Raw genomic sequence first — 72,089 nt, 5'->3', positions numbered from 1 at the left:
TAATTCACGGCCGTACAAAAGGAAAACAGCAAACATTCCTTCATACAGAGTAATACGGCTATCACACCAGAGATGGTGTGCTTACAATTGCCATAGCATTCATATTTATATCCATGGCGATATGTATCCAGTGTAGATATGTCTACGCACTTTGTCACCACAACAGCAGTGACAGCTAGTAACACAAATAGAATGTACATAAAATGATATTCTCCAAATCTGAAAAACGACATCATGATATTTACACAGGAAATAGTAGAATATGTTTGTAATATCAACTTTTGTTTACATAATTAAACTATTGGTCAAATTCCACCATTAAACATGTTGGTCCATTGTCGGTAGTGTTACAGAACAAGATATTAGAACAACCTGATAGCATTACTCGGTCTGCAATTCTGTACTCTGTAAAACATTCTGTACTTTGTAAAACAACTCTGAACTGTGCAAAACAATATACATTTGTCACAGGACTCGCTCAATTGTGCGGTATTGTATAGTTGATGATGCGAGATATTGTATATTTGATGATGCGAGATCAATTAATAAAAAATGACGGGTATATTCCAACAATGTCAGCTAAATCACAATTGTAACACTTTTTTATGTTGCCGGTCGTGGCTCACAGGTTCTTGTCTAATAATGATCAACATCTTCTTTCTTTACGATATTGTTTATTCCCCGGTCATAAGACCATAAAACAGCAATTAATAATAATAACAACTATTAACCTTTCCTACCCTTGACGTTTACATAATAGAACAGGCTAACTTGCGCTAACGTAACAGAATAACGCACTTGATAAATTTACGCTTCGCTATATAATTATTACTAAATCAAAATACTGAACAACACAGTCGTAATCATCTGAGATACAATACACATGTGCGTAACACTTGCTGTATGGCTGATGGGGCATCGATGAAAGCTAGTTCAAGCTTGTGGTGATACATCATTGTTATTTGATTCACTCGCGACTTACTTTTCGATTGCGCACTTATTATGTCATCAATCATATCAGTACTAGGCCTATTGTAGCAATGTCTTTAGTAACAAAATGATTTAATTTTTTAAAAACAAAAAAGTTTACAACTCCGTTGTAAAGTTTGCATAAAAACTCAATCCACATCTGTTTTTAGTTGAGTCACTTGATGTTAAGTATGGTATTTGGATGGTAGATCCAGTCTTAATACCAAAATGAAGGGTTACATTTCCTCGGGTGATTTCTCCAGCACTTGTTTAGTCTTTCCGTGAAGCAGTTTAGGCTCGGTGCTGAGACCACTTCCTCAGACAACGAGTTCCATGGTTTAATAGTGCGATTACTGAAGAAGTTTCCTGTGATCTACTTTTTGTAAGGCCTTTTAAACAGCTTCTAGGAGTGCCCCCTTAAGCTTGTAGATCTGTAGTCGCAGTGTTGGAATAGTTTATCCTTATCAAGTTTGTCGATGTTATTAAGGATTCTGTACACTTTGACCATGTCTGCTCTCTCCCTCCTGTATTCCAGGGTTGGTAGATTCTTAAACGTTCAGCGTATGATTTGTCAGTTAATGTTGGTACTCTTTTCGTTGCTCTTCGCTGGACCTTTTCGATTGTAATTTTGTCCTTGGTATACAGGGGTGACCACATCGTTGAGGCGTATCCGAGGTGGGTCGTATAAGAGCTTTGTAGAGTGTTACAAATATGGTTGGGCTCATATATATAAAACTTCTAAATACTATTCCTGCAATTTGGTTTGCTTTACTGGTTGCTTTTTGGACATGTATGGAAAAATTTAGTTTTTCGTCGATGTGAACTCCCAGATCTTTTTCACTATTTACCTTAGTGATTTCGATGGTGTCTCCATATTGCGTCAGCGTGTAGTTGGACGACTTGGTTTTTTGTCCAATTTCTATATGCTTGCATTTTTCACATTCAGCTTCATCATCCAATTTTCTGTCCATTGGCACATTCTGTCGATACACTGTTGCAGTCTAGCTCGATTTTCAGGGGTTGAATTGTTGGCTGATATTTTTGCGTCATCTGCGAATAGTTTTGTAGTACACTTTAATACATCTGGCATATCATTATGAAGAACAAAACTGGCCGAGTACACTCCCTTGTGGGACACCGCTTAGTACTGGCAGACTCTCTGAGGAAGTTCCATTAATTATGACTTGTTGGGATAGTCCTGTCAGGAATGCTCTAATCCAGTTTAAGATTTGATCTTTGATCCCACATTTTTCCAGTTTGTAGATAAGGAGCCTATGGCACACTTTGTCAAAGGCTTTGCTAAAATCCAGGTAAATTACGTCAACGTTTTTCCCCTCGTCAAGTGTCTCGTTCCATTCTTCCAGGATTTCTAATAGTTGGGTGGTGCATGATTTTCCTAGACGGAAGCCATGTTGGTGTTTGGTAAATATTTCGTTTCCTTCCAGGTAAGCCATTAATTCGTTTCGGATTACTTTTTGTAGAATTTTGCATGGAACCGAGGTAATACCAATTTTTGTGGCTGTGGCAAAAACTGAAATTAAAAAGTCATGAAGCACCGACAAAGAGATAAATGCAACGGCTATCAGTTCCAAGATTTTTCGGATATTTTTTATCCTTCCGGAAAAAACCGATGAAGGCCGATGGAGGGTGACGTGCTTGTGACGTCATAGTATGATAATCTCTGAACGACGTTTTATGCCTGCTAGTATCAAAATGTATGTGATTGATTTTTTTCACTCAAAAGGTCTATTTGTTTTTACCTAAATAAATACGTATTAAAACATGGGTATTGTTTTCGGTATATGAAGATGTTCATGTATGGGTTGAAACACAATTGTCTTTGCTTCAAGGATACACTTCCTGTTTCCCCACTGGAAGTCTACTTCCGGACGAAAAAAACTAAAGGCAAGGTGTAGAAAGGGGAAGCAACTCTGTTTACGCACGCATGTGTTGCCAATGAATCTCACTGTATGTATTACACGTTTGTACGCTGTATCTATTACACGCGTGTACACTGTATCTATTACACGTTTTCTCACTGTATGTATTACACGTTTGTACGCTGTGTCTATTACACGTTTGTACACTGTATCTATTACTCGTTTTCTCACTGTATGTATTACACGTTTGTACGCTGTATCTATTACACGTTTTCTCACTGTATGTATTACACGTTTGTACGCTGTATCAATTACACGTTTGTACACTGTATCTATTACTCGTTTGTCCACTGTATCTATTACACGTTTTTTCACTGTATGTATTACACGTTTGTACGCTGTATCTATTACACGTTTTCTCACTGTATGTATTACACGTTTGTACACTGTATCTTTTAAACGTTTGTACACTTTATATCTATTACAAGTTTGTACACTTTATCTATTACACGTTTGTTCATTGTATCTATTACACGTTTTCTCACTGTAACTTAAACACGTTTGTACACTGTATCGTTTATACGTTTGTTCACTGTGTATATTACTCGTTTGTACAATGTGTATATTACTCGTTTGTACAATGTGTATATTACACGTTTGTACGCTGTATCTATTACACGTTTTCTCACTGCATGTATTACACGTTTGTACGCTGGATCTATTACACGTTTGTACACTGTATCTATTACACGTTTGTACACTGTATCTATTACTCGTTTGTACACTGTATCTATTACACGTTTTCCCACTGTATGTATTACACGTTTGTACACTGTATCTATTACACGTTTGTACGCTGTATCTATTACACGTTTTCTCACTGTATGTATTACACGTTTGTACACTGTATCTTTTAAACGTTCGTACACTTTATATCTATTACACGTTTGTTCATTGTATCTATTACACGTTTTCTCACTGTAACTTAAACACGTTTGTACACTGTATCGTTTATACGTTTGTTCACTGTGTATATTACTCGTTTGTACAATGTGTATATTACTCGTTTGTACCCTGTTTTTTTAAACGTTTGTACTACAAGTTACTTCAATGTAAATCTAGTGTACGGAACCAGAAAAAGACTACTAGTAATCAAATCTAATGACTTGAACCATATATTGACTATTGTAACCAAATATATAGAGGTTACACAACTAGTGGTTGTTGAATGTGGTATTTATTTCACTCGAGTTAGTTATTTTCAAAAGTTACTTTTAAAAATTAACTTACGAGAGTGAAATAAATACCATACTCAACAACCACAAGTCGTGTGATCTGTTTGTACCACAATCTCAGTCGGAAACAGCTGGAGTATTTCCTGATTTGAATAGCATACACACTTTTTGTTGACAATGCTGGGGTAGTGATATGACCCATATGTAAAAAGTCACTCAATATTTTTTTAAATTAATGTTTCGGCAACAACTTAGTGAAAAAGTTAAATAGATGAACAATTTTAAATATTGAGAGTATCCAATAATGCATTAATTAATTTAAATTAACCACGGACTATATGCGCGTAAGCATATCGTACGAAGTTTGCCTCCCGCCAAGTGATGAAGACGAACTAATCGCTGTCAATGTCCAACACCATAGGCCTTGGACGTTTCTTCGTGAGGTTCTATGGTTGACGTTTATAGTGAGAGTTCCGCCATAGACAGGCCCTCCAAATATTGATAACGGGACATGGGGAGAACGAAATATTTTACGACACTGTTACAGAACTTGATTGGGTTTCACCTCGACACGCAACGGCATGGCGTCGAAACGATATCGAGCGTCTGTAGCAATTTTGCCTGAAACTAGCGATCAATTTTAAGCATCATCTTCTTTTGGTATTGCTTTAATAACCCCCTTTTCCCATCACAAAACCTCACAGAAGTCGCCAACATTTGCAGACGACGTAAACAAAACAGCACGCGGCAAAAAGCGCATGAAAAAAATCGTCCGGTCAAGGTTCATCTTCTCGACCAATCAAAACTACGGAAGGTCATATACCATGTGTGTTGTATAACTCATATTTATTCAACAGTCTGCATGTTTATACAATGCTTGAGAGTGGAATAACACAGCGTATTGTGGTAGAAAGTGTCTTAAACCATAAAATTACTACTAGTAACCCATTCTAGTGTATATGACTATAATGGTGTAGGAGGGAGCGATAGGGACCAAAATTGGCCCAGAAAATATAGAATTTTGAAGTATCATATTTTATTTAAAATTTTATTTTATAAACTTCAATAGGAAATGAAGTTTACAAAATCGATATTTCCCCCAAAAATTTCGTGCGTGATGACGTCATAAATGTGTACAGCTCTGTTGCTAGGTAACGACTGTTCTAATTTTGAAGGAAAGAACATTTTTATGAATGTCATATATTCATGATGATATGGTTTGGGCCAATTTTGGTCCTAATCGCCCCTACTCCTTTACTACAAGTAACCAAATTTAGTGTCTGGAACAATACAATTATTACCAGTAACCAAATTTAGTGTCTTGAACCATAAATTAACTGTTAGTGACGTTTAATTACTGATGATATGTAATGCATGTTGCATACAAATACAGGTCCTTATACAATGCACATCCTTAAATTGCCTTTGTTATTTATTGTACGCTAAACCAAATAAGACCAAACCAACCTAATGCAATGTCTGTTTCGTTTGTTTTGATATGCAATGTTGACAACGGATACCTCATCAATCATCATCTCATGATTCTGTCGCACAGAAGTTAATCGATAAAAAACTGAATCAATCCATTTCAAATGTAAAACAACATTTCATTTAAGCGTTTGCTTATCCAAAAGGATAGCAGACAAAGAGCAACATATTTAGATATCTCCTTCAAAATGACATAGTTTCAGTTATCGTTGAACGTATACAAGACATCCATTTAGGTAGCCATGAATGTCAATTAGTACTTAATCGAATTTAAATAATTAGTATTGCCTGAAACGTTTCAACAAAGAGATTGGACACAAGTTATAAAGTAAGTAAAAGACAGTGTGTTATGTGGATATTTTAGGACGACCTGAGACAAAATAGGGAAATTGTAGAGATTTATATTATGGTACAAATGGAGTGGATTGAAAGAGAAAGGGAAAGAAAGACGACGGAATGGGTATGGCTTGAAAGACACTGAAAGCAGAAAAATACAGATAACATTTATTGCTGGGTTTTTTTCTACAGACAAAGCGATGCTCCATTGCAGTAGTAAGTAGACAATTTAATTGCAATAACAAATCGATACTCGTTTCGTTCGTTGTGCCGCTATATGCGTTGGTGTAGGGATTATACTCTTAATTCTATCGTTTCCATGCCGGTGTTATGGAATCAAAATCTGAAAAAGAATGAAAACCGTTATTAATGACACATATCATTTGTTATAAAGTTCAAAACGTTAGTTTGTCGAATGTATAGAAATATTGCAAATACCTTTTTATCTTAAATGATATCAATAAAAATGTTTTGTAGGTATAATTTTTCTGAACGTACAACAACATATATAACCAAAAATTGGTGTGGATATACGCGATTTTTGTTTATCTAGCCGTGATACAGTAATGTTCGGCAGAATCTGCGGAACTTGCAGACTTCGGGAACAAACGTCTTTTAAAATCTGTAACAATAGCATACAACAATCTAGGTTTCATAAAAAAGAATATTTATTATAAATGTATTTACATTGGTGCTATATAACTATTCCGACGACATTCATATTAGCTATAAATTCCATGGCCCGATGGTTGATGCTATCTTTACGTCAACATTTTAACGTTTGATACCGCTTTTCCATGAAAGATAGCTGTTCTATTTATTGAACTGACATACAATTATTTGAAATAAATGCTGAATTTGATATTTTTTCAAAAGATGAACATCTTTTTCATGAATTTCGCCTTTGTCCAGTTGGCATTCATATTGCTTATGAATGCAAACCAAAAGAAGTTCAGTGTGTATCTGTTCGATATAATACATACCTTAGCGTACAGCAATTCAAATCCTTTCAGCTCAGTTTCGTCATTTGAGACGAATCTGACTTTGGTAACCTTTGACCTTGACACGAGGGGACCGTTGTAAAGACCAGACATGGTACAATATCTTCCGATATCCGTAAATTCAACATAGTCAAAGAGGCAGTCGGGTGTCGACTGAAGGTCAAGGTCATTGAAGGTCAAGGACAGTTCGTATCCATCTTCAATGATGAGGTTCCACTCACAAATCGTGTCCGGTTCATACGGATTCGGGAAATGAGGACTTCTCAGGACCCCTGGTCTGTCTACAGTGATGTTTCTTCCACAGGCTGCAACACAGATTATCGATGTCCTAAACTAATGATATTTTAGGAAATCATACAGGTACTTTTCTATATCTTGTCATAAATGTTTGGGTTGAAGAAAAACATAATGGAATACAAACTATTTCACATCACCTACAATTTACATGATACTATAAATCGAGTCGATTTACGCGGTTAAAACGTGCTTTTTGTTCCCTGATAAAAACAAAATCAGAATAAGTTTCTCGCACTGTAAACAGTCATCGTTGTTGTTAAGCAGACATTATTACAATTACAATGAAGAAATAAAAGCTTTAAGTATGGTTAACTTTCCCTCTTTGTGTTATATGGATTCCCTACATCCATGTATTGTTTAACCGTTTGACCCTAATCACAAGGGAAAGGAACTTAATACATGTGCACTATCGCATAAGACATGGACAATTCCATATTGATTTATTAACTTACACAAACATGACGTAAAATTGAAAACCGTTACTATTTCGTTACGCAAAGCAAGTTGATTACGAAACTCGCAAAAATGGAGCAATTATCACTGCAAATTTAAGGTTTCGCGAAGAAAGGTTATTTTGCGTGCTGCCACTGCAGGATTAAGCATCCAAAAATGAAGTATTTATCCTTTTTTTACCACTGCGAAATTAAGCATTCACAAAAATTAGGCATAGCGTGTTGTCAAATCCTTTTGATTTTTCAATAAAATTTACTGAAATAAAACAAAGCAGTTCTCAGTATTACCACAACAAAATTAAGCATTTACAATAATAAGAACTTTTCAATATCAGCAAAGCAGTTTTAAGCATTCACTCAAAAGGCAATTCTTGAAATAACATAGGCATATAGGCACTCTTGCCTAACATAGGCATAGCGTGTTATAAAATCCTTTTGATTTTTCAATAAAATTTACTGAAATAAAACAAAGCAGTTCTCAGTATTACCACAACAAAATTAAGCATTCACAATAGTTCAGTATTTTTCAGTATTACAACTGCGAATTTGAGTAGTCGCAAAAAGCTATTTAAAAAATAACACTGTTTGAAAATTTTATTTCCTAATGTTTAATTTATCACCACATTTTATTACCTGCTCGAATGTTCGTCTTGTAATCTGCACCTTTCGCGTCGACGCCATTTATAACATCGACAGCAGCTACATTAATTTCAAACAGTCGCCCATAATGTGTTCCAGTTGTAATCGGGAAGTGGTTTCTATGGGAATCCAGTCGGATTTCAGACACGTGACGGTCCGGAAGCAGCCGATACTTTAGATCGTAGTGATACGAGGCTCCCTGTTTCCCCTCAGGAGCCTCCCAGAACAGCTGTATTAGCCCAGGTATGGACACAGCCGTGACATTCTTGGGCTTTTTGCCTGAAATTGGTAAATAATCTGAATGCAGTGTTTTAATTTGTGATAAGTTGCTTTGCTGTCAGGAAGTCACCATTTTATGTGTTTCCCAAGTGAGATGAATGTTAAGTTGTGCTGAAATATGCCAATGTTACAGTGTGTATTTAAGCATTAAACTGGCTAACGCGCGTTTTTCAATTTATCTGCAATCTTGTGAAAATTATAGGACAATCACTTTCCAAAGAAGGCATTAAAATACTCTATTTCCGTTTTTAATTTAAGTTTTTCTTATATTTCCAATCTGTTATCGCATTTCAAAGTCAAATTGTGCGCTGTCTGTCAATGGGACCTGTTTTTGTAACGTCACGAGTACACGCGACTGTTCCCGGCCAAAACGTATAGTTTGTGGAAATAAACATAAAATCATCAATTGAATTTCAACTATTTAATCATGATATTCCCGTTTTATATAACATAACTACATAAATTGTTGCGAGTTACATTGATCAATTAGGTTTTTAATCCGATAGCACGGATGGGTTACCACGAGGAATGCGTATGGTTTGAATTTTTTCGTGACTTCAATAATGCACTTAATATAGTGACGTCGGTCAAAACGACGTGATTTAGTCAAGATGTCACGAACATGTACTTCATACAACTACACCAATGGGAATTGTGTGAGAATTATGGTATGAAATCTTTCTATTTTGTTTTGTAAGTTTATATGGAGGAAATGCAGAGCAAATTTAGTTTAAGAAGTGATCGATTGTTTTGTCTTCTCGTGTTAGCTGTATAATGATGCATGCATTTTACGTATTTGGCGAAATGCATTATGGGAGAAAAATAACAGTAAACCTCAATCAAGACCACCTTTTCTATTTTCCTTTAGATTCCACAAAAAGTTTTCCCACAATTAATCGTCAAATACCAAAATGTCCAAGTTGCAAAAGTAGCATTATAACAAGGTATTACTGTATTATCATGATTAAGATAACTCACCGTCAACGCTGACAAATACTTTAAACCCGCCCTGTTTCTTAGCCTGCCCAGCCTTCGAGTAAAACGTAATTTTATTGGTCGCATTATCGCTCAGAATGTAACCGTTCTGGGGGAGACGGTTACAGAATATGACGTCATTGACAGTCACGAAGTCACCGTCACATCTATCACTGGTAACGAGGTCAAGGGCAGCAAATTTGACCTTTAACCTTTGTCCCAGAGGAACATTGACAGTCCATTGGCATGCAACATCCGGCTCGTAGTAACCCTGACTGAAGTAAGGAGAATGGATCTTGTCGAAGGTCCCATTGTCTTTAAGGCTGATCTCATATCCACAAGCTGAAACACATTTGCACAAGCATATACACATCCAGCGTCCTGCTATAATTCTTAAGTCAGTATAACCGCTGATGTTCACGTACATCTGGATTGCTATTACATATATCTTATATCAATATGAACCCCCGTGTCAGTAACGTAACAATTGTCAAAGTAGACACCCAGTATCAATTGACAAAATAAACCATTTTCTGTGCTTGCCTCAAATTAATATCTGACCGGCGGACTACTATGATTGGCAGTCCTAGTTCTGTATTACAATTATTACAATTGGTGATTCAATAATAACAAATAAAATATTAATTTTTAAATATTTCTATATAATATTGTACAGTAAAACCTATAATTGCTGGCGTTATAAAGGGGTTTGGCAATAAGTTGAAGGAATTCTTAGTACATATCCTATTGTTTATACTCAATCATTTCATCTATTAACATAGATCCTAATTTTCATTATGCAACACTGTCGAAAACCCTTTATAATGCCAAAACGCACTCTATATTTTAAATTTCACTTCCACTTTTCAATCGTTTCTCCAATGTTCATATACATGGACATCCTCAAATTCCATGTACATTCTCAGTGTCAATACATATATGTTGGTACATACAGGTTGTAAGTGTATACCTATATGAACTCAAGGGGCCATAGGTTCTGGGTTCGAACCCAAACGGAGGCAATGACAATAAATAAAGTATTTTATGGACAAAATTTCTGCAAATTAATGAAATAATACATCTTTATCACGACCTACCTGAATAGGTGCTAATGACGTCAGAGGTCGGACCTTCCCCTGCTGCTGTAAGTGTTGCTATGGTGATATGGAACTTCCGTCCGGGGTGATATAGGGTTGAGATGTAATAGGTCAGTTTTGTAGGGTCGATCATAAGTTTTATCCTCCGTCCACCTGCCTGCCAGTACGTGAGTACGAAAGCCTACAGACAAAAAAACCGATGGACAATTAAATACCAAAGACCCAATGGACAATTATATACCCAAGACCCAATTGAAAATTATTTACCAAAGACACAATGGACAATTATATACCAAAGACACAATGGACAATAACATACCAAAGACACAATGGACAATTATATACCAAAGACACAATCGACAATTATATACCAAAGACACAATGGACAATAACATACCAAAGACACAATGGACAATTATATACCAAAGACACAATGGACAATTATATACCAAATACCCAATTGACAATTATATACCAAAGACCCAATGGACAATTATATACCAAAGACCAAATGGACAATTATATACCTATGACCCAATAGACAATTATATACCAGATACCCAATGGACAATTATATACCAAAGACACAATGGACAATTATATACCAAAGACCCAATGGACAATTATATACCAAAGACCCAATGGACAATTATATACCTAAGACCCAATAGACAATTATATACCAGATACCCAATGGACAATTATATACCAAAGACACAATGGACAATTATATACCAAAGACCCAATGGACAATTATATACCAAATACCTAATGGACAATTATGTACCAAAGACCCAATTGACAATTATATACCAAAGACCCAATGGACAATTATATACCAGATACCCAATGGACAATTATATACCTAAGACCCAATAGACAATTATAAACCAGATACCAAATGGACAATTATATACCAAAGACACAATGGACAATTATATACCAAAGACACAATGGACAATGATGTAACAAACTAACGTGTTACAGCCATGCATTTTCAAATCAATATGACTACAGGAAAATAGTAATAGAGACGGTGAAAACTTTATGATAGGTGAAACCCATCTACTGAAATCACACAAACTGTGTAAATTCAATTTACTCCCAGGAAAGACTATAAAACATCATTTCTACCATGAACCATTTAACCACTGTACAATGCATGGTAGAGTCTATTTAAGTTATATAGGGGTGAAAGGGTTAAGCATTACTCCTGTTCTCAGTATTATATATTATTTTTATTCTTTTATCTATTTCATTTCATTGTTTCTCGCTTTCATATCTTTAAAAATGTTTTAAGTTTTACAAGCGGTTGTACTGGCTCGCATCATCTTCGAAAACCAAGCGTTCCACTTTAAAACCATGTCTTCTCTTCCCCCTTTGAATATGCTATGACAATGCCAAAGGCTTAATTAGCCATTTGAGTGGAAGCAGATATGATAAAAAAAAACCGAGCCATCGTAAAACTGATACTTGTCCTTTGAATATTGCGGGAGAAAGTACATCAAAATCAAAGGCATACAATTTTTACGTTATACTTCCTGTCATTTTGTTTCAAAGAGAATAATGCAAGCTACCGCAATAGCAATACTCGTCAACTTGAATCATCCGCATAGTTGCGCGTACAGTGTCGTCGATGATTCTGGCATGACATGTTCCAAGGGTGCTGAGAGGATAGGTACATCGAGATCAGAACCTTTGGATTTTAAAGGTCGTTCTTGGTATTATGACAAGATTATAAACCATAACATAACGTATCACGTTATCAAAATCTACAGAGTGAATCTCAAGGAGATTTCCAACTTTTACGTTTTCTGGTATATATATAAACAACTCTACCGGAGTAATCATATATTTCATACGATAAATGCTTCGTTTGAAAGTTACCGATACAGACTGGTCCGTGCAAGGGTTGGTCCAGAAGACACGCAGGGAGTTTTGAAACACAACGGCGTCAAACGTGACTGGTGGACCACTGATTCCCGCAGGTACTGTAAAATTAAAAGAGCAAAACGTTTAGTTTAAGTTGTGTACACCGAACAGTCACTTTTCATTGTTATATGAAACATTAGGGATACGTATAGAGGTAAGACTTAGGTATCGATGGACAACCTTTTAATAAAAACAAATATGGAGTTAAATATTGCAAAGGGAATCCTAAAACTGCTGTATATATGATAACAAGTGGGGTAAGCAATGGGTTCTGTCCCAAGGTTGGGACATACCAAAGTAGTTTAAATTTACTGCTCAACCACAGTATGCAAGGTTTTCGCAACAGCTGATTTACCCGTTGTCATCATAATGTGACTGAATGGAATACTGTGCTGGGTGATTTCGTGATGGTTTTTCATTGAGGTAACACTCTTAGGTCGGCATCAGACCCGCGATATCGCAATGAGACAGAGACATCGACACATTCTGCCCCCAGCACACATATACGCAAGCATGCATACATTACACACGTGGAGGCACGTCCTGAAAAACATCAGCTGTTAATAGGACGTTCAAAATATTAACCACAAACGAAAACCCAAACACGGTGATAAGCGAAAATTGATTAGTTGATAGTGCTATGATCTTTTACTTGTACAATATGTAATACAATATTTCATCTTACATGACGGATCAGATTGGCATGGCTTTATTGGAGTGTTGGTGGGCGTGGCTCTTGAGGAGATGGGCGTGGCAGATGATGTCGTAGGCATGGTAACTGACGACGAAGCAGTTGGGGATGTTTTCGGAGTTGCTGCGGACGTGGTCTTTGTAGTCGTGGTGGTGGTGGCTGTTAGTTTGGCTGTTGAAGGTCTAACAGTTGAAGTTGTGTCTTCAATCATCCATTTTGGTTTAGGGGCATCGCCTGCAAAAGAATAATACTGATATAAATAACCGTTTTTCTTTATTATCACTTCAATGACATCCTGTTTTGTGTGTGTAAATCATACTGTATTTTATGGAGAAAGGGCTGGAATATATAACCTATTTTTAGCAACCGATTGTCATTTCATTCAGAAGCACACATACCTTATCAAATTTACGTTTAAAGTATGTTTGAGTATTTTATTAAAGCTAGATCGTAAGTGTAACAGATAAAAAGGAACAAATACTTATCCAATAATATTAATATGCTGGCATATGGCTTGAGCACAGTTACATTTTGTATGCTGATAACTCATTTATATTTTACATTATTAAGGATTTTAATTCGGCTTTTCCTCCGTATGAACTGTCCTCGTCAAATTATCAGTAAGCTTTGGACAAAGAAGACAAACCTTACAAAAGAATTGCTATACATATACATTTAGTACATCACATGATAATTACTAGGATAGCTATTGGATAACTACCCTTGTTCTATTTGGTATAGTTAGCATCCACCCTTGACAACAGGAACTATACCTGGAGACGGGCACTATACCTTTTTTTTGGACCGCTGAGACTGCGCGAAAAGTAGCGTAACGCTAAGAGTTGTGCCCCTTCTCCTAGGGGGCGCTGTACATATTCTACTTTCACTTCCTTGTTGTCGTCTGCCAAAATGGCTTCACGATTCGGGACTGGGAATTCTGATTGCTTCGCAGAGGCTCAGCAATGCATACAGACGAAGCAGGCGACACAGCTAGACAGGGATCTGTATGTGATCTAGCGGTGATTCAATCGTGGGAATTGAACGGAGTTTTGGTGGATGCCAATATACGCAATAAAAAAAGAAGATCTACTCAAAAAGATCTCTTATTGCCATTAGGCAAGATTTTCGGCAGTATTTCCAAGGACCATCATGTGGCAGAGAATGACAGTCATGGGATGTACTAAATCTATTATGACCCTTTCCCTCGGGAACAGTTCTCTTATAGTGTCGTCTGGGTAGGTATAGTGCCCTCGCCTAACGGCTCGGGCACTATACCTCCCCAGACGACACTATAAGAGAACAGTTCCCTCGGGAAAGGGCCATAATAGAATAATAATGTATTTGTATTTACCTCCAGTACACGAATAAAGTTTATTAATTTTCCATATGTCAACGGCACTGAATCCATCTCGCTGGCCCATTGTTCCTTTGTCATCAAAGAGAGCTTTTAAGGCAGGGTTACCGTTCTTGGAAAAGGTGTAGGCGCCATAGTGCATAATACTTCCATAGTCATACGGAGCATTCAAAGTGTTCAGGATGTTTCGGGACTCGGCCACAAAATCACGGTCTTTCCCTAAACAAGAAATTTAGTCATAATGTTATCCAACACATTGCAACTAAGGTTTGTTTGCTATATTTCATACTAAGTTTATGCTTATAAACAACTCAAAAGTCGGACGAGTTATTATGCTGTGAATAGTTAAGTTATTTTGAACTATACCGGGCAAAAGGGGCGACGAATATGATTTTATACGATTATTGACATTTTCTGTGAAGACACGTACCGTCCATAATGTTTTCCCAACGCACCTCGACGTACTTGTCTCGGTCGTATCGACTCTGCTCGTGGAAGAATCCGACCGCGTGTGTTAGCTCGTGCATGACGACCCCCTTATAGTAACAGTTGTCACCCAACGTCACATCCTGTCTTCCTCCGTCCCGGCCTATTGAAGAATGACAACTGAAAACCGAAGCATTAAAACTTTCTAAAGATGACGTATCATAACTCAGCAGGAACGCTAAGCATTGTTTTGTATAAAAACAATATTTGATGGTATTTGAACTAGCTGCAAATTGGCAAAACCAAGCTGATGTCTCTCTTTAACATTCATATATGCCGATTTATTCGATAGTTGTTCGAATGGCTGAAAAATGAAAACAATGCCGTTTTGTGAAAGCAAAACTACGAGAAAAGTTAGGGTTTAAAAAAAATAAAAATCAATAAACAAAAAATAAACATGTTTTGAAATATTTAAAAATAGATAAATACAAGTGCTTTTCTAGTGTAGTCAATCTAATGTTTTTCAGTTAAATTGAGATGAATTGATTTTTTATAATAATGTATTCATTAAAATATCAAGGTATCAATTTTTATAAGATCAAACATGAAGGTTACAGGAAGGTAAAATAAAATAAAATCAAACCCTGTCAATTATAGAAGGTGAAATGACCATACCCGTAACCATGGACAATCCTGACGTAGTCTTGCTCCTTGTCACGTGGTACATATTTAATACAGGAAACGTCTGTATTAAACTGTGCAATAGCCTCGTCAATCACTTTCAGTCCATCGGCACCTAACATTAAAATGAAATCTATAATATGCACACGGGAGCAGTAATATAATGAAGAAAATGAGCGCTATTAATATTCTTTGGAATATTTTCCATTTTTTTCCTTAAATATTTTGACTCAAACTGATATGGTATATTCAATATTTTCATTTTTTATGAATGAAAATTGCATGTTGTATTTCTTTATTAATGGATGAAGAAAACTATTTTTGTTTTGTTTTCAGTGAAATATCTGTAGCTATTAATTGTTTCATAATTATTTTCGATCACAGCATTTTTGGAATGATAATGTTTCAACTGTTTTAGCAAATAAATCTTAATTTTATTACGGATATTTTGTCCACTTAACTGAAACCGTTGACGTCGATAGTATACGGAATTTTGTGTTCTCGCCATTTCCAAGCATCTATTCCAACAGCGTTCCTTTTCTGAAATTATATCAAATTGATGCACTTTGGTTTCTCAGATATACTATAATTAATTCAATTTTTACCAGTAACAGTACGCCAGAGAATCAAATTAGTCGAGTTTACTGTATCATCCACAAGATGGCGCCAACAAATTTAAAGCATTCAAGTTGTCATGAATATGCCAGAGGTACAAGGAACGGAAGTCAATGTTAACCTAGATTTTAAAGGATGGTCTAGGGGCTTCTTCGTGTTCATATTTCGAATGTGATATTAAAGGAAACAGTTAAATACTTGATATATTGTGTGAGTTGGAAATTATATAACCATTACTAAGTCCTAATATAATATATCGTTGCATATAGGTTTCGTACAATATTTCTTGTTCCCAATTTACTTTCTGTACATGTACTTTTTGACCACGAAAAAATGCAAGTTATTGCCAAAAAAGGATATTCGAAACAACTATAACTGCTTACTCTACTTGGAACAATGTCTCCCTCGATCAGATGGTGAATTTCTTGTTCTGGAAAACAAACATAAACAACTATAATGACTCGACCCGGGACGTTTCACCTATCGATAGGGACCAATCGGTCTTTGAAACGTTGCGGCACGTGTAATACGTACATTGTTTGTGTTGAAAGTAAAACGTTGATATCATAATCACTATAGTTTTAGGAATACATGAATTTGAACTTACGTTTCGTTTTTTGTTTATTATAATGATATAATTTAGAATATAACTACCGTTTTACTTTTACTGTAATTAATGATAATGGAAATATGTTTTTTTTCACCTTTAACGTTCCATTCATTTCAATTTGGTTTGTCTGTGTGTCTTTACGTCCTATAAACATCTATGATCATTTAAGAAGTGCAAGGTACAAGGACGTGGGGGAAAATCGGAGTGCCCGGAGAAAAACCACTGATATGAGGCCAGTACCTGCCGACTACCCCATATAGGCTTCAAACTGCGACCCATTAGTGGAGGAATAGTGATCACATTACCTCCCGGCCACCGTTTCGTGATGAAGAATTTAACATTTAATAAAGAATGTTGTCTATAAGACGTGGTCTACAGTGAAATTTGTCTAGAACTAATTTTGTCAATAGCAAATTTAATATTGTTAGTTTGGAGGAAACGTATTTTACTGTATAATTTTAAATATTTAATGTTATTTACTCATAACTTACCCATGTTTGCCATAACAATAAGATCCATCGCTGACATCTTGCTTGGGTCGATTGAAAGGTCACGGCCATTTTCTAGAAAAACAATAGATGACAAAATTAACAGAAAAAAATGCAAAAGATATATAGATGTTTCATATCAGTTTTGTATATCAACACATGTCTTATGGTTGTAAATGTATATGTTCTTCCCTATGATACACTATTGCAAATCAGATTTTGCTTGAATTTATTTGTGTTCATGTTATTATAAGTAATATTTTAATGTCCGATCATCAAAACAGAAATTAGATGAAAGAACTTAAGATACATTATTTTTAGAAGAAAATTACTTTGAAGTGATCCCCGTACAACTTCAAGAAACTGTAACTCCAAACTGGAAACTTCTACAGGCATACATTGCGGACCTTTTATAAAATCAATAAAGACGAAAAACAACGTATGGTTGCTGAGAGTACAAATACATCGGGTCAAACTGGGATTTGATCACTGAACCTGCAATCACAATACCTTTGCTCTAACCATCTGAGCTGTCTGGTCGTCGATTGTTTCATGGCTCAGGCCCAATACAGTTATATCTAGAGCAAAGTTTAGGGGATGTTAATTCCTGTATGTTTGGTTTGTCTGTGTTTTGCATCCTACTAACAGCTATGGTCATTTAAGGACGTGCCAGGTTTTGGTGGTGGAAGAAAGCCGGAGTTGCCGGAGAAAAAACATTGGCCTATGGCCAGTACCTGGCGACTGCCCCGACGTAGTTCTCGAACCCGCGACCCAGTGCTATGGTGGAGGGCTAGTAGAAGCAGATTGTCAGACGCCTTAACCACGTGACTACTGCGGCCCACTTCATGTACGAAAAACCACACTGGAATCATCTAGTATTTTGCCTGCAGTGTGACAGGTGCCCTTAATTTGAATAGCATATTTCAATCATTAACAGTACTGCAATGCACATTGAAGAGCACCTACCTTTCAGTATCGTAAAAGCGTGCTGTACCTGAAAAAGAAAATGTATTACTTAGTTAACTCACAACTTTTGAAGATTTCATCACTTGTAGCTAAGAGTTTATTGTGAGGAAACATTTCAGTTCAAAGGTCCCGTCGACGTCACACTCGCATTACGTTTAATGAGGTCAAATGTATAATTTATCCTGATTGCATAGTCCGTTTAATTGTTTACAACAAAAAAAGGGTGATTTTCTTTTAATATCTGTAAGTACGTTATCCTACTGATTTTTTCCCTGTGAGCGTTGAATACGACTTATATCCATTTTATCTTCAAAGTTTCTAAAATGCAACCTACTTCAAATTCATCTGCGCATTTTTTTTTTATTTAAAAGAATAAAAGTATAATAGGAGAGCATTGCAAAGCTACAAGAAGATTGCGACCCAGTGTTCTGGTCGAGTAAGTGTCTTCTACGACTTTCAACACGATAATTATTCTTTTTAGTCTTGATATTTTGATTACTTATTTCCTTACAGATCAAGTAGGCTCCGCCAAAACTGTGACAAAATGTGATGGAATTAGGATTGTCGCTATTTCAACTAAATACTCGTTGATTAAGCATCAAGATCAAATACTAATAGTGATATATCTTAAATGATTCCAAAATGATGATCATGGACTAATATTTAAAACTATTGTCGAAAAAATCAAACTGAAAAAGAGATATTTTATAGAAATCTATAATTTATTTTTACTTACCTGAAAAAGTCCAGTGAAAACAAGAGTGAAAAATGTTCTGGTCATGAAGTTTCGAGAGGTACAAGACGCCATACTCTACGATGCTTCCTTCAGAGAAACCCCATAACCAGACGCTTGCTTTGGTTTGCATCAAGGTTTTCCATGTCACATTAGATACCTGTAATCTATTATAACATTCCAAACCAGCTAATATAGAGAAAGCTAAGGTCAACAAAAGGTCATGAAAATGTATTCACAGCAGTCAACTTGATTCCTATCAGATAAAACAATCATATGGATGCTGATGTTGAATGTATTTAAAAAAAATAATTAATGGAATATTACTCAAGATCACTAGTTATGGAACTCAGGTAAGTAAATATATTAATTGACCCGTAAATATGTACGTGGCGACACTTGAGATAAATTTGTGTAAGATGACAATACTTTAAATAGTGCCTCCAGATAACGCCAAATTTCATAAAGGTGGGGCATTTGTTGTTAACATGAAGTTACTCGTCCTTTATTGGCCTAAATCAATATCACCTTGATACAATATTCAGTCGCGACAGGTAATGTCATCATTTATCATCGCAGTGACACAAAACAGGTAAGACCTTAACTCATTCACCCCTAAAGACATATTTGAACTCTTCCAATACAAAGGTTTGAATAGTTCATTAGGAAAGTTCAGGGGTGAATGGGTTAAGTAAGTAAACAATTAACTTTCGTTTATTTGATTTAAATATATATTGCAGATTTCATTGAATTTTACAGAAAAGAAGACATGAATTGATAATCTCATGTCATATTTTGTAAGTTCCTGTATAACATAAACTGATGATTAATATATAGAATCTTTTCCTACTAATAAAATAAGTATGACGAGGAAATCTCATCCGAAGGGGTGATATTACAAATTGTCTTACACAGAGCTTGCTTCAAGTCCAGAATTTGACACTCAAGAATCTCACTTCGAGGGTTGATATTTCCTTTGTATGGATACACACTCCCTCCCCCTCTCCCGTCGTTTTTAAACTGAACTGTGTTATGAAAAGAACGGTTTGCAGCATATGAAAGGTTTCTTATCATTATTTGCGTATGGCCTGTTTCGTGGAAAAACAGGTTGTGGCGTCATATTTCATTGTTCCCGTGACTTCGTAGCATTCTCTTCCACGCAGTATCTGTCATAACCTAGCATAACATGAATCATGTTATTATATGAACAGTTTTTATTAATTTACTTTGTACAGCCCATTGTCACCTGTTGTTCTTGGTGCGCAATGATACCGAAATAGAGTGTTTACCGTAATCCTTCCGCGGAATAAAGACCGTTCGACGTTTAATCCTTAACTTACAAGAATACTCACATTCCCCAACCTCCCGACATTGAAGGTGTTAATGTTAATATTATGAAAATGCATGTAAGATTAAAAGTTATAGTTTTTTGCAAAGTATTTGGAATTATAAAATCTGGAGCAGTATCGTTTCAATTCTACATTTGCATTGCGTGCAAGTTAAGTGATAGACAAAAAATAGAGTACACCCAATCCTTAATGATGACCGTATGTCTTTAAACAGCAATTTACCGAAATTTTATCTTTTAAAAATCATAGTTGTGGCCGTGCTTATCTTATGCTGCTTAACAGTTGAATAATGCATGGAATAAAATTAAAATATTTTAATAATTTAAAAAACCCAAAAACATTATGAAACTGTCTGTTATACTGTGGATATAGATATAGATCTTATGCTATAGCATTGTCGATTTTATTTACTGTATCCGTATGTCTGATTGAATCGTAAAAATAACTATTGATCTTTTTTCATGATTTCATGTATCTTTAGCGAAACGTTATTCTTACGGATATCCAATATAAATTTTGTTTAAAAAAATATGAAAGAAAACAAAATCGCCCCGCTTTGCTCGACAGTGGTTTTTTTTTTAAATCAGCATATGTTTGTAGTTGTTTCCATTTGGAACAAATGCCATAACAGAAAAACTAACAAAAATGAAAATAAAAATAATTCAATCATCAGGCTAAATTGTGCCCCAGAACGCACAAGAGCGATTTTTATATAAAGTTTGATATTTCCCCGGGGGTAGGGGGAGGGGAAGTTGGAAGGGGGCGAGCAGTGCACAGACCTTATTTATATTTTTTTTCTTCATTTTTTTATCCGCACCTGTTGACTTGTTGATTTGTCATTTTATCCTTACATCATTTTTCAATCTTTTATTTTTTTAGATTAGAAAAGGTGCGTGACGAAAGATAATAACTCGTTTGATGATATAACATAGAAGGATAAAATATTATAACAGAAATCACACTTGATATCAACGATGTGTTAGTAATATTATATTTCATAACTATCTAGATTAAAAATTACAGCTTCCTCTTAACACTTCATCCTATTCAACATGGAACATATCACGCCGTACTTGTAATGCTATATCATTATCAGTAATTGCAGAATAAGGATAGCCAACTAATGCCGAGGTATACGTAAAGGTTTATTTTGTTCAAAGAGCTTAGCACCCTTTCACAATGTAACAGAATGGCCATAAAGAAGGGTGTATGTATTGTATGTATAATCAGGTTCATGCATCAAACGTCTGCACACTGTAAATACTGATTGATACCAAGCTACATGTATTATTCCTACCCCAGGACATCCCATGTTAAGCAAGATTTTGAAAAACTCTCTCTCCAAATTATACGTGTTAAGAGTAAGAAATATCATTGATAACAGCGTGGACCTTCTATTGGCTAGAATCGGCTTTTGAACGTCATTAGTAGGCAGTGAGTATGTGATACATATGGACTGTGTATGTTTCTGAGAAAATAAAGTCAATTCTATCAAATATAAACAATTTTACCGCAATTATTATCTTTTAAAAATCCTATTTTTCGGCCATGCTTATCGTATGCTGATTTAAAAGATGAACAATGTACTGAATAAAATGAAAATAATTTAAATAATTAAAAAAAAATCATTATGAAACTATCTGATATAGTGTGGATATAGATATAGATCTTATGCAATAGCATTGTCGGTTTTATTTACTGTATCCGTATATCTGATTAAATCGTAAAAATAACTAGTGATCTATTTTCGTATATTTATGTATTTTCAGTGAAACGTTATTCTTACGGATGGGATGGGCATATACATTTTGTTGAAAAAGAAAAAAAATGAACGAAAAGAAAAGAAAATCGCCTCGTTTTGCTCGACAGTGTTTTCTAAAATAAGCATTTTTTTTAGATGTTTCCATTTGGAAAAAAAATGACATAAAAGAAAAACGAACAAAACTGAAAATTAAAAAATCAATCATCAGGCTAAATAACACTCTAATAGTGCCCCAGAACGCACAAGAGCGATTCTTTTATATCTTTTGATATTTTCCCGGGGCGAGTTGAAAGGGGGCGAGCAATGCACGGACTTTGCTTCATTTTTTATATAATTTCTTGATCCGCACCTGTTGACTCATTTCATTTTTCAATCATTTATTTGTTTAAATTAGGAAAGATGCGTGACGAAAGATAATAACTCGCTTAATGATATAACATATAAGGATAAAATATTATAACAGAAATCACACTTCATATCAACGAGGTGTTCGTAATATTATATTTCATAATTATCTAGACTAGAAATTACAACTGTCGCCTAACGTTTCTTCGTGTCATTTAATATGGAAACGATAATTTCAGGATTGTAATGATATATCAATGTGTAAAAATAACTTTAGCCTACGAATGCCGAGGTATACGTAAAGGTTAAATTTGTTCAAAGAGATCAACACCCTTTTACAATGTAACAGAATGGCCACTGTGGTTGAATGGTTATGGCTATTGACCGTCTATGATCACTAGCCCTCCAAAACTACTAAAGCGTCTGACCGTGTACGATCACTCGCCCTCCACCACTGGCTCGCGGTGGCCGAGTGGTTAAGGCGTGTGACCGTCTACGATCACTCGCCCTCCACCACTGGCTCGCGGTGGCCGAGTGATCAAGGGGTGTGACCGTGTACGATCAATAGTTGTCCACATCTGGTAACTGTGTCCGCGTGGTAAAGGTGTCTGACCGTCTACGATCACTACATGTAGCAGCCCATCATCGTTTCACTGTGGCCGAGTGGTTAAGGCATCTGACCGTGTACAATCACTACATGTAGCAGCCCATCACCGTTTCATTGTGGCCGAGTAACTATGGTGTCTCACCGTGTACGATCACTAGCTCTCCATAACTGGTTTACTGTGGCCGAGTGATTATGGTGTCTGACCGTGTACGATCACTAGCTCTCCACCACTGGTTCATTGTGACCGAGTGATTATGGTGTCTGACCGTGTACGACCACTAGCTCTCCACAACTGGTTCGCTGTGACCGAGTGATTATGGTGTCTGACCGTGTACGATCACTAGCGCTCCATCACTGCTTCATTGTGACCGAGTGATTATGGAGTCTGACCGTGTACGATCACTAGCTCTCCCCCACTGGTTCATTGTGACCGAGTGATTATGGTGTCTGACCGTGTACGATCACTAGCTCTCCACAACTGGTTCGCTGTGACCGAGTGATTATGGTGTCTGACCGTGTATGATCACTAGCTCTCCACAACTGGTTCATTGTGACCGAGTGATTATGGTGTCTGACCGTGTACGATCACTAGCGCTCCATCACCGTTTCATTGTGACCGAGTGATTATGGTGTCTGACCGTGTACGGTCACAAGCTCTCCACCACTGGTTCGCTGTGGCCGAGTGATTATGGTGTCTGACCGTGTACGATCGCTAGCTGTCCACCACTGGTTCGCTGTGACCGAGTGATTATGGTGTCTGACCGTGTACGATCACTAGCTGACCACCACTAGTGTCGCTGTGGCCGAGTAATTATGGTGTCTGACCGTGTACGGTCACTAGCTCTCCACCACTGGTTCCCTGTGACCAAGTGATTATGGTGTCTGACCGTGTACGATCACTAGCTGTCCACCACTAGTTCGCTGTGGCCGAGTGATTATGGTGTCTGACCGTGTACGGTCACTAGCTCTCCACCACTGGTTCCCTGTGACCAAGTGATTATGGTGTCTGACCGTGTACGATCACTAGCTCTCCACAACTGGTTCACTGTGACCGAGTGATTATGGCGTCTTACCGTGTTCGATTGCTAGCCCCCATCACTGGTTCACTGTGGCCGAGTGGTTAAGGAGTCTGACCGTGTACGATCACTAGCCCTCTACCACTGGCTTACAGTGGCCGAGTATTTAAGGCGTCTGACCGTGTTCAATCACTAGCCCTTCACTCTGGCTTGCTTTGGCCGTGTAGTTAGGGCGTCTGACCGTGTACGATACCACTGGGTCGCGTTTTTGAGGCCTTCGTGAGGCAGTTACAAGGTAATGGCACTAGGTCGGCGGTTTTATTCCGTTTTAGTTACAGCCATTAACTCCTTGGTTAGATATCATTACCTAACCTACCTACACATTTTCACGAATGTTGATTATCTCAGATGCCAATAAAAGTCTTTTAAAGGAAATTAAAGAATAGCGGTTCTCACTAAAACAAAAAATCCGTTAACATAAACCACCCGTTTATCAGTACCTACTGGTAGATAAAAAAACATGATAGTAATGAATGTTTTTGTTCACCTTTTTTTAGATTACATTTTACGAAGTGCTATAAAGAAGGGTGTATGTATTGTATGTATAATCAGGTTCATGCATCAAACGTCTGCACTATAAATACTGATTAATACCAAGCTACATGTATTATTCCTTCCCCAGGACATCCCCTGTCAAACAAGATTTGGAAAAATGTCTCTCCAAAATATACGTGTTAAGAGTAAGAAATAATGTTGATAACAGCGTGGACCTTCTATTGGCTAGAATCGGCTTTTGAACTTCATTAGTGGACGGTGATTGTGTGATACATATGGACTGTGTATGTTTCTGAGGAAATAAAGCCAATTCTTACAAATATTAACAATTTTACCGCAATTATTATCTTTTTTTTTAAATCCTACTTTTCGGCCGTGCTTATCGCATGCTGATTTAAAAGATGAACAATGTACTGAATAAAATAAAAATAATTTAAATTATTAAAAAAAAGCATTATGAAACTATCTGTTATAGTGTGGATATAGATATAGATCTTATGCAATAGCATTGTCGGTTTTATTTACTGTATCCGTATGTCTGATTATATCGTAAAAATAACGAGTGATCTATTTTCGTGTTTTTATGTATTTTCAGTGAAACGTTATTCTTACGGATTGGATGGGCATATACATTTTGTTGAGAAAAAAAAGATGAAGGAAAAGAAAAGAAAATAGCCTCGCTTTGCTCGACAATGTTTTCAAAAATTAGCAATTTTTTTTAGATGTTTCCATTTGGAAAAAAAATGACATAAAAGAAAAACGAACAAAACTGAAAATTAAAAATTCAATCATCAGGCTAATTTACACTCTAATAGTGCCCCAGAACGCACAAGCGCGATTCTGTTATAACTTTTGATATTTTCCTGGGGCGAGTTGAAAGAGGGCGAGCAATTCACGGACTTTACTTCATTTTTTATATAATTTCTTGATCCGCACCTGTTGACTCATTTCATTTTTCAATCAATTATTTGTTTAAATTAGGAAAGGTGCGTGACGAAAGATTATAACTCGATCAATGATATAACATATAAGGATGAAATATTATATTAGAAATCACACTTGATATCAACGAAGTGTTCGTAATGTTATATTTCATAATTATCTAGACTAGAAATTACAACTGTCGCCTAACGTTTCTTCGTGTCATTTAATATGAAAACCATAATTTCGGGATTGCAATGATATATCAATGTGTAAAAATAAGTTTAGCCTACGAATGCCGAGGTATACGTAAAGGTTAATTTGTTCAAAGAGATCAACACCCTTTTACAATGTAACAGAATGGCCATTGTGGTTGAATGGTTAAGGCTTTTGACCGTGTACGATCACTAGCCCTCCACCGCTGTTAAAGCGTCTGACCGTCTACGATCACTAGCCCTCCACCGCTGTTAAAGCGTCTGACCGTCTACAATCACTAGCCCTCCACCGCTGTTAAAGCGTCTGACCATGTACGATCACTCGCCCTCCGCCACTGTTAAAGCGTCTGACCGTACACGATCACTAGCCCTCCACCGCTGTTAAAGCGTCTGACCGTCTACAATCACTAGCCCTCCACCGCTGTTAAAGCGGCTGACCGTCTACGATCACTAGCCCTCCACCGCTGTTAAAGCGTCTGACCGTGTACGATCACTAGCCCTCCACCGCTGTCTCGCGTTGGCCGAGAGGTTAAGGCGTCTGACCGCCTACAAGCACTAGCCCTCCACCACTGGCTCGCATTTGCCGAGAGGTTAAGGCGTCTTACCGTCTACAATCACTAGCCCTCCACTACTGGCTGGCGTAGGCTGAGTGGTTAAGGCTTCTGACCGTGTACGATCACAAGCCCTCCACCACTGACTTGCAGTGGCCGAGTGGATAAGGCGTCTCATCGTGTACGATCACTAGCCCTCCGCTACTGGCTTGCTGTGGCCGAGTGGTTAAAGAGTCTGACCGTGTACGATCAGTATCCCTCCGCCACTGGCTTGCAGTGGCCAAGTGGTTGATGGGTCTTATCGTGTACAATCACTAGCCCTCCGCCACTGGCTTGCAGTGGCCGCAGTGGCCGAGTGGTTAAGGCGTCTGACCGTGTACGATCACTAGCCCTATACCACTGGTTCACTTTGTCCGTGTAGTTAGGGCGTCTGACCGTGAACGAACACTAGCCCTCCACCACTGGTTCACTTTGTCCGTGTAGTTTTGGCGTCTGACCGTGTACAATCACTAGCCCTCCACCACTGGTTCACTTTGCCCGTATAGTTAGGGCGTCTGGCCGTGTACGAACACTAGCCCTCTACCACTGGTTCACTTTGTCCGTGTAGTTAGGGCGTCTGACCGTGAACGAACACTAGCCCTTCACCACTGGTTCACTTTGTCCGTGTAGTTTTGGCGTCTGACCGTGTACAATCACTAGCCCTCCACCACTGGTTCACTTTGCCCGTATAGTTAGGGCGTCTGACCGTGTACGAACACTAGCCCTCTACCACTGGTTCACTTTGGCCGTGTAGTTAGGGCGTCTGACCGTGAACGAACACTAGCCCTCCACCACTGGTTCACTTTGTCCGTGTAGTTTTGGCGTCTGACCGTGTACAATCACTAGCCCTCCACCACTGGTTCACTTTGCCCGTATAGTTAGGGCGTCTGACCGTGTACGAACACTAGCCCTCTACCACTGGGTCGCTTTTTTGAGGCCTTCGTGAGGCAGTTACCAGGTACTGGCAGTAGGTCGGCGGTAATATTCCGTTTTAGTTACAGCCACAAACTCCTTGGTTATATATCATTACCTAACCTACCTACACATTTACACGAATTTTGATTATCTCAGATGCCAATAAAAGTCTTTTATAGGAAATTAAAGAATAGCGGTTCTTACTAAAAAATAAAATCTGTTAACATAAGTCAGTCACCCGTTTATTAATACCTACAGGCAGATTAAAAAACATGATAGTAATGAATGTTTTTGTTAACCATTTTTTAGATTACATTTTACGAAGTGCTATAAAGAAGGGTGTATGTATTGTATGTATAATCAGGTTCATGCATCAAACATCTGCACTGTAAATGCTGATTAATACCAAGCTACATGTATTATTCCTTCCCCAAGACATCCCATGTCAAACAAGATTTGAAAAAAACTCTCTCTCCAAATTATACGTTTTGAGAGTAGGAAATAATATTGATAAAAACGTGAACCTTCTATTGGCTAGAATCGGCTTTTGAACTTCATTAGTGGATGGTGAATATGTGATATATGGATGCGTATGGCCTGTATTTTTCTGGTGATATGCAGCCAATTCTATCAAATATCAAGTGTTTTTCATGATATAACAAAGTGTTATTATATTTAAAGTTGATTAAACTCAGTTCTCGAAACTTGTTTATTACTAATTTTTAAATAAAAGGGGACTCCCCTATTCAACATGAAAAATATCACACCGTGATTGTAATGATATATCAATATCTGTATTTGCAGAATGAGTTTAGCCAACGAATGCCGAGGTATAGCTCTCAAACCACTAACTCGTGGTGGCCGAATGGTTAAGGCATCTGACTGTGAACGATCACTAGTACTCTACCACTGGTTCACTATTGCCGAGTGGTTAATGCGTCTGACCGTGCACGGTCACTAGCTGTCCACCACTGGTTCACTTTGGCCGAGTATGTAAGGCGTCTGACCGTGTACGATCACTAGCTCCACCACTTGTTCACTTTGGCCGAGTAGGTAAGGCGTCTGACCGTGTACGATCACAAGCTTTCTACCACTGGGTCGCTTTTTTGAGGCGTTCGTGAGGCAGTTACCAGGTACTGGCAGTAGGTCGGCGGTTTTATTCCGTTTTAGTTACAGCCACGCACTCTTTGGTTAGATATTATAACCTAACATACCTACACATTTACACGAATTTCACCGGTTAATTAATACCTACTGGCAGATCAAAAATCATGATAGTAATGAATGTTTTTGTTCACCTTTTTTTAGATTTCATTTTACGAAGTGCTATAAAGAAGGGTGTATGTATTGTATGTATTATCAGGTTCATGCATCAAACGTAAATGCTGATTAATACCAAGCTACATGTATTATTTCTACCCCAGGACATCCCCTGTCAAACAAGGTTTGGAAAAACTCACTCTCCAAATTATACGTTTTAAGAGTAAGAAATAATATTGATAACAGCGTGGACCTTCTATTGGCTAGAATCGGCTTTTGAACTTCATTAGTAGGAAGTGAGTATGTGATACATATCGACTGTGTTTGTATGACCTGTATATTTCTGAGGATAAAAAGCCAATTATTTCAAATATTGGTAAAAAAAATCATAATATAACCTTTCTTCGCACATTATTTTTATTCGATTAACCTTGGAGGAGACACTACCCTATATTCATAAAAAATATCATGGTCTGAAATACTTAAACAAATATGTTTGCCACTGAATGTTGTTGTAGAGAGAGAACTTAAATACGCAATGCCTTATGTCTAATCCTGTTGTCTCCTTTTTATCAAAAAGAATGTTGAATTCAACAAGAACCTTCTCCGCATGCAATGTTAGTTTTGGGAACATAAATCACATCGACACTGTACACATATAAGAACATCCACACGATTCGTTCTATTTAGGGCTGGTGAATTATATAATGAGCATATACGAAGACACACCTATGTATTGAATTACTACGAAGTCACACCTGTATACAGTCTACGTCAGAGGGCGTTGGTAACTAACGATTATGCATTTACTGTTAGGTATATAACGCGCAAGACAATCAAACTACATAATTGAAACAGAAATTGACATGGAACATAAGGCATTAGTAGGGTTATTGCTTGAAGTGTATGAAACCACATTCTCAAGTTTTCATTTAAATGTCTTTATGAACATTGGCCAACCTATCTCATCACAATCGTTTAAAGTTGGTATATAAATACCAAGGAATCAACCACTTTATAACTACTGTACAATCATTATGGGAACCAACGAACAAAGTATGAACAATGCTTCTTTTTCGTTGTGCACAGAATGGAATCAAGAACATCCAGGAGAGGAACGGTTTGGGTTTTGCGTAGGAACCATAACTGAAATGTATTTGCTTCTTGGATCGGTACACTCCGCACTGGTTACATTCTTTTTAAATTGGATATCAACAGCAGTTGAATTCTGCGACACGATGTCGTTGAAAAATGCATTGCCGGACTACACAAAATGCATGCAAGAATATGGATATGCCTTTGGATATTGCTTGGGGGCTTTTAACGAAACAAACAGTACTGACTTTTGGCAATGTATTCATTTAGCAAAACAATTCAAAGAAGCAAACCCCGATACGGTTTTTACGAAATGGAGATTTATGGAGATTCTTTGTGATGGAAGTGCTGTCTCCTATATCTGTGAAGAATACCACTACACAAGGAACTACGTATTCGACATCGAAATGCAATATTTGGATACACAAGCGAATATGTACTATTTTAGTTATATTCTACCCACTATTGGCATCGTTACTTTAATTTTAAATGGGATTGCATTATTTATTCTCACTGCACACATGTCGACAGGTTGCTATACATTTTTGTTACGCATGAAGTGCCTGTTTGATGGACTTACAGTAATGTTTCAATTTCCAATTATCATTTATTTCATCACGTTTCAGGGGAATGATGATTTCAAAACTTACTATGTTTGTGTCTTGATAATTATTTTTATGGAATGTCTACCAATGTTTTCTCACACTGTTTCCATTTTTATGACACTAGGAATCGCTTTTCAGAAATTCTTTATCATCTCATTTCCATTAAAGGCTAACATATATCTGAGAACCAAATACGCAGAAATGTATACTGTGGTTGTAACTTGCATTATTTTGCTTATGCTAACACCCATGTTCATAGCAGTCTGTAATATGGAATCTATACAAGTTGAATCTAAGGAGGTTGCAAATAAACTCATAACCGCTATGATTATGGCTCTGCCGGGTGATCATTGGGTAACTTATGTTAACAGATTTAACTATATACTCAGAACCGTCATTCTTCAATTTTTTCCAAGCTTGTTCTTGTTGGTATTTGAGATTATCGGAATGCGTGCAAACATACGGTACTTAAATTCGAGGCAAAAATTAGTCAATGTCGAAAAATCACCATCTTCAAATCTTGTCCAAGTAGTGCATATGTCAGTGGCAAATGTGTGCATATTTCTTGTGGCTGAACTACCTAATACAATAGCACTGTTTTACTTTTCAATATCTGAAAACGATTCGTCAAACAACTCCCTACAAAGAAAAGAATCAACTCTTGTGGCTACAGTGTTAGATATTCTTACGTGGCTCTCAACTGTCAGCAACTTATTCGTATGTCTTCTATTTTGTCGAAGATTCAGGACTGCATGTTTGGACGCGATTCGATGTTCGAAGCGTTAAAGTCATGTAGTTAATCATGAAAGAAATATTGTATGTCTGTCTAAGGATGTATCTGCACTTGGTTGTTTGTAGTTCCAGCAATGCTACTCCCGTTAAAATAAATCTGCATTTTTGTGTTATTTGTAGAACACCAAAATATTTAAAAAACATTTTGTATTCAAATAAGGTCGCATTCAATAAAAATAAAAAAATCCTTATTCGTTTAATTACTTATCTATTTCGCTGTTATTGTTGTTGATGATGATGATGATCATGATGATGATGTATGCTAAATAACCTGATGATGATTATGATGATAATGAAGATGGATGTGGTAGTGGTGGTGTTAGTGATGATGATGTGTGGTTATTCTATGGGGTTTGTGGAGGCACGGTAGTCTAGTGGTAGGACTCCGGGCTCGTGGCCGAAAGGTTGCGGGTTCGAGTAACGTCACGGCACTGTGTTGTATCATTGAACAAGATACTTTATCCCGTTTATTCCAGTCTACTCAGCTGTAAATGAGTACGGGATTCGGCAGTTTGGGCAGTGATATAATTGTTGAATGCTAGCCGTGAGCGCCGAAATAGCAGCGCCGGCTGTATGCTTCCCAGGGAGTTGAGAAACATATTGGCTGGTTGCAAAGGACCTATAACCACTTATAATTATTTGTGAACCGCTTTGAGACGACCTACGAACTAGGATAAAGCGGTATATAAGAATATCGTATTGTTATTATGAAAATAAGACTACCGATAAAATATATACATTTAAAGAAGATTTGTTCTCAAGAATGATATGTCATAATTGTACAAGCCCTACTGAATCACAACTTATTTCATTTGGACAAGATAAAAATAACGTTACATTAATAACTAAAATGCAAATACTACAACCTCCCAATTTTACGACTTATTTATACATAGCGATTAAAATAGACGCTTTTAGCTGCATCTTCAGTTTTATAGGTGAAGGACTTTGAATATTTGTTTCTGAATTTTAAAGATGAACGTTACACGCACAGAGTATTGCACCTTGAAAATTGAGTAATATATACCGTATGTCAAAAATGAATCATACAGCTGTCTCGTCCTTCTGGGACTCATCGGTGATGCTAGGGGCTTAAACTATGGATATTCAATTAGCTCTAAACTACTGTAGAAACAATAGGGAAGGTGCAAAGAAATACTTATTTTATAAAGTTTTACAATTTATAGTACTGGTTAATTTCGAATAAATACTTAAAGTGTGTATATTATGATCCAAGCCACAACTCCAAAGAGATAATTATGACCACCAAGGTTGCAACAAACCACGGGTACTAGCTTTTCACCAGCAGAGTATACCACCTTGTATATAGCAAACACACATACCAATGACCGACTCAATATGGATCCTATCGGTATAGCAAAACATTCAAACTGTTATTAGACTTCATGTAGGGTCCGAAACAATAACATCCGATTGTATGAACACGAACACCATAAACATGCATTCTTTTATTTATTGTGACAAAACCGTGAATAAAGCGATGTTGTAAGGCATATTTTACAAACTATCTTTCGATAAAACCGGTGTTTTCCGCAGTTGTACGCTGGTATGACTGCAGTGTTGGTCAAAAATCAATATCTGTAAAATAAATAAACAACAACTGTGGAGACTCATAAAGATTTACCCCAAACCCCCAATTCCCAATCCATAACCTGGTGGTCGAGTGGCGCAGAGGAAAACGCGCCCGTCTTTTACGAAGGCGACTGGGGTTCGAGTTCCCGATCGTGCGTTAAAATGTATGGGGTCACCTGCCCAACCACGTGGGTTTTCTCTGGCTACTCCGGGTTCCTCCCTCATTAAGGCCCCTGCACTCTGACATCCAGGCCGCCAACAAGAGTGATTTTTATGAGTTGAAATAACTTGTTTTCATAATTGTTATGAAATAAATATAGTGTAGGATAAAAAAAATCATGAATATTTAAAAAGTGTTCAGTGTCATAGTATGGTCATTTATTGATTATTCATGCTACGTAATCGCCTCATAAGTCCATACAGTAAATGTTGTTCAAAATAAAGGGAGACAATTATAATAATGACATAGCAGAAAAGACATGCAAACTGGGAAACTAAAGTTAGTACCAAAATATTTTTAAATTTTTCTCTAAATATTTCTTTCATACAACACATCTAAGCCATATAATCGTATGGATTTTACTGCAAATAATAACAAGGCATCACAAGTGATACAAATCACCTCGCATTCACATATTGTGACATATGTAAGAGGAAATGAAGTCGCTAGAGCGATTACAAAGTTTTTTCTTAAAATAGTTAAAGTAACCTTGACCTTTAACACAGTAACATAAAAACGCAAACTTGTTCAAGACATTGCCTTACCAAACACTTGTATGAAGTTTCATGAAGTTGCATTGAGGAATGAGGTCAATAGAGCGATGACGAAGATATTTTGAAAATAGTAAAAGTGGCGTTAACCTTTAACGCAGTAACCTGAAACGCGAACTTGTTCAAGGTATTGTCATATCAAACACTTGTATAAAGTTTTATATAATTCTGTTGAGGAATGAAGTCGCTAGAGTGATGGCAAAGTTTTTTTTCTAAAACTAGTAACAGTGACCTTGACCTTCAACATAGAAATCCGAAACGCAAACTTGTTAAAGGTATTGTCATACCAAACACTTGTATAAAGTTTTATATAATTCTGTTGAGGAATGAATCCGCTAGAGTGATGGCAAAGTTTTTTTTCTAAAATTAGTAACAGTGACCTTGACCTTCAACATAGAAATCCGAAACGCAAACATGTTAAAGGTATTGTCATACCAAACACTTGTATCGATTTTCATGAAATTCCATTGAGGAATGAAGTCGCTAGAGCGATGACAAAGAGTGTAACATACGTACGCACATACGTACGGGCGGAATACTATTTCCCCTCGAACTTTCGTTGCGAGGGGATAATAATGTTATAGTGAAGTTCCACGCCGATAGCTTTCGCTTCATTTATGATCCCTAACGACTGCAAACTATGCACTATGCTTTGAAAAATATCCATCTTCATGATTATAAAATAATTTCTAGACAGAAAACTAGACTTTTCTGAAAAATTATTAAGACGAATGAACAAGCCATTCGGATTGATATGTCTCACCTGTGCCCCGCGTTGACCATCAAAGCACATGTCAAGTTTGGTTGGTGTAGCACTTTTAGTTTCAGAGAAACTAACTTTAACGCAAAAACTTCATGTAGACGCCGCCGCCGTCGGTGTGAAAGTCAATGGACTATGAAAGGTAGGCTGCATCCACCATCTGATGCATTTATTGTCCAAGATTGGTTGGTCTAGCACTTATACTTTCAGTGAAACTAACTTAAACGCAAACATTTTATGTTGACGCCACCGCCGTCGTCGGAAAAGCAACACCTTAGTCTCACTTCCGCTACTTCGTGACGGCGAGACAAAAACGTTTCGAGAGATAAAAAAGAGACTAGGTTTCGAATATTGATATGCAATTATTAAACTCTCGCTCTAACCGACTGTGCTTCCTGGTCAACAGTGGTACCCTGGCCAAGTCACACTTCAGTTATTACCAAAATGAAAAGTAAGTGATACCTGTAATCTCGAAATCTTTTGTGATTTTTCTACAGTGGGAAAAGGATCCTTAACGTTTTTGATTAGGACGCACGGTAGTCTAATTGTAGGACGCCGGGCTCGTGACCGAAGGGTGGCGGGTTCGAACAAGATGATTTACTTCGCTTGTTGCAGTCTACTCTGCTGTAAATGAGTAGGTGATTGGGCAGTGCTAGAATTGTTGAATGCTAGCTGGGAGCGCCGACATGTCAGCATCGGCTGTATGCTCCCCAGAGAGTTGAGAAAGTTATTGGGTAGTTGCAAAGGTCCTATAACCACGGATAATAATTTGTGAACAGCTTTGAGACGACCTACGAAATAGGTTATGATAACGCGCTATATAAGAACCTCGAATTATTAATTAATATTATAACGTATTTTATTTTATTTCCGAAAAAATCATATATGGGACTTCTGTATACCTCATTCTGTCCTTCTTTCAGTAGTGTCCCTGGGACATACAGCGTCATCAAAGGCCCTACGTTCCAGTATCGACCCAGGTTGAAACCGTTGATTAACACAAAGCCCTTACACCAGTCCTGGGTATGATACAAGCAGAATTCATGCAATATATGAATGCAACCATTTTGCGTTCTCACAAGCATGAATGTTCATGAGATTCTGGTCAATTCACATGTTTGTCTATATAAACATAAAGATAACAATTACGTCGACCTAGTTCTCTGATGATAATTGCAACAATAAGTTATCTAAATTCTATGTCGAATGTTTCACTAATAATTGTTATAATAAAGAGAAACAAAAGCGTCAAATGATACGTGAAAGGCTATGCCATTTGATTAAGTGGTAAATGAATGAATTCATTTTTGGACGATTCAATTCATGAAATTCTAATGAAGAAACATATAAAATCATCACATGTAACAGATAAGGTTATGCAATTTACTATTATAAGCAAAAACGTAATTCGTCAAAAAAAACGTTTGGGACCAATAAGGACAGCAGCAGCAAATAGCAATGCTTACCGTCATCCAAAGGAAGGTGTCCGCCTTGTTACTGGATATATCAAAGCGCCCCCTATACAGAGTAGGAGAACTCCTGTTTATGTCCCCAAGCGTGGTCCATGTACCATCAGCCAGTGTCCTTCAAATTTACAAAAAAATTATAACTCAGGGAAAATTCATATAATTGCGAATTCAGGATTTCCGGAAGTGTAAGTGTTTCTTACATTGGAGGTATATTATGCATGCGTAAATCTTGTAGTTAACAAGACTTTTTTAGACAAATTTTGCTTTTGATTACTTATCTACTGTATTGAAAACTGGTCTCGGAGGCATTAAAACATGCTTGAAACAACTCAATTCAAACAAAAAAGGACAATAATATTTCAAATATTGTATTATAAGTCATGGCTTTTTTATACACTCGGTTCTTTTAGGGTTTTTTTATGGTCATTTTTTTGTTACATCACCTATATTTACCAAACGTTATATAAAAATGTATCGTAGGAGGGTGGAGTGTCACATTTTAAGAACGGGTCTTGCGCTCCACTGTGGTCATAATAACGACGTAGTAGTCTGGGGATTTGTACACAAGGAGATTGTTTTTATATTAACAGAATGTTTGCATTAAAAATATAGCAAAGGTTGAATGGTAAAAAAAATCACACAGATAAATATCTACCAAAAAATATTATGACCAATTCTAGTTTAATAAGCATTACTTTTCAGTAATATCTGTGTAATTAATTGCGGAAAATGGTCATAAATTTGATCATTTGATCAATAAGAGTAAGGAAAATGTTAACATCACAAAATGAAATAAGAGGTGTTCACCTATTGATGAATGCGTCGGAAAAGTCCATAGGGTATATTTTCCAGTGGCGTATCACTTGGTCGTCAAGTAGAATGTCGGAATTAATACCTAGGATAGCAATAGTAAGTCCATAGCAAATACATAGACATTAGACATATTTAAAATCATTTCTTACACTGTAGCCGTTATAAAAGAAAAATACAAAACAGTTGCGACATACATTACACTCTCACTCTTTCTACCATCTCACTCCACACTGTAGAACAGACTGCCATAAATACTCTTTTATTCCCAGAACTATCCCAGACTTGAACAACCTTCCACCAGACCTGGGCCTCTATTCATGAAACCGTTCTCATGCTCAAGCATTGATTTTGTACTCAAACCAACTTTCTTGTAACTCAATTAAATCATGTCAAACGATCAAAAAGTCAAACGTAGACACTTTAAATAGTATTTGGCTTTAAGTCTCTTCATTTTCACCCCAAGTCATTGACAAAATAAGATTTCATTATTAATTTATAAACAGAACAAGAAATTAGGCATGAGCACAAAATCCATACTTGAGCATGAGAACGGTTTCTTGAATACGGGCCCTGGTCTCATCTGAAACTTTGGAAACCTTTAAAAGTCGTCTCACTCTCTTTTCCTCTTTTACATAAATACAACCTAAACATCGACATGATCTTTAATATGATGAAGTAGGTCAATTATCAGGTAGAAGTAGCAGAAGTAGATGATAAATAATATCTACTCGTAAAATACATAATATATACTACATATACAATTTATATTGTATATAATACAAAGATAATTAGTAATATAGTAGCATATGCAGACATGTACTACGGTATACTATTATTCCTTGTTGACATAAATGTATCTTGTACATAAAATGGTAAAACGTTATATAAAACATATTCTAACCTATAACATCCTGTCAAATAAATGACAATACCAAACATCTGACATGTTTAAAAGATTAAAATACCATTCTAAAGACTGCGAAAGACTTGTATACCATCTAGACATAATTAGTATCTGGCATATTAATGCGTCATATGATCCGTATTCTAACATATCACATGGTGTAAAAATAACAGACAACACATAGCATCGTACATCTCACAATCCTACCAACCCCGATCAAATCATAAAGAATACAACATAGACTCATCTTGATAACACTTTTACACGGCGTCGAGACGAAATATGGCCTTTCATGTATCAGTGGGCATCGCTCCTTAACGATACCACACGGCAGCATGGCACAGCATATACAAACCTTTGCGTTGCTCGTTGAGAAAATTATACGAAAACAAAGCGTAATTGACACGTCCCCGGTTTTCCACCAGTATTCCAAGTTCCATTTCCTAACCAAAACAATCCAAACAATCACAGTGATACACGATAATTAATATGACAAAGACAAAAATAGTTTTCAACAAATGTTGGAAAGCTCATTTAACCCTTTCACCCCTAGGTAACTTGAATAGACTCTACCATACATTCATCTGGATGATTCCATTATGGTCTACAGTGGTGAAAGGGTCAAACCCTACCATCTGCTTGAAGAAAATAGAAATTGGGACATCAACGTTTGAAGGAGAATATGTTAGTGTATTCGGATAGTGTAACAATAGGGAAAATAGGATAATGCTTGTGATTGAGGGACATGTACTGTAAAAAGAAATCGTTCAAACAAAGACAAAATCAAAAACATTACAAGAAAAGGCAGCAACAGGAACGTCCTAGTGCTTTATAACGTAATCCAACCGAACATGCCGATAAAAAAAATAGCTTAGAGCAGAAAAGTCTTTAGATGGCGACAATTTTCCGTCTTCTCCGAGATATTAAGACAACAAAAGCAAAAATAATCTTAATATGGCGACAGTTTCAGCCTTCGCCGAGAATTTCCGACGGCACATCACGGCTTTCATTCTAGTGACTGCTAGCTTGCTCGTCATTCATTTCCATTTTTGACCGCAGCATGTAGCTCATTTAATGAAAACCACGGCCAAAGATGATAACTAGAACCCTTAAATTTATCAGTTAGAGTATTCTGGTATGAATAGGTAAAAATAATGCTCAGCCGCATTGAACGTTTTGTTCTGAATACATATACATTGTATGTATATACATTTTTTATTATATAAATTATTGAAATATACCGAAGGAAAGTCGTCACGACTCTTTAAACCAAGGTTAATGTAGTGTTACCGCGTGACACATACACAATTCATTAGAAAGATTTCCCACATAGGATTGCACCTTTAAAAGTTCGGTAATAAATACAGTTTGCCAAAGTTGATTTATTCACATTTATTCACTGCATCATGCACCTGTTGCGGCCTTAAAGAACTAATTGGTGATGCTAGGAGCAAACCGTTTGGAATCTAAATTGGTCTATACTATTCCTGAAACAGAAAGAGAGATGTGTTATACCCTTTTACTTACGAATTTCAAAACTTAGAGGAATATTGGTTAATTTCAAATTAAACCTCGGGGACTAACAAATACACCAGCAGAGTTTACCGTCTTGTTTCTTAAAAAATGCACATGACACTCACAGGTGATTCCACCGTTAAAATCTGGTAATATATACAGTAAGCCAAAAAAGAATTCGATTTAAGAAGCCTATATTAAAAACATAGCAAGTCGATGCATTAAGCCATATAAAGTAAACATTTACTGAACTTAATTAGGTTCAACAAGTACCCAAAATAGAATAGTCACCTAACACTTCAACCCCCTGATAAGCATCGAAATTCAGATATGTAACTTGGATATAACAAACTTTTTCTGTTGATATCACACACGGCAACACAAGGCACGGAACGGCACGGCACGTCACTGTGTTGTATCTTTGAGCAAGATACTTTACGCCGCTTGTTCCAGTCTACTCAGCTGTAAATAAGTACGTGGTTGGGCAGTACTAGAATTGTTGAATGCTAGCAGTTAGCGCCAAAATGGCAGCTCCGGCTTTTGGCTTCCCAGGGAGTTGAGAAAGGTATTGTCTGGTTGCAAAGGCCCTAAAACCACGGATAATAAGTTTTGAACCGCTTTGAGACGACCTACGAACTAGGTTGTGATATCGATATATATGAACCTCGAGTTATTGTTATTATTATTTATCATTGCATTAAATGGTAAAAACCGACGGTTCCTTCATCAAAATTGAGGCATTACGGCTGATGTTTTCATTAAAATAGTTCATTGGCACTATCACATGTCAATCTCTTTTGTGACCAATCTGAATATTACGAAATTACAAATTATATCTTAAAGGGCCGGTTTCCAAAACGGCCCCTTCTCTGATTCCAATTTCCTGTTGGTGGTGCATTGCCCATGCCGTTGTGGTCACAAATCTATAAAGTATTAAGATTTAGGTCACTTGGTTTGTTTTTTATGGCTCCTCAAAATTGTACCTTTCAGAAGCTGTCTAAGTGTTGATAAAATGTGCATGTTATGTAAAATATTAATGAAAATCTAATCAAATGATGGTCACCGTAAAGAATACATTCATGGCATGATTGTGACAAAAAATCATGTTTCCATCGCGCCATTTGGCTGTTTTATGGAAGAAACAATCTCAAAAATGCCATTTTCGATGATAACATTTTAGACACAAAAACTGTGTTTTTTAGAGAATACACCCTTTTATGGGCGTTGGATGCAAACCAATTTTTATCCTATTAAACAGTACGTAATATGCTATTGATGAGAGGAAAAATCATCAAAATGTAAGTGGTGGAACATTTTCAAATGTTGGGTTGAATTAGCCTATGGTTGAATTGCCGATTTTCGACTTTCTTTAGATAATTAACAAAAAAACGAGAGTATTTGCTCGGTATGTTGAGAATATGTACACAGATATGAAAAAAAGTGAGAGAAACACTTTTTCATAAAAAAAATCCAAGATGGCTACTTCACAAGTCCCCGTGGTTGAAGACATTGGCTGACAAATAGACAGAACAACAAACAAAACGTGTTCCTTATGATTTTGGTTGGTTTTCGCATTTACGGGAGTGTTCATAGCTACGGGCGATTGTATAATACCTATATTTATAAGTTTGGTTAGTCACATGGTAACGGGGATCTTTCATATCGAGCCCCAAACATACTTTCGACATATGCACTCCGTTGCCGCATGGAAAACTATTTCAAGTTTTGTCGGAATTTCTTTACCTGTGGTTGTAATGGTCGAGGGTTTTCCAGCGTCCTGTAATACCCAAGGTAGTACAAGATACTGGAGATGTGCGCACACATTCCCATCGTTCTCTCTCCAACTGGGCACTGGCAGTAGTAGTCCTTTATTGGGGCCTCAACATCGGGTGAAACGGTGAACCGTATCCAAACGTTATATTTCGTTTGGCTTTTGTGTCGAGAATGTATTTGACATCGGAGAAGGTCTGGGGAGTGCTGGTAAAGCCACACCTCATAGTCTCCGTCATCACTTAAATGTTCGGCGATGTAACCAGGAGCCAGAGATATCTGATACGTTCCACACGTAATGGTTCTCAAGTAATCAAGATCGAGACGGGGAAACAGTACGGAAGATGCATCCATCTTGACAAACTCGGACCTTGCCCGTCTAGATAGATCCGGATCTGTCTTGACTCTCTGAGCTAAACCATTCGGTGTTGTCAAACGGTCCTTCATACGTTCAGCCATTAGCCTATCTTTGGCATCTCTCTCTGGAGATCTCTGGTAGATCGGTCCTCTAATACCATTCAGACAGGCTGTGACGGTTCGAAGCAAAGCCTCGATGACATTGATAAAGCTGTTAGACACCAATTGCGTTCGGAAGAACGTCCAGTGTTTCAGACGACCATGATAGGATTCCACAATCCACCTCGATTTGGTGATAGTTCTGTCAAGATTTGCTTGGACGTCAGAATGTTGACTTTGACCGGGTTTCAGGTATGACGGCATGCTAGCATTGAGGCCAGAGGCTTCGAGAACTGGTAGGACATCTCTAAAACCTCGGTCAACGACAACGTTGTCGTCTGGTTGTAGCCAAGTAACTAGCTTGTCCATGACTTTTTTTGTAATTGTAGCATCATTTTCGCTGCCAGTGAATGGTCCTACTGTGTCCAGAATGTAGCCATCTGGTAAGGCGATGCTCATGAATTTGAGATAGTTTCTCTTCTTCTGGCCACAGTAGGACATTCTCTGGAGCTTGTGGTCGGAGCTTTTCTGGATATAAATATAGGTGCCATCTAATATGGCAGTGGCTTTATCTCCAAAAAATGCTTCTGAAAAGACAGTATTGTGCCCGAGCAACTGTTCTCTTGTCAAGTGATCCGGACCTAGAAATTGTGGGACTATCGATGTGTCTAATGCCTGTACTATGGAGTGGAAAGTTTTGGACACACTTGACTTGGAAATTCCAAAAAGAGAAGAACACTGACTCCAGGAAATGTCGGTTTTCAGTTTTACCCAGAACAGTAATAGAGCATCGTGTGTAGTCTTGGTATATATACCAGATGAAAGATATGGGGAACAGTGCGAGTGGATTTCGAGGAACTGATCTTTGGACCAACCTGTCCAGGCCATGCATGCCGAGTCATCAAGAGAAGAAAAGCTTATTGTAAACGCAGACTGGTTCTGTGAAAGGACGTGCGACACCTCTAGGAGGTCATTAATGATTTCGGACGATTTTGATGGTAACTGAGATTCCAAGGAACCTCTACCATCAAGGACAACCTCTGTAGACGGATCTAAGTCGTTACCAATAAGGTGAATGGAGCAGACGCGGGATGAGGTGGGACACCACAGTTTGTGTGAATAGATCAGGTGATGTCTTGCACGTTTTGGTAAGACTGATGATTTTGTTCCATTTCTTGCAAAGGTAACAAGACAGAGACAGCATTTTTTGTGTGAAGATGATCCATTCAAAAGATCATGAAGGGTCAGCAACGGCAGGATATGGGACGGGGAGTCGTCTTCTTCCTCTATTTCCTGGTTCTGCTCGGGTTCAGGTTCAGGCTGATTTTTGTTCCGAAGATACTTCATGTAGCACTTCTGGCAAATAAGTGCTTGTTCCTTTGCTGACATCAATCCTTGTTGCACCAGCGTATCTAGGAGCCATTTATATTGTGGACTATTTACATTGCGTGCACTTCTGTTCTTATTGCCACTACGTTTCTTGAAGTATACTTGACACCCTTCTCCAACACATTTACCCTCCATCTTGAAACAATAACGATTGGTTTATGAAGCGTCGATAAAGTAACAAAATAGCAAGCCACCGATGATTGCTGTAAACAGCTAATACTTAGTAGTTTGGTACAATTATGCGAAAATGTGTGATAAATAACGAACAACTAATTACACAAAATAACAAGACAATATAATAAATCACATTCAATACCTCCAAGAAGCGCAGAATTGATTGATTACTTAGAACAAAATAAAGTATTTCATATGGATAATCTATCTATTCGATGTGGCGTGGTCGGCAGGCACAAAGAAAGTGAGACAAGTCAGGGTCCCAACCCTGACAGAGCCACAACGCTTTGGAGATGGGACAATAAAACAAGGAAAGTGAGACAAGAATAGCTAGCGTCGAGTCAATGATTCCGTAAACGTATAGACAAAGACAAGAAGATACGGATAAATGTACAAGGCCACACGATCAGAAAATTCAGAAGAGGACAACTTGAGATAGAACAGTATTCATGTATCAGGGTGTCCTCAGTGTAAATCTTTATATCGATACTGTTTATTTAGTCGTTACACATCATAAAACTGTCATGAAAATATCCGCTCTGATATTCAATATAAAAGTTTGTATATAATAAGCTATATAATAGGGTTTCAGACAAGGTTGTTACTCATTTCCCCTTTTCTTTCAATTTACAACCACATTCAGGCGGCGATATGAGAACGTTCCACCACATGGAATTAGCTGATTTTTGGTACACATATGAAACAAGTAAAGCTCTATCCGATTTTCTGATGGAAATTTGCATCCAAAACTATATAACGGGAGAAAATTGCAATTTTATTGCATTTTTCTTCATAATTGTGTCTATAATTGAGAATATTTTTTTTTATTTTTTATGAATAAACACGATGTTTTGGAAATATTTATCAAAAGAAATTTATACTATGTTGCGAATTACAATTTCGAGATAACCTTCTTTTATTTACGAACTTATGTCTTCGATGCTGAAATTGACAACTTTATAAAAATACATTTTCACTGAAATTATGAAATCTGGGTGTCGGAAAGGTGTAAAATTATTCTTCGGAAAAGAAAAAAACAGTAGTTGAGCTAGATAAGAAATTATACGGGGGCAGGCTCCCATGGAGAATTAACATTACTGGAAACAGGCCCTTTATTTATATACCTAGATCATGCAGAGTTTAGATTTTCTTTTTCTAGCTGTCGAGAGACATACCAGCTATAAATCAAAATTCGTGTGGCTTTCAGAAACTACAGGTATACTAGTAAAATAATTTGATAATATATTTTATCAGTAAATATTTACATTCTGTATGCTTAGACCCATTGACAAAAATTACATTCATAAATGCATAACACAGGTGTTCATAGAATCTCAGCACATGGGAACTGATAGTAACCTGATCACACTGCGTAGTAATACACTACAAAAACTACTCACTCGGAACGACCGACCTAGATGCTTAATTCTTACATCTTAAAATATTATTGAACTGTGCTTTGTGAAATATCCACGTATTCACGTGTCCTGTGCTACAAATAAACATTGAATATGGAACTACATTTTGTTGTGTTATTGTTGTTGACGGTTGCTAAGATTTCTCACGATAGTGTCACATTTCCCCGTCTATAAAATTTTAAACTAAGGACCATGTGTAACCGTGATGAAAGAATGCACTTCACATAACATGTATTTTTATAGTATTTAGTGTTTTTTTATAAAAAAAATATAGCTAGACACGTGTATCAAAAATCGACTTTTCATTTATAAAGAATAAAACATATGTAGCTCATTTGTATTATCACAGAATGTTATGAAATTGTACATCATATAATGCTTATTAATCAATGTAAGTTAATTAGTCTTACTTTTCTGATACACAATGTGTTAAATTGTATTACTTGTGCATTAACTGTGATTGTAGTGGTTTCGCATGGCCGCCCACTGTTTATGGCATAAACATATTAACGCATTTTAGATAATATGTCAGAAACAGTTAGTTAGGTCGCAAAAGAGATGAACATGCTTCACTGCCGATGCACTATTTTTTTTATCAAAACATCAGCTTTGAAGCTTCATTATTGACAAAGTGATCGTCTATATAACACTATGATAATAACTAATATAGCTTAATTACATACCTGAATTCTGAGGTTTAATTCCAGTATTTAAAGTATGACTGATCAGAGAGTTGAACTTTTTGGAGACCATACCATCACTTGGAGAGCTTGTTGAACATTATGGAAGTTGTGTCATTAGGACTAATCAATGATACTAAAGGCAAACAATAGAATAATAAAAGTCCGTTTATAAAGTGTTTCATGATATGTAGAAATGCATGCATTCATTTAATAAGTGTGCTTCTCCGTTGCGTTATCAACGCTGTTACATCTCATCGTTATCTTTATAACCTTACATGATGGAGGTCCGGCATGAGCATAAACAAACATATAAGATCGCCGTCTTTTTGGAGAAGACGACGATCTTTTCTTGTCTTTTGTGCGAGACTGTTGCAATTGTGCAGTGAAAGCCTCTGTTCTTACCTTCCAATAATACGTGTGTTCCTGTAAATAACCTTTTGGTATTATACTGGTTGAAGGCTATGCAATCGTTAAATGTAAGTTTGCATCATTCAATCAGCTTATTTTTTTCAGTCATTAACCATTATTTTGATACTGTATTACTTTTCTTATATCTATTGTGTATTTAAAATATGTATTTCATATAACTCTTCATGTTTGGAGGAATAAAGATATGAATGAATGAGCATAAACAAGTACAGATACACAATCTAATCATTTATGATAAGGCATAAGACAACTAGGCGCTTACCCATAGACTGTACGTAAATGTATGTCGTTAACGCTTGAGGTCACTGCAGGTAAATATATATGTATATACTCACACTACAGTGTCATGGCTCCGAGCCTTTACGCCCTTAGGATAATACTGTACAAACATGTGTCACGTACTAACGTGTATTGATTTGAACATAGTCTATGTACAAAATATATCCCGTGATAGCTCAGTTGGTAGAGCGGAGGACTGTAGTGGTTCGTTTCAAAGCTATCCTTAGGTCGCTGGTTCGACTCCGGCTCGCGGGATTTTTTCCCACTTTTTATAATGTTTGCAAAGGAGAAAAATATTGTATGGTCAAATCACTGGGTGTTTTGTTTTCTTATAAAATAATTATCTATATTTAATTACTTTTTGTAATATCCTCTTAGTTTTATTGGAAATGCAGTTTATAAAAAGGAGTTGATAAAAACATGATGGAAAGTATTATTCATAGGTTAACAGGACGCCGCATGTATCAAGAAATTCTGATTCTTAGAAAAAAAAGAACATTGAAATATAAAGTAAAAAAGCAGAAGAAGCGTGTACGTCACTTGTGAATCAAGGAATGTTGAATCGTGTAAATAAAGTAAAGGTTGCGGGCACGGTAAATCATATTTACTTTTTTTCTCTTTGTGAAATATTTGTTTATATCCTATAAAAGTATTCCATAGAAATCACATGTTGCTATGCATTTTACGAAATAGCATTTGTTTGAAATCTGAATGTTTAAAAAACTGCATTGGTCAAAACTTTGAACCCTCACATTGCAAGCCTACAATTAACATGTTTGCCATAAATGCTCCGTATCAAAATAATTGTCCAATTTATGGGGTACAAAACCTAAGAAAAACATCGACGAATGTATATCTTGACAAGGGAAATTAGACTAAGCCAGAACTTTTTTATTTCATCTTCTATATGTAATGTTCTTAGTAAAAATGATCGCTTTCTGTGGAGCTATTCTTTGTGATGATAACTGATGCAATGTTACACTTAAAATAGGTTGAATTCGTTTTGTTTGATGTAATTTGGCAATTGGTGATTATCATTTGTTTTTAACGAAGGTAAAATATATCAAGATATAAACTTGAGGAATGGGAGCCTGTGATGTCTTTTAATTTCAAATTCTAGAGAATCGTGAGATGCAATTCGATCTCGAAATTCTTGTATTTAAAAAAAAGAAACAACCCATCATACATACAATTAATATATATATAATTCACTATTGTCTATATTAACAGAACATCAATTCATTGATGCCTTCATATGTTAAAAATAGATGATACGCTAAAATTTTAATACGCTGAAATAAGAAATTTTACAGTATTATTACTTACTTACAAGGATGTGTCCATTTACTTTGTATTATTAGAGTCTAGAATTAAAGTTTATACATTTTTTATCAATGAGAGTTGTAATCAATTGAAGTACTTGAAAAATTGACATAATAACATTTTGTAAATGATAATCCGGCCACTTTGCAAGGAACAGGATCATAATAAGTGTAATATCAGCTGTTAAGAAAAAAAGGAATCTCGTTATATATTTATCAATGTTTATCCGGCTAATTTGAAATTCAAACATTGTATATCAATTAATTAAGTAGCTGATAATTGTATGAAACTCGATAAGAAAAGCTGGCCCTATGTACAAAAAAAAAAAGTTCTAGTAGAAATAATTGCACAATGAACCCGTTTGATATAAAATATGTCTGAAAACTGCAAAATACTTGGTTTCATGCAATTGTTTTGCATTAAAGTATAAATGGTCTTAAATGTATCTGTTACAAACTTTTAAAGGTACAATAACCTGTGTGGAGTTACGTTCGTGTCTCTGTATACTGTAATAAGGGCGAACTTATCATTACAGCGAATATAAGTAAACAACTTTTCAAATATTGTTATTGTATGTGAAGGGCGAAATTTACACTGGGCGAATATTGGCTTTACCGGCGGAGTGCAAAATATCCCATCAGCGTAAATTGTAATATACTACCTGTCTGTTCGATGAAGACGCAGGAATATGCAAGGTGACATTGGTATCGTGAACATCATGGATAGCCAGTGTGACGTCATCAACAAATATCTGAAATAAAAAGACATGTGATAACTAATAAAAGGACTTTCTTTCATGTCACGTGATTTATGATTTTCCTCCTGGTGAATAGATGCAGTAGCTTGCCCATATATTATGTATACACTATTATTGAACATTGGCCAATAATTATTTTGAAGGTCCTACCTTAGCGTAGGATGTAAAACAATGACATATATTTCTAAATTTGTTGTAAAAGATGTAATTTTTATTCTTCAGATATGTACTGAATTGAAAGATGTATGTCTATGCTATCGGAATAAATTATGTTCACTTTTCCCTTTTTTTTTTTAGAGAAATCCTATTCCATACATAGGAAGAAAACGTTGGATGCAAAAGGTATTTTTGATCACATATTTTTTGTTAGGGATTTCCTGAAATTATTTTATTAACCAAAGGAAGTGTTCAGGTGGAAAACTTTTAGATACATTAAAACGATATAATTTGAATCATATATTTGAATTAATAATGTTAGACGAAATATCCCTATTCAAGACCATTTTGATATCTAATGGTAGCATAACGTTATCCCTTTTTCATCTAACTCTTTTCCATTATTTACAGTAAGCCTTGGTGTAATATACTAAATTAATAAATCGCTATTATTTGACGGAAATATATAATTTTCTTATCAATAAATGAAATTCCTAGGTTGGGCCAAAAGTTAAACCCTTACTGTTCAAACTCTTTGTGGACAAAGTATTAAACGTGATTTGATTAAATTAAAATCCGGATATTAAGTGCCCCCCTCTCCCCCGTCTTTACTAACCTTACCCCTTCCTTTATCACTATAGGAATATTACTTTTAAATGCAACATATACATTAATCATCAGCAAACGATTGGGTGTATTTCAAGGTATGAATTATTATGAATTATAATTAAACGAACATTTTACTCTCTATAAAGGTTCCAGGAACCTTGAAACGAAAGTATTTGTTTTTAGAAGGTCAATTTAAATATCACCTTGATGCCACGCAATGAAAAAGAGAATGACTTAAATTGTGATGACGAGAACAAATTATCATAAATGTAAAAACTGGTTTGGCGTTAGTCACGTGGTGGCTTATAAATATACATAAAAAATTAAGCACTTACTAACATAATTTGTTAGTCAATGTGAATACCGTGTAAGTCATGTTTATGTTACGTGTGTAATATCACTTCGGAAATGACGTCACAATCGAATACGAACAATCAATGTGACGTCACGTCATTGAGAAGCGGATGCAATTTTCATCGTTTCAGAGGCGGCCAAGTGCAAATTATTCGTTTCACAATTTTACAGTTTACTTTATAATATATGATAAAAAGAATCTGCCATTCGTTTCCCTTCATATTAGATTAATGATACTCGTTTTGGATTATCCATAATTGCTCGCCAGATGCTCGCAAACATGAAAAATCCAAACAGTGTATCATAAATCTAATATGAAGGAAAACTTGTGACAGATCCTCTTTATATTAAGTGTTCCATGGCTAAAGATGTACTGAGTTAAAGTGCTACTGACATCTATCTGATACATATATTCGCTCTTACCTACTCAAATCATTGCTATAGTACTTAACCAGGGTAGAGTGTGTACACGTTATGACATTGACAGCGATAATGCACTTAACAGTGGTCTATTACGGATGCATGACCCACTGCACTGACACTTTTCGTATATACATTAACCTCCATTTAATTTCATTTTGAATATACAATATAACAATAGCGAAGATGTGTCAGGACACTTCAGCAGACCAATTAGCCCAATATAATCTGAAATTAAGACGATCGAATTCCAGTCTTGCATCGCTATCTTTCACGCCCAGAACCTTGTTAATGATTATATTCTGTTTATTATTCCTTTTTTATGTTTTTCCCCCCACAAAAGTCATGCAAGGTATGGTTTCCGTTTCAGAAAAGATTCATCAAAGCTACAGTCTTGCCGGAAGAAAATGCATAGGGACGATTCATTGCAGTAGGACGAGTATCCTAAAAGGCCAAATTCTCTTTGGAAACTGTCTTCATATGGCATGGACTGTTTCTAGAACGTAACACTCTGAGCATTCGCACCTCATTCCTGTCGGTGGGTGCGCCAGTGAAGGTAAGGTTGCCGCCATGTGATATCCTGGAAGTGTAGTAAATGTATCCGAAGTTCTGTCCATAACCGTTGTCTTTCCAAACAAGATCTTCCATACAAACTGGTGACGTACTGGTGATCGGAGTCTGTGCGATAAATGATTTTATGAAATTAATCAAATGATAAATTAACTCTAGTCCAATTCTTACTTTACAACATCCAGTTAATATGAAACTGACATGAACGATTAAAAATAACATCACTCAAGAATTCGATTACTAGTATCACTTTTAGGTAAAAAATGAAAACGTCTTTTAGGCGAGCACATAATGTCGTTTAATCTAGGTAGATTATAGCATCTATTGAAATAACTTGCTCATTGGTCATGTTTAACATAAAGTATAGGCGTTTAACAATGTTCTCTTTAGCGAGTAAATGATGTCCTTTTAGAAAATAGCTGGATCACGTTAATTGAAATAACTTGCTCATTGTTCATACTCTTTCATAAATCATGCTAGTTAGTGAGCATTATATTAGTGGAAATTTACAATAATTTAAAGTCAGATATATTTGTAGACAGCTGTCACTTTCATATACATGATTTAGTTGTATATATTGGGTGCATACCTCAACAAAGCCGATAAGCTCCCGTAGTGCAATATAGGATTGTATTTGAATTTTCACTGGACCTAGATCGATGACAGAAATATGCTTGTTAAGGCAGAAGTAAAGTAAAAAATATCCAAACAGTGTTTGCTTGTAATAGACTACAAGATAAAAAAAAAAAAACAATACAACACAATACGTCATCATGGTTTGTGTTTAAGTGTAATAAGCTTGTGTTCCTTAACCATATAAAAAAAACATTTTATAAAATCATAGCTTATTTAGAATAAAGTTTATATGCTACCGCACATAAGATCACGGGGACATGCCATAGATAAAAGTAGGTCACAGTTTATATAAGGTACTATTTTGTATATACTGTGGCTCCCATTTACATATATCTTCAGTTATATACTGAACCATGTGTCACGTCCCTTTACAAATACACGTAACTGTGGTTTGAGTTATACAATGTAGTTAAGGTCAAATACACTACCTTATACGTTATAGTTGTGAATTATGTTTATATTTACAAAGTTATATTTACAAAGCTATATTTACAAAGTTGTATATCCTATCATACATAATGTATATAATTTTCGTAGCCTATGTTTTAAATACTAACGCCTAATACTAAATGTTACCTTACACAAGTATACAAAACTGTACAGGTTTATGATATTTATGTTAGGGTTATTTATCCCCGTTAACAATGTACACTAACTTAACCATTATATTTGTGAATAATGTAATTTTTTAACAGAGTTGTATACTATATTTTATATTATACTTATTTTATGTTCGAGTTAATGCTATATGCTACCTTATATACACTGTAAGTATAAATACAGTTAATGTGCTTTGTGTAATGGTTATACTGTAAAATCATAATTTTTTGTGGGACATTAAATTTCGTTTATTTCGTGGTTAACTATAATCCACGAAATTAAATCCCCACGAAAACATAAATTTGGTATGATATAGATAGGAGGAAATCAGAAATTAGCTGAATGTATTGTCCTTGAAACAGGCTAGTCTATGACAACAACGAAATTTTAACCCAAGTATTTCTATTTACAATGTATTCTAACTTACCCATTGTAGTTGTGATATACACTTTGGATATTCACTCTTTACCTTTGTCATACCAGTATCCCCTAAACATGTCCAGTTAAACTTATGTGTATATTCATAATTATTTAAATATACATGACTATGTGATCGAAGAAAGTATCACCTATTAACTACTTATCTACATAAAGATAAATTATAGAGGGTCTCTTGGAGGAACAGTGACGCTAGATGCTATTTATTGTAACACATTTCACGACCGCATGAGGTGACTTGGGGTACTTCATCTTTCTACCACTTTTTTGCATATCTTTAATTCCTCTCTTGGCATATCTACATTTTACCTATTCTTTACAGGTTTACTCTGTGTGACATTACTCCGTCGATATTAAGGATCCATGTCTCACTGTCGGCAAAACAGTAAAAAATGTCATTATCTTTGTATATTTTTAGTACATGTACATACATCAACCTCCCTTAACTTCGGTTTGGATGGGACTAAACTTGACCAGGCAGTTCAGCTGATTAGAGCAAAAATATTTTGATTCCATTCAGTTAAATGGACAAACAATGAAACGCGATATCGTGCGCTATTTGACCACAATGACGTCATCGATCTGAACATCATAGTACATATCACTGAATGGCATAAATAGCAAAAAATATTACAAGGTAAATACTAAAAATGTTTACAACAATCAAATAAAATATTTAAAAACACCATTTAACAACAAATGGTAATCATTGCACGCGAATTAATGCACAAATAGTTACCTAGAAATCCATCTCTGTTTGTTGACGGTGGGTCGGGAAGGGACGCGTTGTCTGTGTTATAAAATAAAATTAGTTAGTGTATACGGGGAAATTTTCGCCCAGTCAAATGTTCGCTCTTCGCCAGAATAATCCATGTTCGCCCAGTGTTAATTACGCTCTTCTCACGTAATTACTATATATTGGATGTTGTGTACTAATATTCGCTGTCGTGATAATCCGCCATCATTGGGGAGGGAGAGAAAGGCGAAAGTGAAACTGCGGCAAATATTTCTCTGCATACAGTAGTACTTGCGTTATCAAATATGTAGTAAAGCTACGTGAGACTTGTTGAAAGTCGATCCCTAACTTCATATATACCCATGAAAAAGCATAAACGAAATAGCAATGCCGTAATATTTTGGAAAATTACCGGCGGTTCTCATTTTTCCAATACGAAATGCTCTGCTTATGACTGGCGGATCAGACAACTAAAGTATTGCAAGACTAGGCAAGTACCTTTGACTTTCTACATGTGTACCTTGATCTTATTCTAGACAATGATAAGCCAATGACTACCTAACATAAGTTTCTGTGTGTTTGACGATGCTCTTTTAAAGCTACATCTTGCAATTAATTACATTACTTATATTTATTTTGGTTTCTCGATTTTTTTTTGTAAATGACATAATTTTTCATTTCTAACGTCATTTTCCTCTAGTTGACGAAACTATGATTGAAATACACATGACAATATTATTCTATTTACGACTACATTTGTACCTACCAAAAGTAGTCCAAACACCCTTTTTATTACATTTTGTAAACTCTGACATCGTGTACTGTAAATTCTCGCCTTCTTTCAGCGCAAGAAGATCCACTCAAATATTGTTCATATTGCATATAGATAATAGATTTATAAAACAAATGTAAAAACTGTTGCCAATGCGAATAGTTCCACAACGCAATCAGTTCAAAGAGTCACATCGCGAAAATTTTCATACGCGAAAATTATCAAATTCACAGTAATTCATATGACTACTTATAGACAAAAGACAATTTCAAGTACAACTTTTATGACATTCATATTCGAATTTTTCTGAAACGGTTGCTATAAAAATAATTAAGAAAAATATACAAATTGGTCGGATTTTCAAGAAATTGAGAAACCGGAGTAGAAGTAACTTCAAGACAATCGGGAAGCGTATAGGCACTTTCAGTAAACGAGAAAATATTTTCTCGTTTACGGAAAGTGTCGACGATTCCCGATTGACTTAAAGAAAGATTTGTTTCACTTACCTTGCGCTGAGAGCGACATTGTTCGAATCAAATTTCTAGCAGCAAAATATTTTGGTGTAAGTTGTCCATCCTCACTAACTAGTGCGTCGTAATCTGAAAACAATTTTGTTTGTACTTAAAATCAAGTAATTTGCATTCGGTATTGTTGACGTTTTGGTATTAATTGAGATATTTACAGTTATTTGTTAAAAAAATGAACATAACATTTATATAAATACTTTCAATGAAGTAAAATGTTTGTTTTAAACATTAATATATTGAAATGTACATTTGTGAAACGTCTGTAATAGCATTAAGATATACACTGTCAGTGTGATTAAATATTTGCACGTGGAATAAGAATTTCACATTCATTTTAAAACATTGGTATTTAACATTACCCATGCTGAAAATCTACTATAAATTTTAAAACAAAACTGTTATATACCGTATGACGTCACGTCAGAATGGTAACCATCCTTCTCCATATTGGCACCGTTAGTAAAACCGAAGTTTGTTCCTCCATGAAACATGTACAAATTGACCGAGGCCCCCACAGCTAGGATACTTTTCAGAGTGTTGGAAAATACTGAAATGGTCATGTTGAAAATCCGGTATATAATTTCTATTTCGTATAAACTTTTACGATATATTGATTTTACAATTACATGTCAAGTTGACCCTTGGATATAATGTGTAAAATAATTCTCTTAGCTTGCCTCAAGTATAAGATAAATAAGAAATGGTTTGTCTTTTCGCTCAAATACAGAAAAAAAACTTTTAATACAGTCCATTTAGGAAAACATCAGCACATTTTGAACAGTGTTTTCAATGTCCAAATTTTCGAGAAAATAGGGGTCGATACTTTTATTTCTTATGTACTTATTATTTAACTTACGGTGATAAAGTTAAATCAATTAAAAACTTTAAACCAGCTCTTCATTAATAAATTTTGTAAAAGTCCGTCATTGTCAAGAATATACGCGTTTTGTCTCTTGTATAGATATTCCAGCAATTATCAAAGAATGTTGAGCAAATACAAATGCAAAAAACACAAAAAAATAAGAACACAACCAATTTTCTTACTTTGCTGGGTTGGCCTAAATTCAGCATTTTCCATAGTCTGTATGCAACACGGTACTAAACAATCTTGAGCATAAATCATAAATATTCCAGCAATTATTAAAAAAATATTGAGCGGATTCCTGCATTTTATTTTATGATTCACCTAATTTTCAGTATTTTGCAGACATGGCCTAAATTCCAGCATTTTCCATAGTCTTTATGCACTATGATAACGGAAATTCATCAGGATAAGTAATACAAGTGTAAAATGCAGACAAAACGGACCAGAGGAGACGGAAGTACCAGCTAGAAGTGAATACACAGGAGCAAGCTACAAAGCACGGGATGTTTTCATCACTAGTTCCGTTTGCATGGAGAAGGAAAAATTGCATGGTCCGATAAACACTGATATGTTATTACCTTATACATTACAAAAGTCAGTTTTCTTATGTAATCATAGTTCGGACTAGATTGTTATTCTAAGGATTACTCTTTCGCAGCCTCTGTCTTCCACACCTCTTCGCCTCTATCTGTCTCTCTCTTTCAATAAAAGCCAATGTAAATACATATGTACAGTTATATGCCATTATGAAAATTTGTATTAATATTTAGTAGGGAAAGGCATTAATATAAGTTGTTAAACGTGTGCCCATCTGCCATTGTATATAAATTACAATAACATATGTTTGGTTCATTTTGGTTTGGTTTAGTATTGTTTAACGTCCTATCAACAGCTATGGTCATTCAAGGACGGCCTCCCCTGTGTGCACGATGCACGCGTGTAGTGTATGCGTGTGCATTTTTGGCGGCTGCGATATATTCGCGTTTGTCTCCTTGTGATAGCGCGGAACTGATGCCGACATACTGACGAAAACACCCAGCAGGACACCCCACCCGGTCACATTATACTGACAACGGGCGAACCAGTCGTCTAACTCCTAAATTGCTGAGCGTTAAGCAGGAGTAGAAACTACCATTTTTACAGACTCTGGTATGTCTCGGCCAGGGGACAGAACCCAAAGCCTTCCTCACAGGGGCGAACGCTCAACTAAAGTCCAAAAGTGAGGAATTGTCAATGGAGACTCTAGGAAGAAGAAAGTTGTTTAGAAAGAAGAGAAAAGATAAGATCCCAAATTGAGTCGCCTCTTACGATCATGCAATGGAGGCAGCAGGTACAATTCTTGCGCCCTACCTGCAGGGACTAAAATATATTTAAAACATAAAACAAAACTTACCGTCCACAGAGACAGTGTTATGGCCGCGACCCCAGTAGTCGAACCAACCAGCCCAGAACTCCGTGACCATGAGTGGAAAGTTCTCACTCATCCTGAGAATCATGAGGAAGAGCCCGTATCCCTGATGGATATCATTAAAGTTGGCAGTCGGAAGGGCGTCTGTTTTATAATAAACACTCAGTGTAGTTTTATCGATAGCTCATAGCAAAATTGAAGGCACGCGACTAGCTATTTGATTGGTCTCAGGTGAGAAAACATGACCAATCGCAGAAGGATACCTGCCATTTTAAGATTATAAAGGAACGACACCCGACTTTAAAGCCAGTAAGTTTTACCGCAACCGCGTGATTCTTCTAATGTACATGAAAGGTTCAAACTAGTCTTCTTGTCTCATCCACAAGGTGGCGAACACTAAGTCTTCAATTTTGCTATGACATATTCCAGGGGTGCAGAGAGCGAAAGTGAACGTAACACCTGGAGTATCGAGGATGGGTATTACCCTGTTATGTGAGATGAAGGTGATATCAACTTTAAAATTTGGTAATTGATAGAGTATGCGTTAACATGAGTTAAACTGCATCATACAGCTGTTTCGTCTTTCTAGGACTCGTCAATGTGTTAGGGACCAGAAAGTTGTAAATCCAAATTGGCCAACTTATTGTTGAAACAAAGGGGAGGAGAGTAAACCCTCTTATTGTAATGAGGTTCAAAATATAAAGGAGTAACGGTTAATTTCAAACTAAATAATGAGTAAAGTATAAATAGTATGTATTGTGGCTTAAACTTATTTGCCCCTGATGACACATTTGAACCCTTCCAATTCAAAGGTTGGGTATAGCTCAATATGAAATTTCAGGGGTGAATGAGTTAATGGTTACGGCAAACCTCGGGGACTCAGCAAACTACAAGCAGAGTCTGCTCATCTGTATCACGGAGTAAAATGAACGTAAGATACATAAGGATCGAACGGCATTTTTTCTTAATTGTATACCGGCATGAACATAGAAAAAAAGCCGTTCAGACCTTGAAATTAACATTCAAAATATTTAGTTATTATTGACCTGGATAGAGATATTCCCTTTTATTTTCGATAATGAAGTGTCCGTGTCGTCATCGCAAACAGGATTCCTGGAACAGCCTAACGTCACCAAAATGTTGGATTCTAACGGTTCTCTCATGTTAATCGAGGCGGATGGAGAAGCTTCACAAAGACGCTGATCGTGGCTCTATGACCGTAATTCCTCCAGGTAAAGCTTATAGATGAACTTACAGTTGAAATGTAAATATACACGATCGGTAATCGGTACACTGCACAAAACAGCTTTGTCATGGTTTGTATAAAATGGTCACGATGAGGAGCCATACCTTTATAGAAGGGAGCCCGATCTAAACCTGTCATGTTGTAAGCCACGTAACCATCCGAGGTAAAGAACATCTCCACAATACCATTCTTCTGGAGCAGCTGAAAAAAAATCAGATTCAGCAAAACATGCGGGAAATATTAATTAATGTAAGAGTGAACATTTTCGTGAAAGTGCTCACAATTTTCGCGGAAATATAAACATACTTTTACCGTATTTAAATTAATTACTTGTAATCATATGCCCGTTGGTATAGCCCACGTTGCCATATAACATGGTCGTATTACTGTTATGATCAACGGTCGTGTGAAAGTATTGTCAGGGTACTGAGATAAAATTAGCCACATGATAACTATTATAAACGTCTGTTTCTCTTGTTAAGCAAAGATTGCAAATGACCAGTGTCTTGATCCTAAACCGCTGAAAACACCTCACTTAGCCACAATGTGCTGGATCAGTAAAGTCAGCTGTCAGAATATATCGATACATTTCGTAAAATAGCATTCAAATGCTACCGGAAATCAGAGGGACGGGTAATATGTTTACCCATTCCGCCCATCAGTGGATGTTAAAATACGGTTATAAGATGACTCAGCTGGTGCCCCCCCCCCCCTCGTCTCTGTTCATCGATTCCACTTCCCTCCGAACCAAGAGGGCTCTCTCAATCGATGGATCGACTCGTATTTCAAGTTGAAACATCGCTTTTTCCAACACCTTTTTGTCCTCTATAAGTTTAAAAAATGGAAGTAATTCTACACAATGGCAGAAATAGACGTTTGACATTTTGTTATTTGCAGCCGAGCGTTGGGTAAATTATCTTGCCGTTCGAATTCGTGAACGATTTACTTCCCCTTACGGGCGTCGTATGTTTTTTTTAATTCCCCACTTTTCGAACAAAATCGGGGATATTAATTTGGGTCCGTCCGTCTGTCCGTCCGTGCATCTGGTTAAAAAACCCAGATTACAAATGTAGTATATACATCTCTGGTCTCGTACATAAATACCTTATGACAACCGCTAACCCTTCGATACGTGCATGATAGATGCACCTGAGCTTTGAACTTTGAACTTTGAGCTCGATCGATATTGATTGCATTTTCGGATGCTTAATTTGACCTTCATTTCACGCCTCGGTGACTAAATTGGTGACCAATTATAAGTTGTTTTTATATTGATACACAATGAGAGGGGGATATCGATGACGGCGTCTTCTTATTCTGAAATATGATCATTGTTAAAACCGTTTTGTCCTGTTTTGACATGTATCAAAGTTTTAAAACATGTATAATTAATTAAAAGCGGTGTCACAGCTTGAGACAATTAAGATTATTTTAAATTACCTGTTTTAGGAACGCCAAATGTGTTACTTCATCGCTATAGGACCCAAACTCGTTCTCTACCTGGATTGCAATAATTGGACCCCCGCGACTGAACTGAAAAGGATATCAATCAAATCAAACTCATCAATGCTGTTATTTTAATATAAAATCAATCATCAATCATATTATCAACAAAAATGATCAATGTTATGTATCAGGAGAGTGAAAAAGAAATGGACAAGACTGAATTCGAACCACGGATCCCCGAACTGGTCGCTTTAACTAACGTATCTTCCTGGTCACCGGTAGTCATACGTCCCGCTAAAATATGTCCCGCTAAAACCATAATTCAAATGGAATTCAAGAGAGATCAGTCAAAATCAGAAAATCTACAGTGGACATTTCTGGTATTTCGGCTGCGATGGGACAGACTCTGACGCTCATTGATAATTCCCTGACGTGATTAAAGCGTGTTCTCACCTGCAGATCGACTACTTCCTGTAGCAGTCGGGTGAAGAATCGCTCCACAGCCCGTGTGTACCCGGGGTAGTTACTCCTAACGACCATGTGTGGGTCCTTCAGGAGCCAGCTTCAAATCAAAGTAGCAGCGTGCATTCGTAAGGGTTCATATATATGCAAATTGGTGAATACAAATGTAGTGTACTGTTATTTAATTGAATTTAATTGAAAAATAATGGACGCAGGCTGAAAGCCTCTAAGTCCATATCACAAAACATAGTATGTCGAATAATAATAATTATTTTAACTTATATATGTCACAGCGTGTTTGGTTACTTTGAACGCATCACGTGACCCGAAGACAAAACATGAGTCACCGTCACATGATCCTTTTTTCCTGTAGAGTATCTGTTTTTGTGATTCTTGCACACTATCGCACGAGTTATCCCTGTCTTTAGTAGATCTCTAACGCCCGACATTTCCGTACAAAAACAAAGTATGTCTGCTCGCAAAACTGATAATATTTATTGGTGTATTATTGTTATATTTCGATATGATAAACATGTAATACCCTTTTAGAAAGGAAACAAGATTATTTGTTTCCCTGTAAATCATTAATAATCTCGGGGGAACAAAGAATCATGTTTTTTTCTACTACATTACATATACTCACACAATGTTTTATTATACATATATGCTCATATACAAATGTTTGCACATTTATACTTAAAACAGTTTCTTTATGCACATCTTTGTTCAAAATTTAAAAATAAATTCAAAAGTGATTACCCAGGAAGGCCACCAAACTCCCACTCAGCACATATATAGGGTCCAGGCCGCAAACTGACGTAAAGACCGAGCTCGTGTGCAAGTTGGATAAATTGTCTGAAATAAAGTGGAAGTTTAGAATAATAATATTTTCTAGAAAGTTACCTATTTAAGCATGTCTTGACGAATGTCTTATCTGATCACAGCCATGCAAATTGTAAGATTTCGCTTCTAAAGACATGTGAGCGAGGGTATGATTTCTTGAAATTAACAAATGTAAAGGCATATTCATGATGTCAACGGAAATGCTACCTTATAAAATTGCATAAAATAACGTTCCCGTATAAAATATGCAAATGAAAACTGAATATGTGATTAATACTTTTTTTCAAATTGTCATGGTAATAGTACTGAATGACATTTTCCATCCAACAAGAAAGAACCTTTACTTTGTAATAATATTGTAAACCCAACTTCCTCAACATAAAGTGAACAATTGTATTGACAGGTATGACAATATAAATACATATCAAAAGTGGTACTGAAAACCGGGAAATATTTTGCCGCATTATTTTTTTTCCGCCCTTTTCGCCTACCGCAATGAGGGCGAATTTACCGTCAAAGCGAATGTAAATAAACAACATACCCTGTATCGTTATAACATTTGTAGGGCGAAATTTATGCTGGCCGATCATGGAGTTAACGGTTGAAGGACGAATGAATATTTGATTGGGCGAAAGTTTCGAGGTATACAGTAGTACATTAGAGATATACCTTGACGATATCACGTGTTTCCGGATGGTGTTCACTCAACTTCCGGTTACGTTAAGAAATGCTTGTAATAGCATTTCTCTGTGTGTGTGAAACTCTTTGGGACAAAATATTACACACAAAAAAGTAGACACTCTTACCAACGTATATGGTAGGATGTCATTGTCGTTTCTCACGTACGCTTGTAAATTCAACCACAGACACTACCGTAAGATAACTTAATATATAACTATGTAGACAAACCTCAGATTTAGACGACCACTGAAATCGAACTCGCCGGGATAGACTTCGTGTAGGTTCCATGACACGTAGCTGAAATAAACCATCATTATTATTATTTCTTTATTTCCTCCAAATTGAAGAGTTACAAAAATATACAGTGTAGTCAAAATACAAATCAAATATTATTAATTGATACTAACATGCACATAAATACATCGGTTAACTACAGGGATGAAGAGAGAAGTTAATGAATCTTGAATTAGTTTAGTAAATACAGAAAGAATGGTCTCATTAACAGCAAATCATTCAAAATAATTAGAATCCTGGGAATCCTGAGGTTTCCAATGGTTGGGGAAAGCCCTACCAACAAGGTCCGCTCAGGCTTACCCACACATAAACACACACAAAATAAGAGAAAAAATAGTAATTAGGTAGACATTGCTGGTGTAATGCGGATTTACCTCTTCCGGAAATCGTGGTCCGGTTCCCGGATTTGATATTAGACAAGGAAGCACGTTATCCGGTGTTCGTTGAGTTTTACCGCCATCCGGCATAACAAGTGGTGTCATAAGTGGGATTTTGCTTATACGCCCTGCAGGAAGTCCAAAACCCGTTTCTTTTTGTGTAATGTATTGCAATTCGTACCTCAAAGTGGACAGAGGTCTGCTACAGGTAATCGCGCTGCATTGTGTGTTTGTGGGTTGTTACTCGTCATTTAAATGATTATTTTGTAATTTGATTACTATAACTCATTTATTGTTTTCACAAAGTAAGAGCACAATAACTAATTTACTCGGTTTGGGTAATTTACTGTTTTGTGTGCCTATATTTAGCCTGTGTTTCTGTACTTTCGTTTTACATGTATTTTCGTATTGGTGTTCACTGCGAACACTAGAATTGTTTCCAAACGAATCGTTCACTGCGAACGGTCAAATATTATCTTTCAGAGGTCGGAGAAGGATCTCGTAGACTACCTTAAATCACACAACGTGACAATACCACCTCACGAGGCAGATTTGACCCCCCTGCTAGTATCCGACAGCAAAGGAAAGCGCCTTGCAGTGGTACACAGGGGCAGTAATCCAAAACTTCCAATACAGTTCTCAATTAAAGGTGGTGCAAACTCATCAACCCTAGTATCCCTACTAAAAGAACAAATTCCCATCCTCAAGCAGAAATTTGGTAAACCTGTTTATGTTTATTTCTGGGCTGGTACATGCGACATAACCTCAAAGCAAGGCGGTTATATAAACATTTCTGGTACCTGTGTTAACACTGTTCACAAAATTATCAACTGCTACAAAAGAGCGAGGGACTACACAATACAACAGGGGTGCAAAATTCAATTTACTGGAGTACCTGTTTATTCAGTTAGCCTTTACAATGATATCCAAGGTCACCATACTCCGAGCAAGTCTCTAGAAACAGATGCTGAAGTTGCCAGCCAGGTACACTTCTTGAACTCTCAAATTGAACTTCTCAACACAGAACTTGGTACCACAACACTTAAATTCAATGCTGATCTTCGTGATTGTCGAAAAAAGGGAAAAGAGCGATATTTCATAGAATTATTGGAGGACGGTCTCCACCCTGGGGAAATCTTGGCAAGGAAGTGGTTTAGGCGACTTGAATTAAATATTGTGAAAACTTGTTTTGTGGACCAGGACATTTTGGAAGTCCACGTTGACCAACAGGAACTGTTACAGTTAGCATTTGAACAAAATGTGTGATAAAGAACAAGAAGTCACACCAGGGGAAGGAGAGTCTTCAGTTGACACTGCGTCAGCTGCGGCATATGATATGCTTCAATTCGTAATGAAAAGTTTTGATGAGCAGCGTGATACACAAATGAAGATGTTTCGGCAAACTATGGTGGAGTTTGAAGACGAAAAGAAACGAAGCTTCGAGGCACAAAGTGAAATGATGAAGTCCTTCATGCAAGAGACACGTCATGATATTCAAAATGCCATAGGACATCAAGCACCGCTTGCACAGAGTACATTTTCATCTATGGGTCCACAACAGGAATTTGGAAGGTCGACAGACAGAGGATCGTTTGGTGGTTTTGACGAAGAACTCCGGGTGATCCAGGATAGAGAACGCTCATATTCAAGTCCAAACTTAAATGGACAGAACTCTGCACTATCCAGTACCCCCTCATTGGAAAGACAGGATATGGGACGTATGCTGAACAGACATCAAGGAAAGGGTCCTCAAACAAAACTTCCAGTGTTTGAGGGAAAGGAGGATATAGAGGTTTTTATTGTTCCCTTTGAACGGTTAGCAGAGCGTTATAACTGGACAGACAATGAGAAAGTGGACAGACTCTACGAATGTCTAAAAGGAAGGGCCATGTGGTACATCTGCTCCTTACCAAGGGAGATGAGAAGAGATTACAGGAATCTAAAGGATAGTCTGATCAAGCGGTTCGGACGAAGAGACCCACCCACAACAGCGAGATCAAAATTACACGAAGTAAGGCAACGCAGCCTAAGTAATGACGAATTTGGGGAAGAGGTTTGGCGCCTAGTTACCCTTGCTTATCCTAATGTAGATCTCGACTTGCAAGATCAATTGGCTGCAGAGGCATTCCTCAAGGGGTACAAGAACCCCAAGGTATCTTATGATGTGTTGAACAAGAAACCAAAAACTATCAATGAGGCTATTGAAATGGTTACTTCACAAGAACATAACTTCAAAGCCACCATCGGTAGGGAGAAAGAGATACGAGACAAGGCTCGGCGCGTTTCATGGGCTGATGGGGCTGGTGTAAAAAATGTCTCCGATGACGAAGAAGCGTTGAATACACAGCGTGTTCAACTGCCAAACACTGCCTTAGAGTCGGACAACCTCAGTAAATTAGATGTTCGGATGAAACAGCTTGAGGATCTTGTTCGGAATAGCTCGCTAGAGTGTCGCGCAAGATTCGACCAGTTAGGGAACGAACGCCAAAGTGGGTTTAGCAAGGAAGGAAAGGAATGTTACAGATGTGGTGGTAAGGGACACTTCCAAAGAGATTGCAGCTCTAGGAGATCAAGATCGCCCACACCACCGAACAGTCCCCGTTCTCGCTCACCACAGCATGATGTTAAGATCACCCGGACCAATAGGACAGAGAAAAGCATTATCGTCCCAGTAACGGTCAATGGAACAACAACTGAAGCGGTTATTGATACTGGGGCCGACGCCACAGTCATCTCTGAGAAATGGGCAAATGAAATAAATTTGCTGTATGCTAAGCCAAAGAAAGAAATTCGTCTAATGACAGCTGAGGATGGTGCAGAGATGACAGGATTAGGTGTAGTCACTGCGACTCTCCAAATTGGGGAAGAGGTGAGGGAATTACCAGTTGTGATAGCTCCTATCAGAGACAACATACTGGTGGGCATTGATCTACTCCAATCTGTACAGACCATTATCCATACTGGAGAAAAGAACCTGGAAGTCAACGGAAAAGCAATCCCAGGAGACTCTCAGTTGAACAGATCTGCGACTGCTATTGCCAGGAGTATAGTTAGAGTACATGCAGATGTTGTGGTGCCACCAGGAAGTGAGAAAATAATCATCGGAAGATTGGAGACACCATCAGACACTTCTCAAGCAATACTGGAGGCATTCAATCATCATAGCGGAATGCGAGTTGGGTCATGTCTTGTCTCTATGAATCAAACTATTCCAGTGAGAGTTCTCAACCTGAAGGATAGCGAGATTAAACTCACAAATGGCACATTTCTAGGAAAAGTTGACATAGCTGACCTAGCTTGGGACCCAAATATGAGCAGGGAGCCTTCCGTAAACACCAGTGTCGAGCCAGAACATTTCCAAAAGGCCCCTGGAACAAACAGAGAGGTTCCGCTGCATGTACAGGATATTTTTGAAGAGTCCTCAAAAGGACCGTCATCAAATCGAAAAGAGGATCTCTGTATGCTGCTGAATGACTTTCCTGATATATTTGCTAAGCATGATTACGACCTAGCTAGATTCAGCGGAGTCAGACATAAGATTGACACAGGTGAAACCAAACCTATACGTCAACCCGCAAGAAGGACACCATTGGGTTTTCAAGCTGAGGAGGACGCCCATCTACAAAAACTTCTTGACACTGGTGTTGTCATTCCATCTAGTTCTGAATGGGCATCACTGGTAGTAATTGTTCGCAAGAAAGATGGTGGTGTGCGTTGGTGCATAGACTATCGAAAGGTGAATGAGGTCAGTGTAAAAGATGCTTACCCACTTCCAAAAATTGAAGAGTGCCTCGATACGCTTAGTGGTGCGACTCTATTTTCCACCATAGACTTAATGAGTGGCTACCACCAAATTGAAGTTGATGAGATGGACAGATCAACGACCGCCTTTGTCACCAAACAGGGGCTCTTTGAGTACACCAGAATACCTTTTGGCTTATCCAACTCTCCCTCAACTTTCCAGCGTGCAATGGAGCTCGTACGTAGAGGGTTTCAGTGGGTCATACTTCTTATTTAACTGGATGATGTGATAGTGGCATCCAGGTCTTTTGAAGAACATATGCAACATCTGCGTCAGGTTTTCTCCCGGATCCGTGAACACGGTCTGAAGCTGAAAGCCAAGAAGTGCCGTTTGTTTCGTGAGGAAGTCCTCTTCCTGGGACACATTATTAACGGTGATGGAATCTCCACCAATCCAAAGCTGGTAGATGACGTCCTGAATTGGCCTGTGCCAAGCAACTGTAGGGAGCTTCAGTCTTTTCTAGGACTTACCAACTACTACAGACGGTTCGTTCAAAATTATGCAGAGATCGCTCTGCCACTGCATGATCTCACACGGAAGGAGGTAAAATGTGTATGGGAAGACCGTCAGTGTGAGGCATTCGAGGACCTGAAGAAGGCAATTACTATGCTCCGATATTGTCATACCCGTTGGAGAATTGCAAATTTGTCATAGATACGGATGCTTCTAACAGGAGTATAGGCGCCGTTCTTTCGCAAGTCCAAGATGGGGAGGAGAAAGTTGTTGCATATGCAAGTAGACGACTGACCCCCGCACAGGAGAAATATTGTGTGACACGACGCGAACTTCTTGCAGTTGTTGCTTTCCGCCAGCATTTCAAACATTATCTTCTTGGCCGAAGGTTCTTATTACGCACAGACCATAGCAGTTTGTCATGGCTTTTCCGATTCAAGTCACCACAGGGACAGCTGGCGAGATGGCTAGAGGGGGTCAGTCAATACTCTTTTGACATCGAACACCGTGCTGGGAAGCTGCATGTGACGCTGATGCCATGTCACGGATTCCGGATCACGATTCGTGCCCTTGCTACTTCGCGGGTGCCACCGTTGAAACTCTACCCGGTGGAGGATGTATGTACTGTGCAAAACTACAGACTGCGTGGGAAAGATTCGAGGAGGATGTTGACGATATTGTGCCTATAGCTGTTCGTTCGGCAGAGGTAACTGCTGTCGAAAAACACTCTGAGACCGGAGAGGACTCTAATACGAAGGACGATATTCCTCAATGTAACTGACTACAGACCAAAAGTCCGATGGAACTTTACGAAGAACAGATACAAGATGAGGATCTAAAACAACTGTATTCATGTGTGCAAGCAAGAAGTTCTGCTCTGCGGAAGTATCTACTAACCCTTCAGCAGTTCAAACTGATACACGATGTTCTCTACTACCAGTGGGAGGCAAATGGACAGGAGTCACTGCGACTCCTGGTTCCATTCCAGATGAGAAAAGAGATCATGCAGGCATGTCATGAAGCTGTTTACTCCGGTCATCAAGGGGAGAAGAGAACTCTGGAACGAGTGAAGAAGGACTTTCACTGGCACAACATGTCGATGGATGTGAGCATATTTGTTCGGAAATGTCATGTATGTGCCGCTGAAAAGAAGAGTAGTAGAACTATGAGAGCACCTCTTCAGACCTACATCTGCGGAGCGCCAATGGACAGGATACAATTGGATGTTGCTGGGCCTTTTCCTATTCGTGATGCTTGGAACAAATACATACTTGTCATCATCGACCAGTTCACCAGGTGGGTCGAGGCTTACCCAATCACACAACAGGACAGTAACACGACAGCAAAAAAAATGGTCCTGGAGTTCATCTCTAGATTTGGCGTACCCCTGGAGATCCACACGGATCAAGGACGAAACTTCCAAAGCGCCCTGTTCAAGGAAGTATGCCGGTTACTCGGAATAGCACAAACCAGGACTACGCCCTATCACCCTTCGTCTAATGGTCAGGTTGAGCGGTTTAACTGCACGCTGTTGCAGATGATCAGGTGTTATCTAGATCATGGCCAGGCGCATTGGGATGAGAACATTCCCCTTCTTCTGTCTGCTTATCGAAGTACGCCACACCCTGCGACAGGATTTACACCAAACCTGTTGATGCTGGGTAGGGAGGTCCATTCTCCTCCCGAGCTGATCTACATGGATCCGGATATTTCGCGTTCCTCTGATGACGCACCTACCTACCTCGACCGGATGTTAGAGGGTATGCACATTACAGAGGAATTAACTAGGAAAAAATTGAGGGCTTCAAAGGTACATCAGAAAAAAATATATGATCTACGGGCTAGGGGAAGAGAGTACCACGTCAGGGATCTTGTATACGTGAAGAACCAATCACGATCTGTTGGACAATCTCCGAAACTCCAATCTGTTTGGAATGGTCCTTTTGTGATCACCAAGAAATTTGGTCCGGTCGTGTATGAGGTCCGTGGCCGCAAGAAGGCTTCAGTTCTTCACCATGACCGGCTAAAACGATATTTGTCTGAGGTTATCCCGGCCTGAGTTACCAAGATAAAGCATGATCTTGGTACCTCCTCTCTCCCAACGATTGCTGAGGAAGACCATGTTCCAACCATGGATAAGAAGTTCGGGACAGAGGAAAACCACCACGAGCCGCAGAACAGCCAACAATCGCTGACAGCCAGTTTACCAGAGGAAGAGTCAAAGACACCTGTGCCAACTGGGATGTGTTCACAGCGAACCATCTCAGATGAACCATCCCGGTCCTCGCGTTACGGCCGGGCATATAAGCAGCCTACCAAGCTTGGCCTTTAGCAGGAGCTAAAGGAGCCTGGAAGGGGGTGGTGTAATGCGGATTTACCTCTTCCGGAAATCGGGGTCCGGTCCCCGGATTTGATATTAGACACGGAAGCACGTTATCCGGTGTTCGGTGAGTGTTACCGCCATTAAAAGGTTGCACTGAAAACTCGGACGATCTTGGTGTTGTTATTGAAGAACACAGCCAGCCATCCGGCATAACACTATTGTACGAATGTTTGTACGTGTTATATCATTATTAACGCTGATACAACAGCAACATTTTGTCCATAAAAATAGCATCATGCAGTACAAAGGTTACATAATCAGTTGAGCTTAATATGTGAGGAAGGCTACCCCTAGTAATACATGAATTAAATCATAATCAGACAAAGAGTATAAGAACACGGCAAGGTCTATATCAAAAGCCGTACTTATAAGACACCATAGATCGTCTCTTAGACTTTCAGTTTTTGTACAATGGAGTACTATATGTGTTATACAGTCATTATGTAAATTACCACAAAAATGGCATAATTCAATAGTGTTTGTTGATCTTAAATAAGCACATTAGCCAGGTTTTGGCGGTGGAGGAAAACCGGAGTTCCCGGAGAAAAACACCGAACTACGGCCAGTACCTGGCGACTGACCCTTAAGGTCTCGAACCTGCGACCCGGTGGTGGAGGGCTAGTGGTAACTGAGTGTCAGACGCCTTAACCTCTTGGTTACAGCGGCCCAAACTCCAGTACCGATCACAGGAATGGCCGGATTAAAAGAACTCATTATTTGTTTTTAATTTGTTTGGTACTGTATGAGCATCACTTTGCTACAGCTACTGCATGTATTCAATCGCTACTGTATGACAGATATCTTTGTATGTTTATTTCTCCGATTTTGTTCATGACAAAAAGAGCATTTTAAATGCAAAACACAATGTCATAACGAAAATGCCATTTTATTAAAATGATACAAACCTGTTGCTTTAATTAATTGCGTGTACTTTTTCATATACCATAAAATATCTGGAAACGGTGGATAAGAATGCTTTTTTGTTGGCAAAATAACAGGGAAACAACGTTTGCATTTACTTACATAGTTACTGTGTTCAATCCGCATGCTTTCAATTTCATCAATCGGTCTCTCCAATATTCTGGCAATACTCTGAAATAATGAATGCTCCCGCCAAGAAGTTGGAATGGTTTCCCGTCAAGGTAAAACTGTCTTTTCCTGAAACTCAAACTTGCGTTACTAACATATGGGAGACCGTTTGGTGCTTGTGTCGCCTTCGGGTATTCAGTCGGCACGAGGAAGCGTCTGTTTGGTACACCTGGAATGTTGACTTCACACTGAACACAAAATATCGAGGATAAAACGAACAAAACAAAATGCCAATCCATCTTTTTTCCCTTCCGTGGGTGTTCTTCCTATTTAGATATTCCAGGATATTTCAAACTGCGCAATACGGCACATGAAGCGCGGTATTATCTTTGCAAGGCAATTATTATTTACTAAATGTATCTTAGCGTCACAACGTTAACGCTGCCATTTACCACACGTCCTATCGCAGCAGATAGCACAATTTTTGCAGACAGCGTGTTCAATTTATAGTATGATTTCTACATAATAGTTAAGGAACCTTATCAGTCGATTCCAGACAAGTGTACGACCTTTGAACTATTGACCCAAGTTTGGTTTACAAACATATATCCAGGGACATGTAAACTGTTGAGTATTTTTTTTATGAATAGTTAGACATAATTGAACCTATTATTTTTGCTTTTATGATTTTTCAATATCATTGCCATGCGCCTTTGACCACATGTGACATTGCATGATGTATATTTCAAAATGAATAGGTTATTAAAAACATCTAAGTTTCATTGATATATACTGGTAAAATATGGTCGATTTTTCGTAATGATTTGCCATTGAAAATTGTAGAATATAGTTAAAGATGTTTTTCTAGGATCCAAAAAATTACTTTCAAACTTTCTGTCAATATCCACAAGGAAATCAAATACAAAAAATTGAAGCACCGGAAATCAAAAATCAAATAAATAAATTACACCTATACATCCAATATCACGGATTTATCACTGGTCAGTTTTGTAAGTTACCCCGTTGTCACCTCTTGGGTTAGCCAATGTTCAAGGTTTTCTTTGTGTTCTTTGCGCGATCGGTTATTTTGGCGCGACATACTGCATGACGTCTTGACGAAGCAGACAAGACAGAACAGATAGGAAATTTACTAATTTGCCGGAATTAAACATCCATATTTTAAACCATCTGCTTCCATTCATTTTTTAATGCTGGTAGACGATACGATCATGCTAGTAATCTTGTACAAAATCCTCCACTGTTCACTGCTAATTTGTGAACCGCTTTGAGACGACCTACGATCTAGGTTGTGATAAAGCGTTATATAAGAACCTCGAATTATTATTATTATCATTATTATTACACACACTTTAGTTTTGGTCCAAATTTAGCCGTAACAAATTAGCAGGTCCCTGTGGTCTGCCTTGTCACCGATTTTAGTACGGCTGTGATCTTCCCTTCTCCCCAAGATGAACATATCCTGAGAAAACGACAGGTCCATGTGACTTGTTTATGTTGAGTTGTTTAATATTCTTTGATCTTTTCTACTGTGTCTGCCTCTTTAAATGATGAACGTGACACGCACACAGCTGATTGCACTTTAAAATTTGGTAATAGATACAGCATGTCAAAAATAATTACACTGCCCCTTACAGCTGTTTCGCCATATTTCGTTCAATTAGTGGTACTACGGGTCAAGAAAACGCCTTAAATGTTCCGGAACACGTGAAGAGATATAGCAAAAAGAGAAAGATAACTTTAAAAGCATTATGCCATTACACATTTTGTTTTCTAATCTTTAGCTATCGAAGTAGTAGCAATTTTATGCATTGTACAGCAGTATAATTGTTAAATAACTTGTGTGACAGATTTTAATGTACATAGGATTACAAGCGCCTTCTAGATTCACGCTAGAGGGAATTTCCCTATAGCTCAGTGGTAGAGTGTCCGACCAGGAAGTCTTGGATCGTGGGTTCGATCTTCGGTATTAGCACACTACTTTCTTTTCTGTTACACATGTATCACCCTAGAGTATATAATTCGGTGTTGTTTACTTTTGTAATAGTGGTATAGCTAGTTTTAATCCTGATGAAATCTTTGTTTAAACAAAGACATACTGATGACATGCAAAAGATAGGAATTAACTGATATTAATAAAATAAAATAAATGCCGTCCCTTTTCATTCGATACAAACTATGTAAAAACGAAACTTTCACCGGAATGATAGTGCAATCATAATATCACTGTAACGACTGGCAACTTCACAAAACCATCTGCATAATACATAACCTAGCTGTGACTGCAGACTAAGCATCTTATGACTTAAAACATGTCTGCAAAAACTAACAATTTGCCTGCTTGCAAAGGAACTAGGCATGCTTAATAACAAAGGGAATCCAGCCTAAACGTTATCGATTTTTTACAGACGAAAAATTCGCTCATCACGCTCATGTACTGCAACTGTTACGGAGACCCATTACAGATACAGATATGGACTTGCTTCGTTTGTATTGGAATCCAAAACTTTACAAAACTCGTTAATAAAGAAGTTTAATCGCTTGCTCTTCTAGAAGCTCAACCACGCCATTATCCGAACTTTTAACTACCTTTTTAAGTACTATAAAATCAGGGTGTGAGGTTACTGTCATACTGTGCTCAAATTAATGTACAGTGGGTTTTAAAAACAATTACTTAATGTAGAGCATTATCTCCGTAAAGGTGTTTCTTCTTTCAAAACTATTGACTTATCCCACTTTTTACGCTTCCATACGTCCTCATATCAAAGGGGAGGAATGTCTTGGTAGCGATTTATATAGCCAGAAAGGGGAACGGCGATAGAGGAATGTCTTGGTAGATATTTATATAGTCAGAAAGGGGAACAGCGATAGAGGAATGTCTTGGTAGAGATTTGTATAGCCAGAAAGTGGAACGGCGATAGAGGAATGTCTTGGTAGAGATTTGTATAGCCAGAAAAGGGAACGGCGATAGAGGAATGTCTTGGTAGAGATCTATATAGCCAGAAAGGGGAACGGCGATACAGGAATGCCTTGGTAGAGATTTATATAGCCAGAAAAGGGAACGGCGATAGAGGAATGTCTTGGTAGATATTTATATAGTCAGAAAGGGGAACGGCGATAGAGGAATGTCTTGGCAGAGATCTATATAGCCAGAAAAGGGAACGGCGATAGAGGAATGTCTTGGTAGATATTTATATAGCCAGAAAGGGGAACGGCGATACAGGAATGCCTTGGTAGAGATTTATATAGCCAGAAAAGGGAACGGCGATAGAGGAATGTCTTGGTAGATA

At 37.3% G+C, this 72,089-nt stretch overlaps 2 protein-coding genes and 1 non-coding gene across 3 annotated transcripts; 1 reads left to right on the top strand and 2 right to left on the bottom strand.

Moving 5' to 3' along the window:
- Positions 1-5,769: 5,769 nt before the first annotated feature.
- Positions 5,770-19,219, bottom strand: LOC110451668 (blastula protease 10-like). Its single transcript, XM_021499808.1, has 15 exons — positions 19,148-19,219; positions 18,412-18,439; positions 17,449-17,520; positions 16,731-16,777; positions 16,194-16,272; positions 15,727-15,847; positions 15,056-15,231; positions 14,623-14,844; positions 13,266-13,505; positions 12,536-12,639; positions 10,649-10,829; positions 9,555-9,893; positions 8,292-8,576; positions 6,892-7,214; positions 5,770-6,251 (listed from the first exon to the last, which is right to left on the bottom strand). Exons 1-15 carry the CDS (start codon positions 19,217-19,219, stop codon positions 6,237-6,239), a joined length of 2,304 nt encoding a protein of 767 aa, XP_021355483.1. The 3' UTR covers positions 5,770-6,236.
- A 13,416-nt stretch (positions 19,220-32,635) lies between these two features.
- On the bottom strand, positions 32,636-69,284 carry LOC110451663 (beta-galactosidase-1-like protein 2). Its single transcript, XM_021499803.1, has 18 exons — positions 68,776-69,284; positions 60,672-60,740; positions 59,679-59,774; positions 58,911-59,019; positions 58,452-58,544; positions 57,116-57,212; positions 55,751-55,909; positions 53,899-54,039; positions 53,472-53,564; positions 52,197-52,247; positions 50,373-50,434; positions 49,739-49,891; positions 47,579-47,668; positions 37,837-37,924; positions 36,572-36,659; positions 35,762-35,879; positions 35,198-35,314; positions 32,636-32,770 (listed from the first exon to the last, which is right to left on the bottom strand). Exons 1-18 carry the CDS (start codon positions 69,078-69,080, stop codon positions 32,690-32,692), a joined length of 2,010 nt encoding a protein of 669 aa, XP_021355478.1. The 5' UTR covers positions 69,081-69,284; the 3' UTR covers positions 32,636-32,689.
- Trnay-gua lies at positions 45,760-45,849 on the top strand. The gene is given in 2 exon segments: positions 45,760-45,796; positions 45,814-45,849. It is a non-coding gene; the product is annotated as a tRNA-Tyr (tRNA).
- Positions 69,285-72,089: the final 2,805 nt, after the last annotated feature.

This window comes from Mizuhopecten yessoensis, unplaced genomic scaffold (assembly GCF_002113885.1).
Source record: "Mizuhopecten yessoensis strain PY_sf001 unplaced genomic scaffold, ASM211388v2 scaffold6163, whole genome shotgun sequence".
In the NCBI taxonomy this organism is placed as follows: domain Eukaryota; kingdom Metazoa; phylum Mollusca; class Bivalvia; order Pectinida; family Pectinidae; genus Mizuhopecten; species Mizuhopecten yessoensis.
Note: the sequence above shows the minus strand (reverse complement) of the source record. Positions and strands in the feature narration are given on the sequence as shown.

Bases quoted from the DNA above. Each gene is read 5' to 3' on its own strand.
- LOC110451668 (XM_021499808.1), bottom strand. From the start codon at position 19,219: ATGGCGTCTTGTACCTCTCGAAACTTCATGACCAGAACATTTTTCACT. The intron at 12,640-13,265 runs GTAAGATGAAAT...TTAATTTTACAG, and splicing joins ATGCCAATCTGATCCGTCAT to TACCTGCGGGAATCAGTGGT. The intron at 7,215-8,291 runs GTAATAAAATGT...TCTGTGTTGCAG, and splicing joins CAAGACGAACATTCGAGCAG to CCTGTGGAAGAAACATCACT.
- LOC110451663 (XM_021499803.1), bottom strand. From the start codon at position 69,080: ATGGATTGGCATTTTGTTTTGTTCGTTTTATCCTCGATATTTTGTGTT. The intron at 57,213-58,451 runs GTAATTTAAAAT...ATTTTTTTTCAG, and splicing joins ATTTGGCGTTCCTAAAACAG to CTGCTCCAGAAGAATGGTAT. The intron at 52,248-53,471 runs GTAAGTGAAACA...TTTATAACACAG, and splicing joins AATGTCGCTCTCAGCGCAAG to ACAACGCGTCCCTTCCCGAC.